General features: G+C 32.7%; 2 protein-coding genes and 1 long non-coding RNA gene across 7 annotated transcripts; 2 read left to right on the top strand and 1 right to left on the bottom strand.

Annotated features, from left to right (window-relative positions):
• Nucleotides 1–20586: 20586 nt before the first annotated feature.
• On the bottom strand, nucleotides 20587–47070 carry LOC143062692 (uncharacterized). Of its 3 annotated transcripts, none has more exons than XM_076234434.1 (20): nucleotides 46927–47070; nucleotides 46455–46643; nucleotides 45001–45179; nucleotides 43055–43178; nucleotides 40947–41020; nucleotides 36662–36749; nucleotides 34918–35092; nucleotides 34233–34408; nucleotides 33335–33487; nucleotides 32076–32135; nucleotides 31368–31565; nucleotides 30861–30959; nucleotides 30085–30339; nucleotides 28826–29365; nucleotides 27785–27891; nucleotides 24588–25847; nucleotides 24058–24091; nucleotides 23085–23362; nucleotides 21783–21810; nucleotides 20587–21400 (listed from the first exon to the last, which is right to left on the bottom strand). In XM_076234434.1, exons 2-20 carry the CDS (start codon nucleotides 46603–46605, stop codon nucleotides 21117–21119), a joined length of 4263 nt encoding a protein of 1420 aa, XP_076090549.1. In that variant the 5' UTR covers nucleotides 46606–46643; nucleotides 46927–47070; the 3' UTR covers nucleotides 20587–21116. The 3 variants fall into 3 exon arrangements, with proteins under 3 accessions (XP_076090549.1, XP_076090551.1, XP_076090552.1); XM_076234436.1 differs by having other exon boundaries at nucleotides 33395–33487; XM_076234437.1 differs by lacking the exons at nucleotides 40947–41020; nucleotides 45001–45179; nucleotides 46455–46643; nucleotides 46927–47070 and having other exon boundaries at nucleotides 43055–43134.
• A 5019-nt stretch (nucleotides 47071–52089) lies between these two features.
• LOC143062690 (caspase-3-like) lies at nucleotides 52090–58905 on the top strand. Its single transcript, XM_076234433.1, has 5 exons — nucleotides 52090–52219; nucleotides 53981–54216; nucleotides 56624–56844; nucleotides 57743–58031; nucleotides 58564–58905. The coding sequence occupies exons 2-5, from the start codon at nucleotides 53991–53993 to the stop codon at nucleotides 58821–58823; spliced, it is 996 nt and encodes a 331-aa protein (XP_076090548.1). The 5' UTR covers nucleotides 52090–52219; nucleotides 53981–53990; the 3' UTR covers nucleotides 58824–58905.
• A 2913-nt stretch (nucleotides 58906–61818) lies between these two features.
• Nucleotides 61819–71654, top strand: LOC143062691 (uncharacterized). Of its 3 annotated transcripts, XR_012974811.1 has the most exons (5): nucleotides 61819–61982; nucleotides 65170–65406; nucleotides 67490–67704; nucleotides 68832–69162; nucleotides 70780–71654. It is a non-coding gene; the product is annotated as an uncharacterized LOC143062691 (long non-coding RNA). The 3 variants fall into 3 exon arrangements; XR_012974810.1 differs by lacking the exon at nucleotides 70780–71654 and having other exon boundaries at nucleotides 61825–61982; nucleotides 68832–70036; XR_012974812.1 differs by lacking the exon at nucleotides 68832–69162 and having other exon boundaries at nucleotides 61826–61982.
• The last annotated feature ends 435 nt before the right edge of the window (nucleotides 71655–72089 follow it).

Below are 72089 nucleotides of genomic sequence, written 5' to 3'. Positions count from 1 at the left end.
TGGAACAATGACAGCAGTACCAGTTCCAGGTGATAGCAGGCCACAGACCACAATTAATTCCTCTATCAGTTCTTTATAACGTTTTGTATCATTAAAAAAATTAAGGAAAAATACACTCTAATTAAAAGGAACTATATTAATTGTGGTCTTTGGCCTATTAGAGCGAGACAGTTATCTCCCTCTTTTATCTCTGTAGATAACATCCGGTTAACAATGATAGCCACGGATGAGTTTCACGTTGAACCCCAGATAGAAGATGCATTTATTATAAATGTCGGAGATCGATACGATGTCGTCATTACTGCAAACTAAACCGTAGATAACTATTTCATTATAGCCAAAACTCTCGAAATAAATCGAAACACGACATTGGAAGCTATACTTCAGTATTATGGTATATCTTCAATCTGTTGATGGCCGATGCCATATTACCCAGAACAATAGTTTACCGATTTTAAAACTAATAATGTCTTTTCCATGTACTATCATTGGACGCAGGTTTGTATTCCCAACAAAACAATTTTTGGTTGATCCTGATGATGTCATTTTTCCTTTTCAGGAAACAGATTGCGGTGAACAACGTCATTGTTCGTGTACGGATTTTTTTATCTATAAACCATGGTGACACAGTCCATATGATATTTTTCTGAATATGGAACATGGAACTTGATGGGCCTATCGAGTTCATATGCACGGGCATACGTTCTATGTCCTTAAGATAATAAGTTATGCTAAACATAATAAAAGAACAGGATTAAAACCAGGAGGAAATCGATGGCTGAAGAGGAAACGACTGCATCACAGTTGATGTAACCATGCTACATTTACATGCAGTAATCCAGTATGGGCTAACGTAAATGTGTCAGTGATCGAATTGCTAAAACCAGTAAGAAAGGATACACTATAGGTATTGCACAAGGTCGGGTTTTATTTTCCCTTACTCTTAATGACGTCTTTACATTCATTTCATTAGATCTTGAGTGTTACTGATTGCTAGTCTTAGACACATGATTTGTAATGATTTGTTACTGGCTTTTAACAAGCGTTCAGTTAAATACGAATACGATCAGATCTGTACTTTGCTCCTTCTGTGGTTGTGTTAAGGTTTTTATGTAGTTTGTTTCGGTTTAGTGAATAAAGCCCATGCATTTCAACTGATTTTCTTATCAGTTGCCGTCCGTCGTCCGTCGTCGTCTATTAATTTTCACAAAAATCTTCATCTCTGAAACTATTGCACTAAATTTAGCCAAAGTTGGCCACAATGAGGGTGGTAAAGGGGGGGGGGGGGTGCTTGCACGAAAAAAACGTGAAATAAGACATAATTTCACGTTGAACGTGAAATAATTTCTGTAATGAACGTTGCACAAAAAAAAATACTTTTATTTGAACCTTTTGTGACTGAGTCACTGTCTTCTTGTATATATTAACTCTTTGTTTTACTTGATATTCCCGATTTAGTATACACATTTATGATATAATTGGTTTACGGCTTTTAGAAAAGTATTTCTTGACGATCACTGCCAAGTGTTTGAATTTTATTTGAAAAATACCGAGCACGCAAAATAAGACTTTGAAAATCACGATGCACGTAAAATTAAATAAGCAGAACACGTTGAACGAGGCACCCGTCTTGCACGACTGAACGTTAAATAAAAAAGTAAAAACACGTTGAACGTGGAATAAAAAACGGCGATCACGTTGCACGAAAATAACCCTTTTCCACCCTCCACAATCACCAAATAGAAGTAATATATATGCAAAAGAGAACATATATTTGATGTGTTTTACCTGGATAGACGCAATTTTGAAAATCAAAGATGTCCGCCATGATTTTTATTTTCGTGGCTACCCCCTTAATATGATTCAATACACATACAGAGATGTTCTTACATCAAAGTTTCATGATTGTATCACCATTTTCATAATTTTTGTGGTAAGCTGCTCATCAATGGGCGGTGATGGGTGACTAGGTAACAGTTCATTAAAAAGAATGGCCATTCCATCAAATGAAGATGAATATGACAATGTAAGAGCAAAACACCAGGTTATGACAAACAGTCACTTGGAAAAAAAATATTGGATCCTTTCTTACTGGTTTTAGCAATTCCATCCCTGACACATTTACGTTAGCCCATACTGGTTTACTTCAGCGGTCCCCTAAACAAATATATAGTTCAGTGATAATGAACGCCATACTAAACTCCAAATTGTACACAAGAAACTAAAATTAAAAATAATACAAGACTAACAAAGGCCAGAGGCTCCTGACTTGGGACAAGCGCAAAAATGCGGCGGGGTTAAACATGTTTATGAGATCTCAACCCTCCCCCATATACCTCTAGCCAATGTAGAAAAGTAACCGCATAACAATACGCACATTCAAATTCAGTTCAAGAGAAATCCGAGTCTGATGTCAGAAGATGTAACAAAAGAAAAAAAACAAAATGACAATAATACATAAAAAAAAACAACAGACTACTAGCAGCTAACTGACATACCAGCTCCAGACTTCAATTAAACTGATTGAAAAGTTATGATTTCATCATATGCATATCAGGCACAATGCTTCCCGTTAGGGGTTTAGTATCATACCATCATAACATATATGAAAAGAACATAACCCGTGTCATGCCAACAACTAGTTTTTGAATAAACGGGTTTAGTTCCGATGCAAAGACCCTATAAGTGAATCAATATTAACTCCAAAATATGCAATCTTTAATGACCTGACAACAGTGTCGTAACTATATCCCTTCTTAATAAGTCTATTTAAAGGTTTTGTTAGTTTCTGAGGTGAATACTGACATTTTTGTGCTTTATAAAGAATATTTCCATAAAAAATTGGATGTGAAATACCTGAACGTATAAGAAGTCTGCATGTTGAGCTATATTTACGAATTATTTCCTTCTACCGATGTTAAATTTAGTAAATATTTTGACTAGTTTGTGATATCGAAAACCCTGGTGTAATAATTGTTCAGTAATACATAAATTTCTCTCGTTAAAATCTAAAACATTGTTACATACACGAGCGAATCGTACAGGTTGAGATATATAAACACCGTAAGATGGTGACAAGGGAACGTCACCATCTAAAAACGGAAAATTAACAATAGGAAATGAAAAATTATCTCTTTTATCATAAATTTCAGTATTAAGCTTTCCGTTAGTGATATAGATATCAAAATCGAGGAAAGGACAGTGGTCATTGTTAGTATTATTTTTTTTTAAAGTAAGTCAACAGGATAAATTTCTTTAGTATACATACTGAAGTCGTCATTATTGAGAGCCAAGATATCATCCAAACATCTAAAAGTATTATTAAATTTGTTTATTGGATGTTGTTTTGATAGGTCTTTACTGATTTTTGTCATAAATTGTAACTCATTGCAATACAAAAACAGGTCCGCAATAAGTGGTGCACAGTTAGTCCCCATTGGAATTCCGATAACCTGACGATATACGGAATTCCAAAAGCGAACAAAAATATTATCTGGTAAAAATTCAAGGGCAGATATAGTATCAAAACATATTTATTTTGTTTTTTGTTTATTGCTACTAAACACTGACCTAAAAGAGTTTGAACATATATATATATTTACATTCTGACTTTTTAAATGCCCATTTAATTAGGTGTGTGCTTTTTTTTTAATGAGAATGTGGGGCAATGTGGTATATAGGGTAGAAAAATCAAATCTTTGAACAGATTCAAAATCACCAATATAAGCATACATTTTATCAAGTATTTCCAACGAGTTCTTGACACTCCAAAAGTAATTAATTCCAATATTTTCGAAGGCCTTTATATTTGAAAAATTAATTATCAGGTTTTTGATTGTACCAAGTGTACTGGTAAGAAGAATATACAATTTAGTAGTGGAACAATGACTTGAAGACGTAATAAATCTATATTTGTAAGGTGTTTGTGTAGTTCGGAAGCCAATACATAGTTAGGACTTTCATTGTATATGGTTATGCTTGTAAAGCGGTAGCTAAAAGTTTATGTTTGTTACAAATGTCTTATCTGAAAATGGAGTCAGTTGAAATGTTGGTGAATTTGTGATTCCTTTTTTTCTGAACCTCAATGTAAAATTAACGTCAAACAATAATAGTATTATTAGCAGCTTAATCGGCCGGGACAAAAACAAATTCCTTGTCTTGTTCTTTTAGTTTATGTTTGATACGAGAAATAGGGTTATTGTGGTTATTGTTAATAGTAAAATGTTCTTTAAAATGTTGAATACGTATATCTACTATGTTCATTACTGAATTAAAAAAAGAGTCCAAAGATTTTTTGTCAGCTTTTTCCCGATTTATCCATTTCATACAGTAAGTACAGAGTGAGATGTGGATGATATTACGACACTCATTCCAATTAATTATTGATGGGGGACGATATTTAGGTCCTTTACTGAGGAATGATTTCAACTCTCGGTCTTGAACGATGTTAAGATCTCCTGTTATAACATGGGAAATGGGTCCATAAATGTATTCGGAATTATTACAATTACATGAAATAGGTGTATTTTAACTGATATAAACATCTTTACACAATTGGCTATAATTAAACACAAATTTCAGGGTAGATTTCTTGTAAATATAACAAATAAGAGGGAGCTCAGTATTATCGAAATATCCAGGTGGTTTGTTCTTTAACAGAATGGTCGTTAAAAATACCGGCAATATTTACAAAATCAAAACACCTATATTGACATACTTTATTCTAATAAAATGTTTTTTATGATCTTCAGGACGATCAATTTTAGGAAACAGTTTACAATAACAATATGCCATAATAATTTGAACAATTTCATACCTAGGACTGCTATATAAAATTGTGTTGCAATCCTCCAAAATTTTATTTAACTTATTAACCGGTAATGAACAGAGCTTTGTTAACTGATAATGTCTGCCGTTGTTTTTTGAAATAGAAATTAATTCCGAAATATTGGTATGATTGGTCCGAAATTTTCTTTGATTGCGATTTTTTCTACGACCGTGAGAATGGTTTTTACGAACAGTTTTAGAAACTATATCCAAAAAGTTAACGGAATCGGTTCTTGATATATTACCAATTCCCGTGATATTTTCATCAAGACCGAGAGGGTAGAATGTCTGTAATTTTTTAATCCAATTTAATTCAATTATTTTCCGTGATCGTACAAACTTTGAATGAGATTCACCAGGCTGCTTATTTACTACTTCTAAAGGTTGAACTGCTAAATATTTAGTAGGATGATTGTGCTTCTTAATGTCTTGATAAATGATACTTTTGAATTTATTGGGTCTTTTAAAACGATACAGATGTTCTTGAGTGCGTTTATATAAATATCGTCCAGTTTCACATACGTAATGAATACCACATCCCGGTTTGTTTCATGTGAGTAAATGATAATACTGTTTGTTTTTCAAGTTATATAAGTTTCCAAATTTAAAGAAAATTTGCGACCATTAAACGTGGACCTTACCGTATTGTTGGTGGAAAGACGGACACATGTAAGTCATTTTTTTGGTAAGACCAGGCTGTACCAATCATTTCTTATACCTATACCAAACCTATTGCAACTAAAATTTTCAATTACAAACACGTTTTGCAGGATCTCGATATTGACGACTTCAAGTCTAAACCTCCTGATTGCACTTGTGCTAGTTTCCAATTAACATATAATCCTGCTTGCCACGTTATTACCGGTGACCTCAACATTGTAAATAACACTTCTCTACGAAATGTGTAATCGAAAGGTCCGAAATATCGTGAGCCTAAATCCATCAATTGGAAATACAACTTTAAAATTTTGATGAATTCAGTTGAGGATTATGCCAGGCAATGGGCTAAGCGCGAGAAGGAAGACGTAGACGCTCTTTTCAAATGGATTAAGGCAGTGAGGATTAAGGAACTGAATGGGTCTATCAATGCCCATGCTACGTCAATCTTTAAAGACCCAAATGTTGCAAAACACCTATCCTACCTCCATGACAAATATGTTTTGTCCCCGCAGATAAAGCCCCAAAGAACATCGTTTTTGTGTGTAAAACTCATTACATTAACTGCTTGATAAACGAATTAGGTATTGAAAATTCACTTGGAAACTCAACATATACCCTCGCGACACTTACCAAAGAGGAAATCCTGGATAATCATAGGTCTGTTCTATGTTCCTTTGGTATTTCAACCAAAGATGAAGAACTGGATCTTCCATCACTGTATTGGATACCTAAACTACACAAGTGTCCTTACAAACAACGATATATTGCTGGGTCTTCCAAGTGCTCCACGAAACCTCTTTCTAAATTATTAACATCTATTTTATCAGCAATCAAAGACAGGCTTCAAAGTTATTGTGAAACTGCCTATTATAGAGGGGGCGTGAATCAGATGTGGATACTTAAAATTCCAAAGATCTTTTAGAGTACATACAATCTAACTCTCTTTCATCTTGTAACAGTATTAAAACATTTGACTTTTCTACTCTTTACACAAGTATTCCACATTCCAAACTAAGAGATAAATTGAAAGAGTTGGTATTGCTTTGATTCATAAAAAAGAATGGCCAACGTAGATACAAGTATCTTGTCTTAGGGAGGGATAAATCCTACTTTGTAAAGGATCACTCTGATTCAAACAAAAAGTTCTCTGAAACTGATATTATCAAGATGCTTGATTTCTTGATTGACAACATATTTGTTACGTTAGGAGGACGTGTTTTTCAACAGACTGTCGGCATTCCAACTGCAAAAAACTGTGCCCCTCTACTTGCCGACCTGTTTCTTTATTATTATGAGGCTGACTTCATCATGTTCATGCAGGAACTTCTTAGGAAGAAAGATAAGAAGTTAGCAATATCCTTTAACTTTGCTTTCCGCTATATAGATGATGTTCTTTCACTAAACAATTCAAAATTTGGTGACTTATGTCTAACGCATCTATCCCATCGAGCTAGAGATAAAGGATACTACAGATACAGTTTAGTCGGCCTCATATCTTGACTTACATCTAGAAATTGACAATGAGGGTCGGTTGAAAACCAAACTTTACGACAAAAGAGATTATTTCAGCTTTCCAATTGTGAACTTTCCATTTCTAAGTAGCAACATTCCAGCAGAACCTGCATACGGGGTATGTATCTCCCAATTGATGCTTGCATTTCCTATCATGATTTTCTTGATAGAGGATTGCTGTCACAAGGAAGCTATTAAACCAAGAGCTCCAAATGGTGAAGTTGAAATCATCCCTTTGTAAATTTTACGGACGCTATCACGACTTGGTTGACCGTTATGGACTAACCGTTTCACAAATGATATCAGATATGTTCCTTACGTCGTAACTACAATCTCCTTCCCTTTCATGAATGTGACCTACCAAATTAGACTATTTACCGAATTTGTTATCACATAAGCAACATGACCGGTGCCACATGTGGAGCAGGATCTGCTTACCCTTCCGGAGCACCTGAAATCACCCCTAGTTTTTTGGTGGGGTTCGTGTTGTTTATTCTTTAGTTTTCTACGCTGTGTCATGTGTGCTGTTGTTTGTTTGTCTTTTTCATTTTTAGTCATGTCGTTGTCAATTTGTTTTAGATTTATGAGTTTGACTGTCCCTTTGGTATCTTTCGTCCCTCTTTTATCGATAGAAGGGTAACCACGATTTTTATTGTTAAAAATGTTAGCGAGGGTAGTACTTTTAGATAACCAATTTTGAAGATTGAGACGTGTAGATACCCTTTGAACGAGTTTAGTATTTAATATTTTTCCATTTCTAAGTACATGTCTAAACCAAAGGCTTTATCAAATATATACACTATGTAATAGATTAGCTGCAGAAATTATTATCTGTTTGTTTGGGTTTTTTTTTTTTGTTTCACAGTTTGGTTTTTTTTTTTTTTTCTTGTCTTTTGTAGACTTTTTTTAACATTACGGGCCTCAATGAAATCATTGATTCCTATCATTATTTATTGTTTATTTAAAACCTGTTAATTACAATCGGAATCGGAGTTTGCTGAGTTGTGTATCAGTTAAAATATATTATTATATATCTAATAGATGAATGCACAAGACGCACCTCTACCACTTGAATTATTTTACATTGAGTTACTGTTTATAAGAGCATTTGTCTTACTAAGATACACGGAATTGAAATGTTGAATTCGAACATGTAACTGATTGGAATGTAATACCTCTAATATTATGAAACTGTTCTTCTATTATAAACAGTTAAAACAACACGTTATTAATTTCATGCCAAATAACATTTTAGTTATGCATTAAAATACAAACCTGGTAAAATTTAGCCATCTTGCTATCCAATAGTTCTTTAATATAAGGCAATTTTGAAGAAATCAGGCTGTATTTAAATGGAAATAACCGAAAGCCTCGCTGAAAATTTTCACATTTATCAATCATTTTCTATCAAAAATTAGACTGATAAAAAATACCCTTATTGACCCTTTAGTACTTGTCTGTCAATAAGAACTCACATTTAGGTTCGTATAGGTCATAGATTATCACCCCGTATAACCCCAATACAAATGACTCCGGAGGATGACGCGTTCGAAGGGACAATTGTTCACACTTATTAGAGTTTATAATGATGTTTCGTTAGGCTAGTTAATTTATCTTATCAATTATTCAGTTGTTGCGACTTTTGGATTTTGTATAAAACATTTGATAAATCTGCTAGATGCAAAACGCACAGTTATGGTGAAATTTTATACGTTTTATGAGGAAAAAAATTATGAATATGTTTTCTAACATAAACTTGTGTATATCAATACTTTTATGCAATAATAGATAACTACACGGTAAATTATTTCGTGTATTTAAATGTTACCTAAAACTCTTTTGCAATGATCGATGTAAAATTCGCTGACCAAAAAATGTCCGAATTCAGGTGAATCGGGTTATACGGAATGATCTTTTCGGTTCTTTACATCCAGTTCAAAGCATTGTAGTGAAAAATGAGAAAAGACTACGGGAAAAATTGTAACATTTTCCCTCCTGCAAAATAAATCATGTAAAATGTCTACTTTATCATTTATTTATAAAACTGTGTAAATTTACAAACCATTAGATATACAAACATTATAATTCAAAAATTAAGACAAATATTTTTCGTTCCCTTTTGTTTTATTTATTTTAGATGGTGAGATTTTTTTCGACAAATTTTATTCGTTCTCATCCGCCTCGCTTGCGTCTGACGTCAGGTAATTAGGTTCAATGAACTTTATGAGTGTGATAACATGAGCAACACGACGGATGACACATGTGGAACATGATCTGCTTCCGGAGCACCTGATATCACCCTAAATTATGGCTAAATTGTTGGTTGAATTCTTGTTGCTAATTAGTCTTTAGTTGTATATGTTGTGTCGTTTGTACTTCTATCTGTCTGTTTGTCTGTTAGTCTTTTTCATGTTTTTTGTCAGTTTATTTTCAATCTTTGAGTTTCAATGTCCGTCTGGTATCTTTCGCCACTCTTGTGTAGTTTGGTCGTGCCTGTTGAACTGTTGAACACGGGAGATCACATCATAATATTTACGTTGATCGTAATATACAGTCATGAAATTAAGATAAGATCCATGTAAACCTAAAAACCTTCTGATATTTTTCTTAATGGTATTCAATTTAACAATGTGATCACCATATAGATATTTGACTATTGTTTTTGTTGATATCATGGTCAGTATTAGTGTTATTATATATAGGACAAAGTTATGCATAATTAACAAGTGAGCATTACTTGATTCTTTTTTTATTATTATATTTAGAAATCAAAACTTCGTTAGTCGTTAATCATTTAATTGACCTGTTAAAAATGTCGAGAAACTAATAAAAAGTACCAGAAGCATTGTCAAAACTGAAAGAATATTATTCAAATTGAATATGAAAAAAAATGGAATTCAAGAAATGTTAATGCTTCATGAATTCAAAAATGATGAATATAATTTCAAAATCAGCTATTGAATATGAGATATTTTGTCTGGCAGCCAGCAGAGTTGTTAATTGCCAGAGGTAAATCGTCACCGTCAGAAACTTGTCATATTTGATGAACCAAAATAGCTTAACCGGCCTTTTACACATGTACAAGTCTTGATCAAATCAAAGATGTTGAAATATCCGTCGGTTAAAAAATTAGGAAGAAAAAACTGATCAATGTCATTTTTAGGCCAGCCTACAACATGTGTTTCTTTAATAAGATATCAGACTAACTGTCAAAAATGGAAACATGGTTAATACAGAAATATGAAAACAATTGAACCTTTTTTTTAACCTAAAATTTTTATATTGAGATAAAGCAAGCTACATTTAAATACAACAAATAGCAATGAACTATTTCGCTAAGAGTAAATCCACGCTGTCCCCCAAACAGCAGCAAAATGGCATTATTATGCATTAAAGAAACATTTATGTATATTAAAAAATGGGATCGGCAAACAATACACCAATTATGCAGTAATGCTAATTAAAAGAGGGACGAAAGATACCAGAGGGACAGACAACTTGAACATCGAAAATAAACTGAAAACGCTAAAAAAAAGAAAAAGACAAACAGACACATGTTAGTGCACAAAACACAACATAGAAATCTAGAGACTAGGCAGCACGAACGCAACCTAAAAACTAGGGGTGATCTCAGATGTCCAATTTGGTAGGTAACATTCGTGAAAGGAAAAGGGTTTTGTAGTATTACATAAAGAACATATCCGATATCATTAGTGAAAAGATTATTCCGTAACGGTCAACCAACCCGTGATTGCGTCCGTAAAATTTACGAAGGAGTGATTTTAACTTGACAACTTGGAACTCTTGGTTTGATAACTTCCTTGTGAGCAGCAACCCTTTATCAAGGAAATATAAGCCCGGGAATATCGTATCAATTGGGAAATATATATTCCGTACGCAAGGCGCTGTTGGAATATTGCTACATAGAAATGGAAAGTTCACAATTTAGACTCTGAAATTATTTCTTTTGTTGTAAAGTTTTGTTTTCCACCGACCCTCATAGTCAATTTCTAGATGTTTGTCAAGATATGAAGCACAGGTATCTGTCGTATCCTTTATCTCTAGTTCGATGGGATAAATGCGTTCAACATAGTCACCAAATTTTGAATTATGTAGTGAGAAAACACCATCTATACAGCGGAATGTAAAGTTAAGGGGTATTGCTTGTTAATGCACTCAGAAGGAAATCAATAAGTTTTAATACTATAATAACTATCAGCACATGTTACACAATTCACCATTACCAGGAAGAGGATAACTCCAATAGGAAACCAGTTATTATTCAAACATAATATAGAGTTATCTCTCTTTATATAGTCCAATTGACATTATATTAACATTGCTAACTTCTTATCTTTATTCCTAATAAGTTCCTATATGAAGTCAGTCTCATAATAATAACGGAAAAAGTCGGCAAGAAGAAGGGCAAAATTGGTGCCCATTGGAATGCCGACAGCCTGTTGAAAAAAATGTTCTTCCAACGTTTTACAAATATGTTGTCAATCAAGAAATCAATTAAGCATCTTGATTATGTCAGTTTCTGAGAATTGTATGTTTGAATCAGAGTGAATATTTACAAAGTAGGATTGTTATCCCTCCCTTACTTTGGCCATATAACTGTTGTTTGTATATTTCGATGGGCGTGTGACTTTTGCACCGATATCTTAAAGTTTCGATTTTTCATTTGCGCCGATAATGCACAGGCAAATGACAGATGAATCTTAACTTTTTCCCTTAGCCAGTTGTACATATGTTCTGAATTGTCAATTATAACATTGGTATAGGAAGATGTGGTATGAGTTCTAATGAGACAACTCTCCATCCGAGTCACAATTATAAAAGTAAACCATTATAGGTAAAGGTGTGGTCTTCAACATGGAGCCTAGGCTCACACCGAACAGTAAGCTATATATGGCCCCTAAAACTACTAATGTAAAATCATTCAAACGGGAAAACAAACAGTCTAATCTATATGAAAAACGAGAAAAGAGAAACACTTAGGAATCACATAAACAGACGACAACTACTGTACATATAACTGTTGTTCCCTGCAAATAGATAGAAAAGGCTTTCGTTCTCGCGTTTTCTATAGGGCGAAAACGCGAATCCGCGAAGTGAAAAACGCGAAATATTTTTTCTTTCCGATTTCGCGTTTTTTACTTCGCGTTTTAGCGTTTTCGTGTTTTGATTTCGTGAAATAAATTAGACAAGTCCTTTCCATTCTTTTATGGTAATATTCTTTACAAAGCACAAAAATGTCAGTATTTACCTCAAAAACTTAAAAAACCTTTAAACAGACTTATTAAGAAGGGATATAGTTACGATACTGGTGTCAGGTCATTAAAGATCGCATATTTTGGCTTTAATATTGATTCACTTATAGAATCTTTGCATCGGAACTAAACACATTTATTTAAAAAACAGTTGTTGGTATGACACGGGTTATGTTCTTCTCATATATTTTATGATAGTATGATACTAAAACCCTAACGGGAGGGATTGTGCCTGATATTCATATGATAAAGACATAATCTTTCAATCAGTTTGAGGTCTGGAGCTGGCATGTCAGTTAACTGCTAGTAGTCTGAAGTCCAAAACGCGAAAAGGCGAAGTCCAAAACGCGGAAAGGCGAAATATTTTTCTTTTCGATATTTCCAGTTTTCGACTTCGCGTTTTCGCGTTTTCGACTAAGCCTTTTTGCGTTTTCGTCTTCGCGATTTCGCGTTTTCACATTTCGCGTTTTTGCGATTTCGCCTTTTTAATAATAATAGCAATAATAATAATATCTTTATTTAAAGAGAGTAACTCATTTGGATTAAACCAATTCTCAATAAAGTTCTCTACATACAGTGTTAACAATATGAATAAAACATAATTAATCTACTATTAGACACATGTAAACAAGAGACGTATATAAAGTAATATAACAACAACAACAAAAACACCTATGGTATACATTATCGCGTTTTTGCGATATACATGTTATTTTAACATAACATTTAAATATAATTGGAGACTACAAAGTATAAGTCATTCAAATGATTATCATATGAATTTCATATCTGTGACGTATTTTTAATAGATTCATAAATTACACAATTTCTTTGTTGGTAATTTCTGAACATATTTAAAAACAGACGCATTTGAATATACAATTTGCTGGAAGTTATACAAGAATGGAAAGGACTTGTTTAATTTATTTCACGAAATCAAAACGCGAAAACGCGAAGCCAAAAACGCAAAAACGCTGAAACGCGAAGTCAAAAACGCGAAATCGGAAAGAAAAAATATTTCGCGTTTTCGCGTTTTCGACTTCTCGTTTTCGCGTTTTCGCCCTATAGAATATGAAAGGCTAAAACACGAAATGGCCTTAACGGCCACCATAGTTTGTAAACATTTCATGAACTTCTGGACTGGTCTATCTCACAGGCGCTTGGGTCTATGATACAGATTTATTTTTTTTTTTTGGGATTAAAATATTCAATTTTTCTATATTTATAATACATATCTATCACTTCTGTGCATGTCTCACCTAATTTCGAGTGATTTAAACGACCCAGAGAAAATACCACATTTTACTATCCATACTAAGAAACAAATATGGATAGTAAAATGTGGTATTTTCTCTGGGTCGTTTAAATCACTCGAAATTAGGTGAGACATCTACAGAAGTGATAGATATGTATTATAAATATAGAAAAATTGAATATTTTAATCCAAAAAAAAAAAAAAAAAATCTGTATCATAGACCCAAGCGCCTGTGGTCTATCTATGAAAATAAGGACAGTCAAATAGCTAAAAACCCATAGCACAAGTAAAAAAATAATCCTGAAGTTGTCATAAACCAATTCTGAATGCTAAATTAGTACTCAGCTGTCTTAAAATGAATTGTATTGAAAAAAAAAATTCCTTTTAAAAAAAAACACAGGGGTCAAAATGCGAAACCACACTCATAACTTCTACCCTAAGTGTTACTCGATGCCAAAATATATGAAATTTTAAGACCTTATCCAAACTTTGAATGACTGATTAAACCAAACAGGACAAAATTAAGTAAGAAGTCATCAAAGAAACGAGGTTAATAATTTGTTACACTAGACCAGGGTTTAGTCTACATACAATTAACAGATTTAAGGCAAATTATAAATACAGAAAGTAGTATTCCAACCAATCAAAAGAACTGCAACGAATGTTCATTAGTTTATTTACTCAATTGTATTCTATTTTAGGATAAAATGAAACCTGTCAGGATATTTTGGAAAAGAAATGCAATACTTTTCTGTTGTTTAATCATTAGCGTATGGTTCATATACAACAAAACTTACCGAAGTTCAGTAAGAAATGAATTCAACCGCGGACTGTCTAATCCAGGAGATATACGATATTTGATAAATAATAAGCATATTTGCAACGATTATAAATTTTAAAGAGTATTTTGTATCATACTTGTAAGTTCTGATATTACTCATTTTAACAGACGAGTAGAACTTAGAAGCACTTGGTTGAAATCTAATAATTATCGACCGAAAAATGTCCAAGTGGTATATTTAACAGGTAAAATAAATGATAAAACTGTACAGAATAAATTGATGCTGGAAAGTCAAACATACTCAGATATAATACAAGGAGATTTCATAGATTCGTACCAAAATTCAACTTACAAAGGAGTACTTGGATTCAAATGGGTTGCTGAACATTGAAGATTATTTTTTATTTGGTATTCTTACTGCAAAGATTAATAAGGACTTTAATGACACAGGAAAACTTAAGTATAGAGATTTGACGAAGTTTATCACTTCAGACGAAAGATATTGGAAACACTGCTATCTTACATTGAAAGGGAATTGCAATTTATTAATAGCTTATCAAGAACAATATCGACTGGACACAGAAAGCGTTTGGAATGTTATCATACAGAATAGGAGTCAGAGTGCAAGTGGTCATTTTGATATGGAATAAAGTTTTGCTTCCATCTTGCTTAATGTTGCAACCTTTCTATTTTCAAATAATTACTAATTATTACAGACGTTCACTTTGGTCAACAGTTGGTAACCATCTTGGCACGCCGATTGGATTATATATATTGGCATAAATCATCTTAAACAACCTATGCAAGATAATAAAGAACTACTATTTATAGGTGTGCGTAAATGTTTGTTTATTTTGCTTCCTTTTCTTGTTGGTTTCCTGTGCACTTAAGTATAATTGTTTGCAAAATATGCCAAATAATCACGGAATCCTGTTTCAAACACTTATATTATATACGACAGTATACTGGTATATTTAGTATTTGTACTTTATCATGTGTGCCAATGTCTAAAGTGGTACTTAGTAAATCAATTGTATGCATCACGAACTGTACAAGTTACAATCGTCGCACACGAAGACTTTCTTCCATTTTTACATAACGTGTTTATACACAGGCACATGTATCTGATTCCCCCTATAAACAGTGAAATAACACAATTTTTTTAATAGGTAATCCGGTCGGGAACTACTGTTAAATTACGATTTGTCGGGTTGTATACCGCACTAAAACTTGTAATGCCGTAAATCTAAATTGATTTATCTACACAATTGTGTTAAGCACGCCTACTTTCGTTGTCGGGATCATTCGTATCAAGGCCTCCCCACGTTTGTCAACCGTAAATATTCCGTAAACCTACAACCGATTGGATATTTTCTACAACTCAATGGCCATAGAAGATATCTCAAGGAATCATAAGTCTGTCTGCACGGCGAAATGCATATTTGAGTTAGAGTCTAATTCAGTTGGCCAAACTGATTGTGTAGTTAGGACTTATTATTATACTTCCTTTAAGAATGTTCTTCTATAGAAAAGTTGCACTTTTTTTGCATAGTTTAAAAAGAAATATATTGCATTAACTGCACCATGCGAAAATAGTATGCCTTGCTGTTGAAATTTACTATTAGTTTCACGTCAATCATTGTCGATTTCACGTGCAAAGGCGGAGCTTAGTTGCTTTGACAGACAAGTGGGATGTGTTTATTAGCCTCACAATTAATTAACTATTACGATTGAACATTAAGGGGCAATTAGTAGATATCATTTAAATTTTTTCTGACATTTTGATAGAATTTAAAATACTTTAGGTTATGTTAGAACGTGTTTGTTCTTTGTTTACTTCTGCTTACTACCGTTGAAGCCAAAATTTTTCGAAAACTTTAGAAGTCATTTGATACAGATAAATAGTTATGACCACATGACGGGTTTTTTTTTTTTTGCAAGTTATTGATTACTATGGAAAATGTTCATGTTAATGAAATGGAAGGGGTATGCAGTAAACCTTGTTAAGATAAAATCCATAACAATACCGGGCAATCAAAGTTATGACACGATGCCTCTTTGGTACATCCTCATCTTGAAGTCAATATAAGTCATGCTTTCAACAATGAACAAAATAGAATGAAATTCAAAACAGTGTGGCTGTGGCCATTGATTGACACATTAAAATCATCCATTGACTGGGACAATTTACATGAACGTTTGTCTGTAACGACCACCATTCACGACGTACCTACGATAGACATTTAAACTGTGGGGTCACCAAAGGTTTCTTTACCCCTTTAATTATAAAATAATTCAAAAAATTAATCAGGAATAACCTTTATGTTTTGATTTATATAATTGATATAAATCAAAACATCGTGTTATTTCTGATTAGTTTTTCGAATTACTTTATTAAGGTGTTAAGAACCTTTGGTGACCCCTTTCACAATAAATTAATCATTAGGCCTCTGTGTCCTATAGGTACCATGCATAGTCGCATTTGTTATCCATTCTTATGATAATTCAGATTGGGTTATTTTGGGAGAAAAACGAAAGAAAGGCGTCCGGATATTGTTTCTGTCATCAGACCGACTTTTAAGTCATAGATAAGACTTCCGGTTTTAAACTAGCACATGATTTTCATAAATACTCAGTCGGAGATAGGACAATTATTTTTGCGTTTATCTACATGTATACTATGATTATACTACTACAATATACAGCGACTTTCTGGAGTAATGTTTCCTAAGCATTGTCTACAGTTTTCTTTGAAATGTTTATTATTTAAGGGGTCATATCAGTTGCATATATATTGAAATACGAAAAAACAGGTGGAAAAACATATTGTTGAAAGTGAAAGTAGTGATTTGACCAAAATGAAAGTAGGGTAGATATTAGCCTTAGTCATTTATTCAAGTTTGAAATCCTACCATTTGTATGTTAATACGGCTCTCGACAGACAGCAAAAAAACACTGATGGATTGTACAGAAGCATATTTTAATAGAATAATGATGGTCTTTTTTACAAAAAAAAAATGCATTGACGAACAGGGGAAGAATAATTGTGATATGTGGCCAGAACCGCAAAAATATTGGAATTGATCAGAAGGAAACACATAACGGTCTTTGAAAAAAGGGAGATGGCTTTTGATACCTTTTTCTGAAATTCTCCAGACATGAAATCTTTTACAAAAATTCATCCTACAACATTTTATATACTTTAAACTCTAGATAAATGTCCGCGGTGTTATCTAGTGATTAGTATTCAGATAGAGTTAAACTCAATCATTTCACCCCAAAACACAAACTTTTGAATCTATTTATTTGTAACTGTTTCTAACAGTCATGTCGACAAGATAGTATATATATATATATATATGCAGAGTTACATAAAAGGCTTCATTTCATACTATAAAGAATTTTTTACATAAAAATATACAATAACAACTGTTTGAAATAGTAAACAGTCAGTATAATAATTATATTAATGTTGTGTTTAACATTGACTATGGAAAATAGTAGCAGGTTCCCCTTCGGGTCGTGCACTATTTTCTCTCACCCTGGCTACTATTTTCGCATAGTCAATGTTAAACACAACATTATTATATAGATAGAGGAGTCCATCTATAAAACTATTTCTTATCGATGCCGTTTGGATGAAGTACATAGAGTTCCTTTATCCAAAAGCTTCCCGAACCTGTCGCTGGGCTTCCCTCCAGTGATTATTCTGTTCAATCACTAAACTTTTCATGTAGTTAAAGTCAACATGTCACCAAGTTTGTGTCCCAACTGTCTGAAATGCTGACTAACTTGGAGAAGTGGCTCCTTAGTGATATTTATCCTGTTGCCATTGATGAACTTGTGGAAAGGCTGCTTTGGCTCACTAACATATTGGAGGTCACAAACCGAACATTTTAGAATGTAAATTATATTCTTAATTCAAAAGTCAAATGGCAAAATATTCTATAGTATTTTCGGTTGCCTTACTGTGAGAAGTTGATGAGTGATCAGACACTTCAGCACGCACCAGCATATTCCACTGACTATTTGGTTGCCTAACAGCTATCATGAGGGCTTATGGAATATCTTGGATAGTTTAGATTTCTTTTCAACTGTTTTCTAATGCTCACGAATGACACAAAAGCAAATTATGAGACATCGGTAGTAAATAAAGACACATGGAGTTATTTTTCTTTTCATTTTTGTATACTAACAGTTTACTTATTGGGGTCGCTTCCGCTTTCTAAATTTTTTTGAAAATAATTCTGTGTTTAAAGTCCCTTCACGTCAAACGGGTTTCGAATGGACTGTAGTTTTTGGTTGTGTCTGAGTTGAAATATAATTGCTTGACTCCGAGTTTCTCACTGTTCTGGATGCTCTTAGAACAGTGAGAATGATGACAACTTTTAGGGGACAAGTATTGGTAAGTACCAGTAGGCTTAGAATATAGGTATGTGGATATCCTGCCATCTGTTAGAAAGCTGGAAGTATCTATCGAGGTGATTTAAGAGTTCATAAAATGTAAAATAACAAAAATACCGAACTCCAAAGAAATTATAAACGGAAAGTCAGCAAGCAAATAGCAAAATCAAAAGCACAAACACACCAAACGAGTTTGATACTTTGATGTATGTTTTAAACATGAGTGATGAACGTATCTAAATCCTCATCACTTTTATTCCATTTCATATCCACATCATATATATATCTTAACCAGGCAATCGATCAGTTTTTCGATTGAAGATTTAACGAGTTGTTTTTCTTATTTGTCCTTAAATATGTTGGCATATTGTGAAGCCATTTTGGCACCCATAGCAGTTCTATCAACTTGTAGATAATGATCTTCATCAAAGGTGATGTTGTTGTTCTTTAGTTCCACCGTGAGTATTTTGAACAGTCATTCTGTGGGTGAGTATTTAAGTGGACGGGAATCCAAAACTTCTTTACATGCATCAATGCCATTCGCATTTGGAATTTTCGTGTATAGAGAGGTGGTATTCATAGAGAAAAGTGTCAAGATGATTTAAGGTCTGCGTTTTTTCTAATATAATCGGTTGTGTCTTGGACGTGAGATAATAAGTTTCAACATGTTGACAAAGATGGAAGTCAACGAATTCCGCATTTGTTTCCCGTCGGATGACCATTCGCTCAAACGATGGGTCTTCTTGGGTTATTGGCCTTATGAATTTTTGGTAAAGGATAAAATCTGTCCAATTTATGAATTTCTGGTTTTATCATCTAGGAAACCATCTTCGTGCATATCTACCAAACTATAAGTTATTTCTCTGCTAAAAGATATTGTACGATTAGATTATAGTTGTCAGTAGAACCCTTGCAATACCAATTTAGCGTTCAGTCATTTGAATAAAGACTGATTTATCTGTAACACTGCACTGCCTTTTTCTGCAAATTTAACGCCGATGTTGTTGTTGGGTCCGAAAGGGTCTCAGGTTTTTCAGTGCACTTCATTATTCATGGGTAAGATTGTCAAAAGATTTATTGTGTCAACTTGTATTACTAAATATATCCGACTTAAAATTGTCAATAAATGATTCAAAGGTTGCATAAATGATAGTTCGTTAGAAGTGCACGAAGAGGGTTTCATCGATGACAAAACTCTTGAATAATTGAGTATTCATTATTTTTTGGCAAGTCAGACATCGAATGCTACCACACGACTTGCATCAACCAGCAGTTGAAGAGCTTTTATTAGGGGAGACATGAACACAAATATGTCGGTCAGATTTTTGGATCTCCGAAAATAAGTTTTGGAAAAATCTTGGATAATTCTGGATGTTTGGCAAGAGTCTGCCAATTGGCAAGGGTGAAATGGGAAAGATTAGTGAGGGTGGATTGTATGTTAAAACAAACGGAACTTTTTTGCTTCACTAAATACTCAAGTATTTACGTGCCTCTCCACTGGGTCCGTATAAACTATATATTGAAGTGTAACTTGCAAAACCTAGAATGTCGTACACCTTCTTCAGTGTCATTGTGTCATATGCAGTATGTTGGCCAGACAGAACAGATATTTCATAACGCATAATTCATTAATGGTCATCGAAGTGACTACACCTGCAAGTGCGACCTCCCCTGGCACGCCAAATCTGACATAAAAAAAAAGACTTACCATCACTATCATAGACCACATCGAGGGTTGTTCAAGGGCCAACAGATCGAGAAATATTTTGGATAAGAAACGGAGGGATATTTTTCCAAGTGGGCATTTAGGAAACATAAACTGAGTCCCTACCATTACTTGTTTCCTGAAACTAAGGCTTCAGTATAGGACTGTCACAGTTTTAAGGAATGTATTCATCCTCCTAAACATCAATATTAAAACTTAACAGTTTATTGATTCGGGATAATTTTTATGACGTTCAATATTATGGCATCAGTTTAATCACCACATGTCAAGATAAGAATCATTTGACATCTTACTGATAAAGGATATAACTTATCCGAAATATTGATTATTTTTTCATGTTTTTACTAAAAAAAAATATGGTAATGCTGTACAGTTTTGGAAATGGAAAATTGATTATAAAATACACATCATATGTCTCTGAATGGACAATAATCATTTCTACTTAAATACACTTCAAACAAATATCTGATTAATACATTCAAGATTTCATTCGGTCCTGTCGCCTAAACTTCAACAGTTGTTTATCAAGATATTTATTAGTTGTAATAAATGTGAGATATTTGTTTTTTATCACTGTCCGTATTCTCTCGTTATTATATTATATCACAGTTTGATAAGATTCTGCCAGTCTAAGCGAGATCGGTTTAACGGAAGTCTTAATTTACAACTTTCCAATCTTTAAAAATAAAGGTAGTCTACACAAGCGGCTTTATCTATTCTATATAATGCTTTGATTAACGATCTCACTGAAGGAGTAAGGTGATCAGATGCCCTCCATCGAGTCAAAATTTCACGCGTCTGCTCTAAGGGTTTGTTTTTGAGTTGATTTTGGATATTCTCAAGTTGTGGTACGTCTAATCCAAGTTCAACGCCAAGTTGAAGGGAGCTGTTGCCAATGTAGTCTGAAACGGCTTTTAGCGATTGTAGAGTAGGTTCATCATCAAGAATGTTTTCAGATAAATCTGAAATATAATTTTGTAATGCCCTTTATAGCAGCATATTACATTACTCTGTTATCATACTGTTATTTTCCTAAATCTTCAAAGAAGAATAATACACTAAGGTAGTGGTGTCTTCATTAAATAGAAAAAAAGAAAAGGAAAAAAATATCATGCAAATAGCACATGAATAAAAGTATCATTAAATACAATAGCTTCAATTTAACCCCGTAAAGATCAAATGAACCAATTAAAGTGAAATAATCAGTTACTATTATAGTTATTAGGAAATCTTGTATAAACACAAACTGAGCTTGAAATTATTGCATCATTGCATTTTAAAACATGCACACATCTTGTATATTTTAAGAGGTAATTTAGAACAAATTATTAATTTTCTACTTACCACAATTAATGCACACATCCCGAAAAACCTTTAAAAAATAGCAATTAAATAAAAAAAGAAGAACTTAAATAATGTTACAATAAATACAAACTTTATAACCTTGAATTCATGTTTAAAATTAAATTCTTAGTGAAAAAATGTCAATGTCGTTAAAGTATATTTCTCTCCGATTATTCATCTACGTCCTCCGCCAATAAAATCTGACCAAAACAAAAAAAGCACAATAGTGTTGAAAGTACCGAAACACAAGTTAAACACCAATTAATTAAATTAAATCTTATACGTATACGTTAGTTACAATTCGAGCATATAACATCACTTATCATTTCATGCGTCCGAAACACTTTTCTGGATTTACCTTCATTAGTACCGGTCAAAGCCGAATATTTCAAAGCCAATGATGTATAGGAACTGAACGCTTGAAGAGCTATACGACCTAAATGGACATTAACACAGTAGCCACATTAATATAAGACCAATTTCGCCTGTAACTATCTATTGGAAGAAAGATATCTTAATAATTTCAATTCTACCCATAACGTATGTCCATTTGTATAAAAAATTTATATTAAGCCGTATAAACCATAGTTTACTATAGTTTAAGATCCTTTTTAAAGACATATGTATAAAACATATTTTTTGGACAACATAAATTTTAATGAGCTTGCAAAATATAATTTTTCTTCAGACAATAGTAGCTTTTACCAGAATCAGTCTTTGAAAACTTTTCAAACCATTTTGGAAAAGTAGGGAAAACTCTATTTCTTCGGGGACTGTTTTTTTTTTTAGGGAGGAAGCCGGAATGATCGGAGAAAGTTAATTACCTTCGACAGGGAAGCTTGCATCCTATGTGGATTAGAATTTTAGTCGAATGCACCTTACACATGCTTGGTTCAAACTTTTAACATCAGTTGTGCATGCTAGTGATACAGTAGATGATCAACTTAGACCATCCGGCAATGAGGGCACAAGAATATAATGAGTATTGAAAAAAAGGAAATTTACAACTATACTTTAATATACTAATGGAACTAGTTAACAATGTTACGTCCATTAAACGATCAACTCTTATCATTGGAAATTTGAGCAATCTGATGATACAAAAACCACTGATATGGTGATGATTAGCCATTAAACAGTAAAGTATTTATATAAACAGACATAATGAAGTATAGGTCACAGTTAAAACACTTTTTTTATTATTATTTCATAAATTAACTGCCGCATAATATTAGATATTTTTACTCATGGAAAAACTATTTGGATCACATGTATGTATAGTATTTTCTGCTACAATCATACCTGGCAGATAGTGTGTATGTTTGTATTACATTTCTTCAGTCCCTGTATCAAATCCCCAATGCATGCTGTCTTATGCTTTTGTTTCCATTTCCATAAAGCCATAAACTTGATGTTATCAATGTTATCATGTTGAAATTGGTATTCCAAATCTTCCCAAATATGGACCTTCATACCAAGACTGATAGCCAGTTCTCTACAGGTGTTGATGTTTAGCTCTGTGACAAGTCGTCTTAGATGTTGATCACTTGGAAACTGTTCAATTTCCAATTTTCCTGGACCTGTAGCATAAATATCTGTGATTTTCGTTTCAAATTTTAAATTTATAGAACAGGTGTTAATGATATCCGAGTTCCTTGAACTTTATTTAAGTAGCGATCTTTTCAAAAACATTTATGAGTTTCTAGAATGCAGAAATTTAGAGTTAACGCATCGTTGCGCTTGTAAGATGCTCTAGATTTTATTTGTGTTGTGTTTTAATCTTAATTTTGCTTCATTTGTATCAGAGATTATTTTGTCGTCCATTTCATTGAACTAGTATACGTTTCTGTTTAGAGCCCAGATGAAGCCCGCCTCCACGTACGGGATTTTCTTGCTTCGTTGAATACCCTTTGGTGACCTCGGGCAGCGTTCTTCTCTTTAGTAGGGTTGTTGGCTGTATGTTTCCATTCTCCACTTTGACTAGTGCACACTACTTGGAATGTTTTCTGTTTTTTTTAATGTTAAAAGATAAATTTTATCTAATTGATAATGTCATGTGTGTTTAATTTTTGTTTCGCTTTTTTTTTAAGGTAAGCTGTTTCCACGTGGAAATACTAAGCCATTTCATTTAGAAAATATATATATAAATATTTGTGAATATTTATAGAACTTAAGTAATACAATTACATGTATGATGTTAACAAAGTTGTATGTCGTCAATTTACTTCTTTATTTTGAATAAATATATAAATAACTTTGAAAACTTTATACATACCAGAACATGTGTCTGAGCAACTTTCTGCATGTTTCTATATGAAAAATAATATGTATAAAGAATGAAAGATTGGAAAATAAGTTTTCATTTTATTTTTTCTGTCTTTAGACAGACAATATTTACAAAATATCCAAATGTAAAAAAAGAGTAAAGCAATAAATCTATTTCAATCAATTCATTCACATTTGACAGAAATAAAAAAGATGATAAAAAAATCAAAGTTATGGAAGGTATCGACTAGTTAAAGGTTAAACAATACTCAATTTATTTACTACTTTACGTATGAAAATAAAACAAAGAGTAAAGGAATAAACAGCTTTTTATGTGATATTCGCATGTATCTTCAACAATTACATCACATTACATAATTTGTTATTATTTATTATTCTTCTGTTTATCTTTCACTATAACAGACTCAAGTTATACGATTTTTGAAAAAGCAACAAGTAAATTTAAAGTATCTTTTTTCACTTCGGCTACACTGTTAAAAACGTTTCATAGTATCCTAATCACTTTTTTCTTATTCATACCTTGTCTGCATACCAATAACGCAAGTACCGGACATCATGCTCCGTTCTGTGCTGTTGACATTCCCATGCTACTTTCATTGCTGACGGCATCTTTCGATGATGGAGGTAACACATTGATGATTGACAAAATACACCAAATTCAAGTTCAAACGGCATTGTCGTGTTTAGTCCTTTATTGGTAATACTGTCTGAAGAAAGGGAGGAGTAAAATTCTGAAATTCTAAAGAAAGCAGCAGTGAGACATTCCTGGATAGAAGATGCCAGTGTTGGGACTATTCTCTTTTTATTGTCATGGTGTACTAAAGATACGACTACTCTCTTGTCTTTGACTTGAACAGCAACGTCGTGATCATCATCGATTTCAACTACTGTAAGATCGCAAAACATCATACGTGTTCCATTATAAATCTTTAGATCCCACATAGTTAAAATCGAACCTAAAAACCTATATGCTAATGCTGGCGGAATGACATCATCCACGAACGTATAGGCAAGGACTATACTGGTATTGTCATTGCAGTACGTTGCTACGTAGTTGGTTATGTCGGGGTTTGTAATCATACAAGGAACAAGATAGAAGGAAACGGTGTGAAGGGGTAACGGGAGGTTTTGAAGATCTGTACGAGGCGATACAATAATATCAAGATGGATTAAAATATCTAACATAAACTCTTTGAACGGAAGAATGTGGCTGAATTCATCTTGTTCCCATTTTGAATAAATGGTTTTCTTTTCTATTATACCCTCATTTCTCAAACGTTGAAACGACTCCGTACACGATTCTCCTCTTTGCCAAAACTGTTTATCAGTGACAATGGAACGCAGAATCTCTATCAGGTAAACAGGATTTATAATGATAAAATTTCTTAGGTTCATTTCATCAAAATATATTAGTTTTCCCAACGAATGTTGAATTTTCAGAAAACCCTCCAGCTGCTTTGGAGTCAAAGTGAATGTCTTGTTTTCATTATTCAATGCTTCTAACTGGGATCTTGAAATAATGTTGTTACCGTTTTCAACTTCCTGTAATAGTTCTAACTCCAAAGGAACCCAGGCCGTAGGCATGTTTTCTCCCCATCGTGGGTGATCAATTGCTCTCTGTATTAACAGTTGTTTAAGAATTGCAATCTCTTTGTCTGAACTGTCTCTGGCATCGATGAATAAAAGATTCTGATATTCTAAATGGCCATATCCAGAATGGTATTCAAATAGTTCATGGATTGATCGTATAAGATATTGTCGCTGTTGTTCCACTTCATTCTAAAATAAAATGTAAAAAGCAGGTTAAATCTGTTACTAAAACATTTGTATGTTTGTATCTCAGTTTAGAAAAAAAGTAGTGAGTAAACATGACATTGAAAATTACATTATAACGAGCTTTATACTTTGTCAACCATTTCATTTTCAAATGGAACTTTTCGGAAGGCAAGACTAGAAATTGACACTATCAAAATACAAAATTAAGAATATCTTAACAAGACTGATAGTGGATGAGAACGAGTTACTAGTATTTCGATATTGAAATAAAACTTAATTCAATATTATCTTTTGAAACAAACTTTTATCTTGTGCATATAAATCTTTATTACTTGTCTCTAAATTAATAAAAACATGTCCGCTTTCAACATAATGCTCCAATAATCCTTTTGTAGACTCGATTACTATCTTTGTTTGTTTAATTAATTTTCACATGGGTTTACTGAACCATGTTGTCTTTAATATAATGCTGCCTGAATTGCTGTATGCGATACGGATATAGTTTAGAGAAATTTGTGGGACAGGCATTGCTAACCTTTTGGGGCAACTACGTCCACCCTGATGTTATGGTACATTTGTGTTGCCTATTTTAAGTTTTCGTGTAGCGTTTTTCGGACTATTTGTTTGTACTTCTATTTTGTGTCAGTCCATGTGTTCTATCCATTTTTCTTGGATTAGATGTATGTTTACTGCAATCTTTGCATTGCCCGACATTTTCTTGCAATAGGAACACAGACACGTTCATTTAGAACATAGGAATAAGTCCATTCAACAAAACACATAAAACTAAAGACTGAGAAAAACGAATCGTATCAAAAACATCGGGGAAACTCGAGTGCTCAAAAAGGGTAGGCAGGTTCTACTCAACTAGTGAAACTAGTTATGTTACTCTGGTGAGTAAAACCTATATGATAAGTATTATTCGGTGATTTCCCATTCAAGGAAAAGAGGACAGCGTTTTGGTTACGATAGTTGGAACATATTCGTAGTCATCTAATCCCCAGATTTCCCATTACGGTCAACCTTAATCGTAATATTAGACATATGACCAACTTTACCACTTGAAACCATTGGTATTATAACGTCCTTGTAAAAAGCGACCTTCTATCAAAGAGATCGTGATAGGAAACCAAAGGGCTTCGTAATCGAAATACACCTTATATTCAAGTCCTGCTGTAATGTTGAAATGAAATACTAGTTCACAAAATTAAGAGGTTGAAATGTTTCCTTTTGTTGTACAATTTTGTTACCTACCGACCTTCGCTGTCAGCGTTTATATGTTAGTCAAGATATGAAACGTCCCTAATCGTATCTTCGCTATCATTTATTTCAAGTTCGAGTAGATAGATGCGTTTTACATAGTCGGTGAACATATTAAAAGTAGGTTGAGTCATATCGTTAATCATTAGCTGGTAATACAGCAACCTTTTTGGTTAAAATAATGTTACTATTTGCATAAGCGACCATGGTAGTCTTTTTGTGTCCTGCGATTTCACTAAGATCTGTTGATAAAAATGTCAAATTCTGAATTATCAACACATTTGGGTGTAAATTAAACTACAAAACATATATGGTGCCGCAGCTTTTTTGATTGAAAAATGGCATTTTTTAAGGGTCACAACGGTTCCAGAATTTTTGAAGAAGTATGAATGAAAACACCCTTTGCTTAATTTGGCCCAGAAAATGTTGCTCGTCACAGTGAGTTTCCTCCAAATTTCTCGCTATTTCTACACCAATGACCAACACTCTAATCACACTATTTCAATTTTGATTTTTAATATTACTAGGGCAGTAGAAAATTTATGTACTTCTGCCTATTATTTTGGGTGTGAAATCTAGGTGGCGTCAGTCATCTTTCATTACTTCCTTTTAAAATTGTGCTGGTAAATGACCCTATATTATACTGATCTGAATTAAAATAGTTAAAGTAAAACTAATACCTTGGGAACCAGATCTTTATGTGTAGCCACAAATAAAATTCTCGGGAAACATTCCTTTACCCGTCTGCAGAAGGTCAATATAGAATTCACCCAATGTTTTAGGTACACTGAAATGAAAATTTAATGAAGTAATGCCGATATTAGATAATCGTTTACATCCTTCTTTTATATACACAATATAGCTTATATATACTATCATATCGATAAAATCCTTACTCCTTTTATATATGTTTATGGGGTTTGTTTAGCTGCTCTTTTATTTTCTTAAGATGATCTTTCAGTTTTCTTTCTGAGTGACTAGTTTTTTCCTGGTATATTATTTGCCTCACATCCATTGGAATTGATCAACTGGCAGTCTATCAAAACGTTTTTCATTAGTAAATAAAATACATTTCATAGTGATGCCACAAAAGACATTAATGAAAAATACCCTTTTCTTATATAGTAATAAGTTTAAGGATGTGATAATTCCCCCCTAGTACTTGAAATAGCAGTACGAATTTACTTGCTAAAGTAGTGTGTCTGCTTTACCCATTAATTAAACAAGCGAAAAGGTCACACTGTGGTAGCAACTTTACATAACATGACATACTGTTTTTTTTTTTAAATCGTTTTCCTTTTGTTTTTGTTTTGTTGTGGTATTTTGAGAAGAAAACAAGAATATTTGTTTTCGTTGCACTTAAATGTGCGTTTTTTGTTTCTTTGTTTCCTATTATAATTGATGTGGTTCCCTCGGTTGTAGTTCGTAACCCGGATTTGTTTTCTCTCAATCGATATATAATGTTGAACACCGGTATACCGCTCATGCTTCTGTTGCCTTTATTTACCATTTTCACATCGAAAAAGATATTTATGCTGGAATCCATTTCAATGCAATTTATAATTTATCATTAATCAATAGAAAAAAGCTAACATTGTAATTTAAACTGTACGACATTGCATTTTCGTTTTAACGATTGTGCGAAGATTTTAAACATTGCTGAAAACACAACTTTTATTAACCCCCTTTAACTTCGAAAATAAGTGAAAGATGAAACTTACCTGCAATGGTCGGTTTACCATAGTGACCAGGTAGAAATGATAAGTCAGACATGTGTTGGTGCATATTTTGGCTTCCGTTAAACATAAGCACAAAAATTCCCCGGCTTGTGATAAACAACTGATGTGTCATATAGTAATCCTTCTGACCACCAAAGTCCCAAATATCTATAGGGACGATTTTCATTTTGTATCTTCCATCTCTAGCAACCTCGATTACTAACTCCCGAATCTTTTCATTAGACATTGCCTCTATAATGTTTCCCATTACACGTTCTTTTATGTGACTCAAATTTTCGAAAAACGTGTTCATCTCACTATCTTTTTCAATCTGTGAAATTTCTCTATCAAAGAACCCATGTAAATTGTCCTTAGTGCCAGGCGTAAAATAAATTGTATCTGCATTCACCGCCTCTTCTGTGTTCGACTCTATTGAGCCAGTTTGTACAGGTAATTCAATCGGTTCTTCAATTGGAGGATTACGATCTTCTTGACTTGACAAAGACATCAACATGGAAGATATGACTGTTTTTGTACCACTTCCTATTAAAAGTTTACTTATGATATATATTGTTAAAATCACAAAAATACTTCTACAGCGTTCATTGAAGAATTGGTTGACAATTGTTTCCAAAATATAGTAAATTTTTATTATTCACGTTATGACATATATTAATCAGTTAAGGGGAATTTCAATTTTTTCAGTAATAACTATAATTAACTATGTGCCCCATTAACTCTAACAAGATACTTTTAAAGTGTTACAATTCTACATGTTGTATATTAAAATACGATAATCAGCAAATGAAATGAATTCAATTTGAATACAAAAGTAAACTTAAAGTTATTATGATTTTTGTATTAGTTAACAAGTGCTTAAGGGAGGTCAAGGTTGTGACTCTTGACTTTAGTGAAAATGCTTAATTACTGAGCTTTTGTCTAAAAACAGCTAAATTAAATAGGGTTTTTGCCCTTAAATACATTTACTAAAATCCTGACAATAAGAGCAAAATAACCTTCAATTTTTTCAAAGCATTAAACTCTCTGGAATTTAGAGAATACTGCCTTTTTTAAATTTGTACTAAAAACAAATCTAATCTACGGTCACGATACAAAATATTAATTACTTATATTTACATAGTCTTAAGCAAAATCTTGAATTTTAGTGATCAAGCTATAAATAAAATTGTATGGCAATCAAGAGAAAATCTTGCTATGAAACGCTTAACAGTCAGATAGCAAGTTGACGCCTTGCTAGATACCTTTTGGTAAAAATATCCACTTCTGCTGATCGATGTCCATTCCTGCTAATCCTATATAAAGCCATATTCCGTCTGTTGATTGTCTGACCTCGGGTACTGGGTCTCCAACAAGCACTTTAGCTAAGGTCGTCTTACCAATGTTGTAATTTCCTACCAAATAAACACGGTTCCAGTAGCATTTGTAGCTGCCCTTCTTCATGATTTCCTCAAACCCCAGAACTGTCTCAAATCCTAAACTTTTAATTTCTGATATTACTGAAAAAGAATTAGTCAATTACAACACATAGAAAGCTGCTACAAGTATGATACTCAAAAGAATTTTACGTTTATCATATTGTTAAAGAAAATATATAAATTCTATACACAATTTGTAATATAATGCATTAAATTGCAATCATTCGGCTCATGCCTGATTTAGAAACAACGACAACGCGTGTGAATCTGTCTCTCTTTAATGATTTGATATATATGGGTTTTTTAAATTGTTATTTGGATGGAGAGTTGTCTCATTGGCACTAACACCACATCTTCCTGTATTTATTTCTTCTTTTCTATTTGATATGTTTTTGCAACATTGTGAGTGAAATCTAAATGATTAAAATTGGTAATAGAAATAGAGGACAACAACCCTACTTAAGGGCACGAAACAGCCAATGGCTGTTTATATTTAACAAATTGTCTTTCCTTTATATACAAACCACAATTAGTATTTCTGTTTTTATTTTTCACCAAAAAATTAAAATTTATATATATGATTGTATTTATGCTTATTTCACCATCGTCAATATCGTCCTGTGATTCTGGGATGTATCTTTCGCATTTCACTTGACCGCCTTCAATTCCTTTGAGGTCCATCAATATGAATTTTTCAGCAGCTAACAACAAAATGTAAAGGGGTAGAAATTACAAATGTAAAATAAGCAAAATAGATTAAATGTTTTTCGAAATAGACTGATACTAAGACAAACTGATATGAAATTATAAAAATCATGTTGACTCGATATAGAGAAATATGACTTTATAAGCTTACTGTTTATTACATGCCATACTATTTATCTCAGATTTCTAAAGTTTTTTTTGTGGATTGTACCTTTTTAGTTTGACAAAATCATTAGATTTCTAGTTTTCCGCGGGTAAAACCATTTTTCATTGTATTACTAGTAATTTGCAACTGAATTTTAGTTTTTGCTATTTAAAGTTTTACAATAAAATACAAGTTGATTGCAGTTAGTAATTTTTAAACATAACTATCAATCCCCCTCAATCAACATCTATAAACCAACCTTCATTTGTAATGAAATCAATGAGAGCAGTACTGCTACTATCATCAAACCGTATATGTCCAACACTTGATTTCATATCTTCTGATAAACCTTCTACGTATAACTTAATGGTCTGTACTGTCATCTGTGGCGGTACGTTCGATATTTTGACAATGTTGGAAATAATATTACCACACTTTTCATTCGTGAGGTTATCATCTTCAAAACAATCACAGACGATATTAACAAGATATCAGAAGAGGATAGTTGGATAAAACGTTCATGTAATAATTCAATCATATCATTTTTAATATTAAGCAGTGAAAAATATCTAAACATTTCATTTCAAATCATGTACTGCTTTCATACAATATTTCTTCATCTTATTTTATTAATTTGAAATAGTGTCCTTCTTTTTTTTATGTTAGTGAGCGTTGAAATCAGTATATCCGGCAAATTAAGATAAATGCCCATACTTTAATTTAACATCATATTAGCTTCCTATCTTTTTTACATGTGTGATAGCTTTCACAACTTTGAGAAACGTAAACTAACTTTTTTGGCTGTTATAAGTAGTAGTTCAGCTTCTTTTAATTACAATATTTTCTATCTAATATAATGTTATTATAATTTATCTCACTCTCATTTCAACCATTATATCATATTTAATCAGTTTTATTTGTATATTTCATCAATCTCTTCCTAAGACTCATTATCTTTACAACTGACCTTCTAATGTTTTACATATCTCTGTAAAAGTTGGTCTGTCTTCAGGTACCCAATGCCAACCTGATAGATAATTATGTAAAACACTGTAAAATACCAATTTATGAACATTGAACACTGTCCATTGCAAATAAGAATATGAAAAGCTTTGTGCATAAAATTATTGATATGAACTCTGCATTTGTTCGTCATAAGTACTATTTGTTCTTTGTTCCCTCACATTTTACTCACCACTAAATTTTCCAGAATTCTGAATTTAGTATAATACAAATGTAAAAAGATGTTATATAACTTGTCTATTGAGAAATAATGACAGCTGCTTTGAGCGTTCCTGATGAAGGTAAATCCAGAAGTGCGTCGGACGTATGCAATTATTAAACGTGTTGTTTTCAATTTTTTGTCGATGTTCAAATCGAGTATATTGATAGAGAAGGAACAAATGAAGGTATACAAAAAACTCTGAAAGAATCCCCGGAACTCTGACAGGAGCGAGAATGTGTTCACAGACATGGTAAGCGTATCTTGCTTTATAAAACAAACGCGATGTGATATGATTGCCGAATTTCTATTTACTGAGTTATATATATTCATACTAAATCCATCTAGTAAACAATGCCTTGAATAGGTAAAGCTTATCAGAAGGAATTAAACATATACGCCAGTTTTTACTCCACAATATTTACCCTGAGTACAGACAAATATGTACACCTAGAAAACGTATGTAGCATAGCAGGAAGTTCTAATTTCCAAAACATGAAATTTAAAATTCAATTTTCTACTTCCTGCCATGCCTACAAATTTTCCAGGTGCACAGGCTTGTCTTTACTCAGAGAAAGATGTGTCGTGTAAATATGGCCTTTTTAGCCAAAAAGTAATGATGAACCTTAAAGCCATTTTCGTTGAGGTGGTCCAAAACGTTTTGAATCTGTATAATACCCATTTTTTGAAATAGGTGAAGTTGATGAACAAGTTGAGGGCTATACTTAAAGTGTCGAAAAAAGTATGTAAATTTCAACAACAAAAAGGAATTAAATAAGAAAAATGCTTGGTCACCGTTGGTGACATGTTATCCAAAGGCAAGAGTTATAAAAAGGAGGAAGGTAAAAGTCATCGCTTAATTTTCATTGTGGGACATGAAAAAACATCATATGACAAGTTCTTAATTGCCACACGTACTTAAAATTCGAGAATGAATTCAACAGGGTGGTGTCAAGATATTCAAACTTCTAATGTACATTTTTCTACGTTCTAATATATCTTACATTTCAGCATTAATTTATACAATTCCAGAGTACAATTTTGTGGCTTTGGCATTCTATAACCTTTCTCTAATGTAGTGTACATCTCGTTATAGCTTATTCCGGGATATAACGATCTACCAAAAGACGTAAGTTCCCACAAAACTATACCGAATCCTTAAAAATACATAATTTAAAATATTTATCAAATGAAACATCCATCCATCAATTTCTTTAAAAATAAACCAAGGATGAATTACAGATACGACATTATATGTAGAGATATAAAAAAGAGTTGGGGCTATAATGACATGTAATGGCTCCGGATTTACAAACAAAATAATAAAAATTCAAACTGGTTCCATACTGCACAGTATTCACATCCAGTGGACCGCTTTGTTTATCTATTTATTTAATTTATTTAATTTATTACAAGTATTATCGTTTATATAATATACAAAGTTGATTTCCGTTGCTCTATTGATCTTATATAGGTGATTTCCATTTTGTTCAACATTTATGAAAGTCAACAGTTTCAGGGGTTCTCCAACGTATATTATTGTTTATTAGATAGTTTCCTCAAATAACTAGGTCTAACTAAATAGTTCATTAAAGAATACACCAGAAACAGTTTTCAACTCTAATGGCCATCATTTTACTATGTTTATATGCAAAAAGCAAAAACTTAAAATATGCAAGTTTGTTAATATTGTTTAGGATTCTTAATTTAATTTATTATTAAAAAAAAAGTATGTATAATGACACCATGTACTTTCCTACGGGATATAGCGTTCAATTAAGTCCTCCAAATATTAGTGTATAACGGAATATTAGTCAAAAGACCTGTATCCCTTTTTTCATTGACTTGGTAACCTCATTCAGGCCCACTAATTCCGAACTTGGACAGAATTATATAACTTACCCCATACATTTGACATGCTGGTCAAAATATTTGAATTTCTAGTTTCCGGAGCCATTGATAGACCAGATGAGAGAATCTTCATAATTTTGTCAGTTACCATTAGTTTAGACATCTCATAGCCACCAATTTTTATAGTATCATCCTCACTTATTAAACATTGTCTTAAAGAGAGGTTCCTGCATAAACAGTCGTTTTAAACTGAATAAGTTTTGTAAGGTTTGAAACGTGTATAAAATCATCTTGCATATATAGATCGAAAAATATTGTATTTAAAAATTCTTTATCATACATCATATTCCATCTTCCATAATAATACTGGCTGATATTTTCTACTAAATTACCAACAAATATAGAATACCTTCATCATAATGTTCCATTATATATCTTGTAGTCAATTTAATTTTGTATAGAGTATCGACTAATATCTAAATAGTTACAAAATCTCAAAATATATATTGTTTAGATTTTTGTAGGTTTGGAAGTTGTGACAGTTTTACATTAAATTCCAGAAGTTAAAGTGTTTATTGGCTAAGGCAAATATGTAATTTTAAAAATATAGTTTCACATATTTGATATATAGTTATTTGTTATGATCAACCTAAATAGCAAAATTTAATAAATATACATACCTTTGATTTTTGAAACAAGGAAACAAAAACGAATTCGTCTTAACCTTGAAACTTACGGGTGGTGTATTGATTGTGCCTCCAAATAGGTCATACCAGCTGCAATTTGCCTAGCCATTGACATCATTGAGTTGACTTGTATATCTTCTTGATGTCTTTGTACATAATTGAGTAGGTTCCCTTTCGGCATAAACTCTGTCACCACATACATTGGAGAGTGCTCTATGCATAAGCCTGCATTTTGCATAAAATAAGTAGAAAGTTTATTTTCAGGTATTTCCTTTGAAGGAGTAAATTCACGAAAGGTTAAAATTGACCAGAAGATTTTGATGGTATTTTTAATCAGGTTATAATACTACAAATTTCATAAAGAAATATTATCATATTACTGTTAATACAAAATAACTTGATTTTGGCACATCAGATTAACATTTACGTAGTCTTGACTTTGTAAATATGCACAGTTGTAACGTCAGTTTTGGTCATGTTTTCAATAAGTCTTACTAGTTTTTATCATAGTTTACTTTGGCCGCCACACAAGATCCAAACAGTTTTTGTGTCTAGGGGTTCAATATCATTAACATCATGGGCAACTCTTGGTTGTATATTCTTCTTATCCAGAATGAGGATCATTAGAATGTCTTATTTTATAAATAATCGTTAAATAGGTAAACACCAGCTTTGCAACGAATTATTTCTGTAATTCTTTTTTAACATAAAACTGGGGCATGTCATATCAGAATTTTTTATCGAGATGAATGGTTTTTATTGAATGGATGATCAGCTACATAGGAAAAACATTAATTTCTCTATCTAAATTTATTTTAAGTATCTTCGATCAGTTTGACAAAAACAAATTTGGAAAATCGCATCGACTCTTCGAACACATTGACCCTACAGGAGTAGAAAGGGTAAACATATCGCGCTGTGCATATATGTATGAGCCGTTATATAATTCAAGTAATGCACAACGACAAGTGTCTATTGACAGACAACAAAAGTTTACCGATGTTCATAAATCGTGTATCAATTTGTAAAGCACATCAATATCAAATTCAGTTGTTCACTGGTGTTCAAAAACTCCAAACGGACCGAGACAGTGGTTTCGACCAAGTAATTGTTTCCTGCTATGCATGCATCGACTATCAAGACTGAGTTCTACTACCTCTAATATTTGATGTGTTTCCCTCAGTTTAAGGTTGTAACCCGGATTTGTTTTATCTCGATCGATTTATATGACATTTGAACAGCGGTGTTCTACTGTTGCCTTTATTTATCAGTCAAAAACTTCAAAAAAGGGTAAAGATCACAATCGGTTAATTTATATATTTAAAAACTGTTTCAGTGTCTTTATATATGAGACCTCGATAACATGTCACTCGTCAGTTGATACCAATACATAAAATTATTAAAGACGATAGTTGACATCCGAAATTCAGGACAAAGTAAGTATGTTTCCCATAAAACCAATTCATGAGTTGGTCGTAGAATCTAAGATTAGTGATTTCAGTGATTCGTCAGTCAAACAAGTGGCTAATTTCTTCACATTTTAGATAAATTGAATCAAAGCTAAATTGAAAATGAGTTTAGTAACAGTTCACAACCTGCCACGCTTTGTGACTTCTCCAATTTTGTAAAATGCTATGCTTGTATTCTTTTTATTTTTCATTTCTATAACTAATAAAATGACAATTGTCTCTCAAAAAACAGTTGCATGCGCAGAGATTTTTATACGGTCTGCATTACTTTCATATAGCCGGAACAAAAACGGATCTTTTGTTTTATTAAGAAGCAAAATATTACCTATAAACTGTACTACGTTAGGATGCTGAACATACACTAGTTTTGTTGCCTCGTCTATTGCATCATGTACTTGCTTTAAATAAAATACCTGAAATGAATTATCTGTAATCTTTATGTTATACAATCAACCAAAAAAACTGTATTCTTCTACCCAAAGAGTAATACCCTTAGCATATTTTTCTCAAATTGGTATGATTTTTGTTTTTAGTGCTCTTCATTTTCCTTATTAGTTTTATTTTTCAATCTTTGTTTCTTATCGTTTTGTTATAAATAAGATCTTCAATCGACAAACATCGTTTGCCATGGGCTTTTAAGATTGATTGATATTCGTTTAAAAAAAAGGAAATGACTTAATCTAACTTAAAGGGTTGAAAAATTTATTTTAATATAAACAAAACCATCTCCATTTTCAAAAAGTATTTTGTTCCCAATATATTTTAACTCATCATAGATTGCTATATAAAATATTCGAAATTTTGTACGCTAGACGCACGTTTCGTCAGTTATAAAAACCTCATAAGTGACGTTTAGTATTAAAACATTTGACTTTTCTACACTTTACACAAGTATTTCGCATTCCAAACTAAAAGACAAATTGAAAGAGTTGGTATTGCTGTGTTGCATAAAAACGAATGGTCAGCGTAGATACAAGTATCTTGTCTTAGGGAGGGATAAATCCTACTTTGTGAAGGATCACTCTAATTCAAACAAAAAAATCTCTGAAACTGACATTATCAAGATGCTTGATTTCTTGATTGCCATATTTTTTTACGTTTGGAGTACGTATTTTTCAACAGACTGTCAGCATTCCAATGGGAACAAATTGTGCCCCTCTTCTTGCCGACTTGTTTCTTTGTTATTATGAGGCTGACTTCATACAGGAACTTCTTAGGAAGAAAGATAAGAAGTTAGCAATATCCTTTTACTCTACTTTCCGCTATATAGATGATGTTCTTTCACTAAATAATTCAAACTTTGGTGACTATGTTGAACGCATCTATCCCATCGAACTAGAGATAAAGGATACGACAGATACAGTTAAGTCGGCCTCATATCTTGTCTAATATCTAGAAATTGACAATGAGGGTCGGTTGAAAACAATCTTTTACGACAAAAAGAGATGATTTCAGCTTTCCAATTGTTACCTTTACATTTCTAAGTAGCAACATTCCAGCAGCACCTGCATACGGTTTATATATCTCCAAATTAATACGATATTCCCGTGCTTGCATTTCCCATCATGATTTTCTTGATAGAGGGTTGCTGATCACAAGGACGCTTTTAAACAAAGAGTTGCAAATGGTGAGGTTGAAATCATCACTTCGTAAATTTTACGGACGCCATCACCAGTTTCACAAATGATATTGGATATGTTCTTTACGTCGTAACTACAAACCCCCTTCCCTTTCAAGAATGTGACCTACCGAATTAGACTATTTACCGGATTTGTTATCACATAAGCAAAATGACGGGTGCCACATGTGGAGCAGAATCTGCTTACCCTTCCGGAGCACCTGAGATCACCCCTAGTTTTTGGAGGGGTTCGTGTTGTTTGTTCTTTGGTTTTCTATGTTGTGTCATGTGTACTATTGTTTGTCTGTTTGTCTTCTTCATTTTTAGCCATGGCGTTGTCAGTTTATTTTCAATTTATGAGTTTGGCTGTCCCTCTGGTATCTTTCGTCCCTCTTTTAAATCAAAAGAATTCAATGAACCAATCATGTAATCAGTAGCCAGTACTTCGGCAAGAGCTTGATCAGATATATGACACCTTCCTACAGATTCCTACTCAGGATTTAGCTATATTTGAGGTCCTTTTTTCGGTTTGATCAGCTCTTCAAAACTGATATAGAGTGTATTTCTTTCTAACACAAACAATACAAACGGATAAACGCGCACACATTTTGTTCATTTGTTTCTAACATACGTTTGCAAAGTTTACCTAAACTTTGACAAACTATGCACTCGCTAAAAATGCGTCTACAGTTTGTCGTTCGTCGTTTGTTAGTACAAACGCTACATTCGTTTCTAACTTCAACCTGATTCAACGATGTATTTGTTTCAACTTTTGTAACAAGTCTGTTTACTAACAACATGTGCATGTATTATTGAAAGTTAGTAAACACTAATTAAACGCTGTATTTGTTTCTACTTTTGTAGCGTTTAGCAAACGATAACAAACGGCACACAACGTTTACAAAATTTTGGTTTGAAAGAAATGCACCCATACTGTTTTGCTTTCTAACCAAAGTTTCGTAAACGTTGTGTGTCGTTTGTTATAGTTTGTGAAACGTTACAAAGGTAGAAAAAATGCATCGTTAAATCAGTGTTAACCTGTTTGAACTGTCAAATATGCATGGACATGTCGTTGGTTATTAAACTTATTACGAGGGGAAATAGCTTCTTTAGAAGATGTGGTAGACACAAAGGACATCGCTTTCTATGCATATCTAACTTCATGGTCAGTTCATCGTCTTCATCATATGAATGTATGACGAAAGTGATGATAAATCATTTTTATTGAAAAAAGAAGCAATAATAGAAAGGGGAACAATACCTTAATTTGAGTAATTTTAGACATTGTTTGGAGTTATGACAAGCAAAAATCTTTTTGAGTGGGAAAAATTTGTTTTGATAATTCATTAAATGTTGAAGTTAGAAAGAAATGCAGCGTTTGTACTAACAAACGACGACGACGAACTATAGACGCATTTTCAGCGGGTGTATAGTTCGTCAAATTTAATGCAAGCTTTGCAAAAGTATGTTAGAAACAAATGATCTGCACGTGTGCGCGCTGAACTGTTTATATCGTTTGTGTTAGAAAGTATGTCGTCCAGCATAATTGAAGAGACATTAATTGTGAAACTCCGCAATATGGTGCCCTTAATTCTGTACCGTTAATATTATTGCAACACTGATTTTCTATAGAAAATGCGTTCAAAACTGTGTAAAAAAATTTCAAATTATTTTAATATGGGGACGGAGTCCCCAATAACAGTAGAAAATTCAATAAAAAAAAATACGGGAAAATTTCCCGAATTTTTCATTGTACTAATGAACTCAAAATCGTTCAAATTTTTTCTGTCGTGTTTTGAAATCCCGGACCTGCGCAGAAATGTACAATGTACTTCCTTTTTCCGGTCTCGTTTGTATGAAACTTTGAGTAAAATATATATTTATCAGTCTAGTATAAAATAGGAAGGAACGCGCAATACCAATTTCATTTTTAATAATTCCTTGATATGAAAAAACGTTACCTGATGATAGCAATTCTTTGTTTACATTGCATATGATGTCATAATTTAAATAACGTCACAACTAAATCCCTAACAACAGAACCAAAATCGGAAACGTTACGGTATTTCCGTTTCTTTTTTTTTAAACAAAATTTAATATTTAAGTTACAAAAAAATAATTCATACAGACTTCGTCCCCATTTACAGGTAATGCCTGCCTCATATTATCTTAATTATATCTCATTGTATTTATGAATCAGGCATGGAGTATTCACAACTTTATATTTCTGAGTCTTCGGTCTGTATGGCTTTAATTTCAAGAATGAAGAGAATCCAGTAATAAATGTCTGCACGGTCCACTTAAGTTTTTATTGTTGCTTTTGTACTTATTTTTTTTCTCCCTTTCTAAATGTACTGTATAAGCTGATTCTGCAGCATGAATTAAGACTGTTGCAACAAATACTCAAAGTATTCCGTTTGGATATGTCTCTCCATTTTCTAAATCTTCCAACAGGCCCTAAGAAACTGGGAATTAATTTTGGACTGAATGCGGATAAAAGATATAGACCAAATCTTAATGTGCAAACCCAAACAGGCTTCGGGAATCTTAAAGTAGTTGTCAATACTTTTCTGTTTTTGGATCGTTTGACATTTTAATATCATGTCTAAAAACATAGAGGAACCACATCTAGTTTCTTTAACGCCGAGTACTGTCCTCTTAGGGTGAAGTGTTGACGATGTTTATCTTAGAAAATAAAAGAAAAGCGAACAATGCTCCCCCAAAAAAATACAAAATCGTGTCCCCTTAAATTTAAAAAAAAAGTATGTATCTTAATTTCCAATCTTTGTTAAAAGGATACTGTTAAGTCAAGATTAAGTTGCTACTTCAATGGAGCATGAGAAATAGAAGTGTACTGTGAACGTGCGAAATAATTAAAAGTTTAAATATTTGTGCAAAATTTTAATGATTGTGACTGAAGATTCAGAGGTTTCGAATCTCAAGACGTCGCTTACAACGCAAAGCATATACGATTATTTTCATATAATCTTACATTAGGTGCTTTGATAAATATTCTTCTTTTTGACCTCATATATGTTGCGTCATAAAATTCTCCTAATCCAGAACCTGACAAAAATACAAGAGAATAAGCTTAGCAATATTATCTATTTCAATTCAAATTGAAACGTCATACTTTCAAAACCTTCCTCCAGAACCTGACAAAAATACAAACAGAATAAGCTTAGCAATATTATCTATTTCAATTCAAATTGAAACGTCATACTTTCAAAACCTTACTGTGCAATATCAATATTCAATAATTTAATGGATTTTCAAAGATGTTGTCAGCGTCAGGCTAAAGTATCCATTCCTTCAACTACCGAAACAAGATCGTTGGCTCTCAGAACTTTCCCGAAGTCCTTCGTTGATTGCCAAGTTTACTGTATTCGGTCTTTGCTTGGAAGTTGAAATCTCTCATGAGGAAAATGCATGACCTTCTCAAATTACTATCACAAAAGCTAAATTTAATGCAACTACTTATGCATGTAAAAAGAAATTGAATTAAAACTGTCCCCTTTTTCCTTCGCAAAGTCATTCATTTAACTCGTTTGTTATACATTTGCAGTTCTTTATTGTAAACATAGTCTTACTTGTTCTTCACTAAACTGGAATCTTTTTGTATAACGCTACACTGAACAAAGTGTGGTAGTCAGTCGAGAACCAGCTTATTATTGCATATGATTTTAGTCATAAAGTATGAAGATAGGGAATTAATTCGAATTTTTTATAGTTGCTATCACATTGAAACACTAAAGTATGCCATCATCGAGAAAGCCCACACTTTACATTTGAAAGCTATTTTGCATAAAAATACGTAGACATACATTGTATGTGGATCTACATGCAAAACAAAATTATTCATAATGTATGACCATCATTGTTTAACTTTAAATCAGTTATTAATAGGACAGTTTTATCCCGTTTTAAGTTCCAAACCATTCATTTGATAACAAAATTAATCAAATATTTTACAAAATTATTAGTATGTATAGGACATATTTCCTTGCGACCCGGTCCGAACTAGAAGTTTTTCAAAAAAAAGGACTTCCTTGTTGAAGACCGTACCGTGATCTATAATGGTTTACTTTTATAAATTGTGACTTGGATGGAGAGTTGTCTCATTGGCACTCATACCACATCTACCTATATCTATTCATCTAAATTCATCTAATGACAGAAGTTATAATAATGTATTGTTTAATCAAGGTCCATCGGCTTTGACTCTCCTCCTTCAAATTATAGTGCAGAAAGCATTTAGTTATTCTATATATATATATTGTCAACTGTTCGAGATATAAATAAGAGAGAGGGTCAATAGACCAGTTTACTGAGCATAGAACTGTGCAGGATTCAGTTGAAAAAAGCAATATAGGAACAATTCATAAACATATAAATGAACCAAAATTCAAAAATACACAAGATTCCTGATTTCAAGACAAAAATGCGGCGGGTGAAACATATTTTGTGAGACATTAACCCTCCCTCTATATCCCTAGCCAATGTAGAATGAATAAGCACACATTTTAATTTTTAGTGATCGATTCGGACTTCCATCGGTTTTAGATCGAGCATCAGTAATAAGTCTTATGTAGATGAAACAATCATGTGGTGCTATTTTAATCATACGACAGGTTTCTTATGGCTTTTGCAATATGTGTGTTTCTTTTCTAAGTCTTTTATTCTAATCTATTTTTTCAATTGGAATATTTGATGTTAATTGTAGATCTATGGTAAAATGTTAATTGAGCGTCACTGATGAGTCTTATGTAGACGAAACGCGCATTTGGCGTACTAAATTATAATCCTGGTACCTTTGATAACAATTTATTCAATAGTTTTTACCTCTCTATCGATGAAGACGGTATATTGACCTCTTTTTGGGGGGCTGTGTTTTTTTTGTTAGTTTTTGTCGTTTTTGTTCCCTTCTTGATGACATTGACCCACCATCTTTATCGAATCATATTTTGGATCTCGTTTTAAACATTTAGCCTGCTTTATCTATCCGTAGTATGTTGGAATTTTTTTTTGCTTTTTATTTTTGGGGATTTTGTTTCTCGTCATTCTGCTTAGAAAAATTTTATGAGTTTAGAATCTGCTTACCTATCCTGTATTTGACATCTATTTCACTCAACTTAATTTCCCATGGAAACAAATCTCTCTCAGGAGCTTTTCTGATAACAAGTGACTCTATTGACTCAAAATTCCATTTTGATCCAAGAAATATCTAAAACAATATATGTATATTCGTGCAAAAATGACAATTCTTCTCCTCATAAATCAAAAGATCGGTAGGAGACACAAAAACAACTAATATAAAAACAAAAGATAGAAAGAAAGCACCGATATAAGAGCACTCTCAGTTATTGAAAGCTAGTTTAAAGCCAATAACATGTACAACTATTAGATATATCATGGTTTTTTAAACTCAGGTACCCTTCATGCCTCGTTCACACGTACATTTAAGTCTACTTGAATTCGAATCGAAAGCGAATCGAATTCGCTAATCCCGTTCACAAACCGATTAGATGGCTATTTTCGCGGGGTGTAAATTTTCGCTTATTTTCGCGGATAGAACAAAATCGCCAAAATAATTTTCGCCAAATTGAAGGTGTACATGCAAAGGTATTGATAAAAGTCTTAAATCCGCTAAAATAATAACAGCCAAAATATTTCGTATACCTTATTTATGCCTCGTTCACACGTACATTTAATTCGAATTGAATTCGAATCGAATGCGAATCGAATTCGCTAATTGCGTTCACGCACTCTTCTCTTTTTATTCGATTCGATTGGAATCAGCTATATCGCATGATCCAATTCGCATTAGAAATGCTTTTTTTGTTAATACAAATTAAAAGATAACGTCGTTCGGACAGTAAAGCGATTTTGACGCGCATTGCAATTCGAATTAGAATTTACGTTTGGACGTAAAACGTTTCGAATGCGAATTACACTTATTCGAATCAGTTAATGCGAATCGAATTCAGTATACATCCAATGGATTTCGTATAACTACGTTTCTTTCTATCTACTAGTATTATTCATCCTTAATTAACTGGGGTAAAGCTGATGACCGTAACTGCATTCACGGTCATCCCAAGATGTCGGATGAAAAATTAGGTCAGTATCTGTATTGTCTGTTACAGTGTTTCTATATCATTCTTTACAAAGTATACATTGATACGATGTAAATTTATAAAAGATTCACACGGAAATCACAAATTACTTCCGAGAAATGTGCATGAAACAGGAAATTCGATTTAAAAAAATCGCTAAGATGTCCGTAAATCATTATCAAAATATTTTCAAGATGACCGTAACACAAAACAAGGATGACCTTGATAGGCAAACAGATGACCGTAACTTGTAAAAGATGACCGTAATTTTGGCAAAGTGAATGCAGACACTTTTTGACATTTATATCTATTATGTCTGTTTGTTTAATCCACCATTTTCAACATAGGAAAATGCCTGTACCATGTTTTAAATATGACAGTTGTTATCCATTCGTTTGCTATGTTTTAGCTTTTGGTTTTGCCATTTAATGTGTGACTTTTCGTTTGAAATTTCCTCGGATTTCAGTAATTTTGTAATTTTACTTTTTTCTTCCCAATAATTTAATGTGCTAGTATGTCCCACGGGGGTCTCTTCCTATATGAAGGTATATATGTATGCGCCGTTGGAATGGGTTCCTTTTTTGATACGTCAAATATATCAATGGGGTGCAATTTTACTGAGGAAATATATCAATAGGTAGTTATTGACAAATTGTGATATATCAATGGGTCATAATTTTTCAGTTTGTTTCACTGAATTTCCCAAACTCTTTGTCATATCTGCTGAAACTTTTTGATCCAAGTTTTGTTATTGATAAATATATGAATAGATTATGATTTCGCTGTGAAATATATGTATAGGTTGGGATTTCACAATTATTCAATATATGAATGGGTTGGGTTTTTTTTAAATCCCAGCTGCACAACTGTACCCAAAATCCCATGTTAAGACTCCCCCACCCCCCGAATGTGATAGTATGTAAGTATTACCTGACCATTTGCATCAACAAACAAACTACATGAAGTCACACCCCGTTGATGTTTAACACAGAGTATCATTCGAGTTGGTGTTAATTCTCGAAATAAAAAACTTCCAGTATCTTTACTGCTCAGGATAGTACATGCCTCTTCTCGGGAAATATTTCCATGATAATATCCCGGTTTGTCGTCTAAAACGAAATAAACTGGAGATAATGTATTGAAATTTGACCCTCTTTTTCAATTAGTATTCATACCATGAACAAGTATAATGTGGAAACGCTCTGAATATTGACTGCTTCTTTTACCCGCAAGCCTTACACAACGATGTATGTAATGTTTTACAAGGCTTGCTATTAAATTGTCAATTTTTCTCAATGAAATTTCCGTTTTAAAAAAGGACATGTTGATTAGTAAATCTGTTTATGCTGGTCTGAATAAAGGCAACAGCAACATACCGGTGTTCAAAAGAGAAAATAAAACTGGGTTACAAACTAAAACCGAGGGAAACAAATCAGAGGAAAACAGAGGAACAACAGGAAAACTGAAGTGCAACAAAAACAAACGTCAACATTCATAAAAACGAACTATTTGGAAACAACTGCCATATTCCTGACTTGGTACAGGACATTTAAAGAGAAATGGTGGGTTGAACCCGGTTTAATGGCTAGCCAAACTACCCGATTTATAACAATGTTAAAAAATATCGCTAAAATGACAACACAACGTGACAGAAATACAGCACAAACACACACAAAAACATTCATCACAGAGAAACGCACAAACATCTTTAATTTCAAAGAAATAACGTGTTATATTCATATTCATATCGTTTCATTTAAGAAGTTTTCTAGAAAATCTATTTATGCGCTTCAATTCAATGTGTCCTTCTGTAGGAAAAGGCTATGCATCAATATCAATATATTTTCAAATAATTAAGTATTTTGAATATGAACATCTCATGATTGACTGCCATTTTTTTGTCTATCAGTTCATATGCATAGTGTTGTCATGTGACCGTGACGTCACCAATGCGGGTTATTCAGTGCGCACTTAATTTCTGGGTTTTTTCTTCATTGACAGAAAAATTTAACAATCATTCCTGAAATAATCAAATTGTAAGATATGTGTTATTTCAGATATTTTTTATTACAAATGTTCACCTTCTGTACTTCATAATAAACAGACGTATTTCCGTACATCAACACTGTTATCATTTTCGCCCAATCGATGAAAAGATCGTCGGCAAAGCAATTATGTTACCATAGTTTAGCATCGTTTAGGTCAAATGTTACCATGATAATAATCGAATCTATACTGACTGATGAAATGTGCACTTTTAACGTATGAGCTCAATTCCTTGTTTTTTAATCCGTATCGGAATTTAACACAGAATCAGACAACGACTGCACTAACAGTGTTTGAATGCAAATATTTGATATCTTTTGTGTACATTTTATCTTTACCTTTTTGTCTTTTTCTTTTACAGACAGCACACGTGTTTCTATCTCCTTTATTCAAAAACAAACACGCTTGACAATGCCATGGTTTATTATTTGTGCTGCTATCCCCAGCTACTTGTCTTGCATCAAATGTGTCACGTAAGAGACTCGCCATCTTACAAGCAACAGCTGATTTTAGATAGTGGACAGGTTCTGGAAGACAAAATACAAGATTCGATAAATGAAGACATCTCTATCTTAATGGGGGTTTGAAGTTCTTGAAATCTACTTTGTTAAAGCGCTTGATATTATTTTGCGACTTTAAATGTTGATCAGTGGCAAAACAACAAAAAGACGGAAGCGTTTTTCGTTTTTCAATTAAGGTTTGAATGATGTTTAAAATATATATCACAACTTTCAAAAAAACAAATGTTGAAACAAATTACAGACGTTTGTGTATTTTTGGCGAAAATAAAAAAAGTGACACATATTTTACCTTATATATGTGTTCAGATGTGCAGTTAAATATTCCCGTAACAGCAACATAAAATATCCTTCGTTTGCTCATGATATAAACGTTAGTCAAAAAAAAATCCCTAATCTTTTCACACCATATGCGTACATGTAGTTGACAACTATAGGAAGTCAGTACTTGTAGTATCTGGAAGGAAATATCCGCCATAATTATACATTAAATTTTGTAAATATGTAAAATGTTATTTCATAATTTGTAAAATGTTATTTCTTAATTTGTAACATTTATTTTTTTACATCTGTTAAAACGAATTTCTGCATTTCTTGATTTGGGAAATTAAACTTCTTAATGTGTAAACGCAATTTCTTGTTAACATATTTTCTTAGTTCGTTACATGAAATTCTACATTTCTTAATTTGTAAAATGATATTTCTTTATTTGTTCAATCAAATATCTTTATTCTAAGTCATAACTAGGTGATTTTGAATTTCAGAATTTGTAAAATGAAATTTCAATTGTATAGGACGTATATTTGTTTTTTAATCGAAATATAATCGATATAAATTTGTTTAATGAAAACGTAACGGTGGAAGTACAAATATCACCCTAAAAAAATTGAACAAAATCTAACAGCCGGTCTCAGAAGAGATGATACCGCAATTTGTTCTAATAGTTTAAAATGTACAAAAACTAACAAATCCAATAACTCCAGTAAAATGTTTGGGACGAGGGATAAAGGGGGCAACAAAATTATGAAGGAGGGGTTAAAATGGAATCTAGGGGGCAAGTTGAAAGTAGGGGAAAATACCTTAAGGTTGCATTTGGGAAATTAGCACAGATGCAGTGTCGCTCCTCCAAAAAAGGAGACGAGCAAGGAGTAAGATCAATTTTGCAATAACTAGCACTGAGTTACCATTGGTGACAATTGAGAAGCCTGATTGGCTAAACGGCTTGGAAATTGAGGCGGTGAAGTAACAGAGTAATAAAACAATGAATATTATTATCAGATGTGGTGATATAAGGATAAAAGGGTCACAACGAGGTAAAATTGTACGTCAACAACCGGGTTAAAGATTATAACCCTGTTACGTGGCATTCGGATAAAAAGGTCAAAATGAAGTAGAGAAGTTATCTTTTTGATAACATATTTCTTGATATAATATATATATATATATATATATATATATATATATATATATATATATATATATATATATATATATATATATATATATATATATATATATATATATATATATATATGCCAACCTGTTAAAATTTATTAACTCTCTGTATCTTAGTGATATTTTTATGACAATTTTCAAATACAGTCTAAGGTAGGTGTCACTGGCTATTAAAAATTAAGCAATGAACATCGTTAATATATTTTTAAGATAAGACAAGATAGATATCTTTAATATCACCTTATCATATGATCATGATGATTCAGTAGTAGCAGTAACGGTGGTATATAATATTTATTTTCTGAATTGCTTATTTCATCATTTTCCTTTAGAAGTTCAAGTATCAATTACAGATAAGTCAGACTGTTGTTGATTGGCGAAACACAAAAACCCAAAACATACAATTATAGTCAAATGCCCATGCATTCAAAGCGGAAAATAGGAGTATTATTGGTGAAACCTCAAAGTATTGGAATTTCGATGAGTATACACAAGTGAATATAAAACACATTTTAAAACAACCTTACATGTATACTTTTATAAATAAAATAAAAACGGTATTCTTCACTTAACATTGTCGTTAAAGTCAATTTTTAATTTTGCCTTTATAGTTATTGCAAATTAAACTGTTTTTACTTCATGCAATTAATGCACTTCAAATTTACCACAATTTATCAAATGCAGTTGGAAAAAAATATACACATCCATCATAATGATTCTGGAATTTCAAAGTTAAATACACACGAATCTGTGAAAAACTGGGTTTTTAGAAAAGTTGAACTGTTTAAATGGTTCTAGCGCAAATAGTAGTTGATCTTTCATAGCTGTTTAGGTCAATTTAGATTTAATACTACAATTATTTTTGAGTAAAATGCTGCATCAATTTAAAGCATGTTTTGTTATTATTTATCGTTGTTTTAGTTTTATGCAATGCACTCAGAATACGCCACAATCGTCCTGAACATGCATGAAATATACTTGCCACTGGACGTTAAGTAACCAACAACCAATCAATCAGAATGTACCACAATCTTAGTATCATAATTGCAATTTAAAAATATACACATATTGAACTTGGAACCTAAAGTTATAAAAACAAGATCGAAGTTGTGATTCTGTGGATTTCGTGGATATTAGTAAGAAGGACGGAGGGACCTTTTCAAGATGTGGGTATGAATACGTGACAACCTAAAGACAAGTCAGACCAGAACAACTCAGTCTAGCCTTAAAAAGTCGGACCAGATTTTTGACAACTCGGACCAGTTTGAAATATCTATCAGTCCACTTAGATCTCAATAATATGTAATGTACACAGAAAAATTTGAAAGACTACTCGGTCAACTTTTTTAATAATTTTATTTCATTTTTACATATTCGTTGTTGTATCTGCAAACAGTATTTGATTTTTTTTTTTTTGCGGGAATCGGGATGGGAGCCTTTATTTTCGCGGGAATTCGGGATGGCCCTTATCGGGACTCGAGAATTAATAATTAACTTTCGTGATCCGGGAAAGAACGCTTTATTTTTTTTCAGAAATTTTGGATGAACTCTGCTGGCCCTCTAGTAAAACCCCGGTGTAAATAGAAAAATGGCCTAACCATTTTCCAGATTCACTGGGGTACATGTGATCTCCGTAACTGCAGTTACCTATATCAAAAGATGGCGGACGAAGTTTCTGGTCAATATTTCTTTTGTCAATTCTGTAATAATTCAGTATTATTCTTCGGTATTTCATGTCTTATTTTAAGTATTGCTAAGTTTGAAACTGAAATACAAAGCATGTTTTCATAGTTCAATCGCTAAATGGAGAAATCATCATTTCAAAATATCGCGAAGATATGGGTAACTGTGTAGACTGATATCCGTAACTGTAATAAACGTTGAGTGAAGGACATCCGTAACTGTTGAGTTACATCGTTTCTGCTTCATTCATTATACTCGATTTAATAGTAATGATCATCATTTTTTTTCCGAAATAAAACTCATAAATTCCCTCAAGTACCCTCCCACGTTCACTTTGTTTGTGTAAACTATTTTTATTTGTATCCGCCTGTTGAGTTAAGCCTTTTCAACTGATTTTTTAGTCTGCTCTTATGTTGTACTGTAACACCACTGTCCCAGGTTAGGGGAGTTTAATGCCATCTTACATGTATGTCTAACATCGCTACATTCTGTATTTGCCTAGGCCTGACCCATGTCACGGGAGCCTGCAGTTCAGTGATGGTCGTGAGTTGCTGTGCTACATATTTGCTATTTTTTTTTTTTTTTTTGGTACATAAATAAAGCCATAAGTTGACTTGTTCAATTTGTGTTACATTTGTCTTTTCGGGGCCTTTAAAAGCAGACTATGCGGTATTGGCATTGCTCACTGTTAAAGGCCGAATGGTGACCTGATAAATTTTAATTTCTATGTCATTTGGTTTCATGTAGAGAGTTATCTCATTGACACTCGTACCACATCTTCCTATTATTCTGATTAAACGATCACATTCTGACCGGACGTGGATGCGTACTTGTACATACCGCACAGCAAAACGGATGCCCCACTTTTGCTACAGTTTTCGGGGAGGTAGTCCAATGGAGACCATTATTTCCAATCCCCAGTCACTCTTGGCGGTCTTGAAATGTAGTTGTTAGGTACTTGTTGATTATGATCAGCTGTACGTGATATTGTGCTATTTGGTTTTGTCTTTGTATATTGTTAACCTTTACTCTATGTTACTGTTTAAATAATTTATTTTGGGGTGTCTCAGTATTCATACAGACAGCTATTTTGTTACGGTGCTATGGTCATTTTGTACTTTTGTTAAAGTGCGTAACTGCCATTTTGTGTTTCTCTGTTGAAATAGTTTTAAATTTTGTTTTCTAGGCATTCAGATGTTAAAATAATGTTGACTGTGATATATTGATATATTTTGACCGTTTGCTTTACCCAATAATTGTTTTTAATATAATGGAATTCTATGTGAGTCTGAGAGTCAGCGACTCTCATACAAGTGAGAGACTTGGCTATCTATAATAATGCCAGGTTTAATCCACCAGTTTCTACATAAGGTACTGCTTGTACCAAATCAAGAATACAGTTGTTATCAATTCGTTTAGTGTGTTAGAGGTTTTAGATTTTTTCATTTGCTAAAAGACGGTCCGTACTCAATTTTTCTTAATATTTCATCTAATGCTGCTGACTATATAGAAATACAGAATTGGAAGCCTGATCAATATTTTCACATTATAATTTTAAAGACTTCGAAGAACAATTTTTATTCATGTTTGTCACACTTTAAATAACCGGAGACATTTATTTCTGTTCAAACATGATTGAATTGTGTAGAAATAAAATCAGTTACGGATATCAATTTTTGCAGTTACGTATATCATTGACAATTTATTTACTTCAGTTACCCATATCATCACGATATTTTAGATGGCTGTTTTCTCCATTTCAGCGGTTGAATTATGAATAAAACATTTAGTATTTCAGTTTCAAATTTAGTATTTCGTTAAAACAGACATGAAATACCGAAGAATAATGCATTGTTGTTATAAAATTGACAAAAGAAAAATTGACCAGAAACATCGTCCGCCATCTTTGGATATACGTAACTGCAGTTACGGAGATCACATTTACCCCAGTGAGATTGGAGATTCTTTCGTTTCACACCTTCCATTGTATCATTATTTGATCCGCACCTTGATATTTTCTTTTAATTTAAAATCAATTATTATTAGGTGATTTTTTAACATGAATTTCGCCAGTGAATAAATATTTGGTCAATCAAGCCAATCAAGAAAACAGTAAACATGCGGTATAAAAATGGTAGTTAAACCTATGATCGATATATTCTTTTTGCTATCGGGAAAGATTTTAAACGTTCCTGACTAAATAGTCTCGGGGGGGGGGGAGGGGGGAGAGAGAAACACGGAGCACAAGATATCCCCATATCTTACTTGTTCATTCAAGAGTCATATCAAACGTAATCATGATTACAAGCTCAAGGCGATATTTACTATACATGTTAATCATAAGCAGCTTAGTCAGCATACACAAGTTGTCATCCACATAATACACAACGCAACCGTGACTGTATACATGTGTATTTCCTGTTACAAATCAAATTATAAACACGAAGGTAAGAATTTTGTCAAACATGATATCAGCAATAGCAATAAGTATACGATCTATACGCGATCTTTTCAGTAGAATACCTTGAACAGTTAATATTGTATATTATTATGTTTCACTGATAAATCAAAATACATAAAAAATTTTACAGAATTGGAGATGGTTTCCGTCAATATCTTTAAAATAAAACAAAAATGTCACGAGAAAAATCAAATAAACAATTTGAAAATTCGTTGATTCATATGGCAGTACTAAAAAAATCTGGTGAAAATACAACCCGCCACCCCACCTCCAAATACTATATATATCTATATTAGACATACTGATTAAATTTTTGAATTGTATTTTGAAAAGTGTCGTGCAAGTATAAAGAAAAAGTGGGAAAAGGGGTATACAATTGTGAGCCAAAATTTGTTCCTGTGAAAAGTTCCAGTGGAACTTATATCACAGGAAATGTGTTCTAAGAGAACTTTTTCACAGATGATTTCTGTATAATTTTGGTCCATCTCTATAAATTCCACACTTTACCTGGTGAAATATGTTTCGGGTTGGGAAAATTTGTTCCTTATCTAGTGAAATAATTTCCAAGATTATGATATTTGTTCCATACCTGGTGAAATAAGTTCTGGTGTTTGTGAGATTTGTTCCTCACCTGGTGCATGAAATAAGTTATTTTGGCTGTGAAATATGTTCCACTGGTTAAACAAGTTATCAAATATACTGAGCTTTTAAATGTCATAAGCGAGTTTAAAGGTATAAAGGGGGGAGGGGGGTGTTCTGAGACGAGTGCCTGTGTTTGAAAAGGATAAAGTGACTGATCAAAGGCATAAAGGTAATTAATTTCTTTGTAATAGGTTTTAGTGGAACTCATTCATTGATATCTATGAAAATAATAATTGTTCTTTCACATTCGGTCAAAAAATTAACAAATTTTCCAGTGCTAGAACATACTTTCTGTGATCGAGAAAAAATCCGGTGGAACATATTTCCTATGAAATTTGTTCCTGCGGAACAAATGTCACGCCGGAACAATTTTTATTACCTAATATGCACAGTAAGGCCAAATAAAAATATATGTGTGGTTCCAGTGACCCTACCTTCCCTACTTTTTCGTCTTGAAATTAGCCCACCGTAATGATTTTATTGTCATTTTTCATTAATTAAGCACTGTTAAAGTCAGAATGTTGCTCCCATAGACTCAATGTAAAAAAAAAAACATAAAATAAAAAAATATCCCTACCTACCTAACCATACTTTTTTCAGATGTAACTGGAACCACACATACTATTTTATTTGGCCTAAGTTTATAAATTTAATTCAATTCAAATGTCTTTTGCCTCCGGGGTATATTGCCATACATTTTAAACGATATAGATAAAGTCTGTGACAAATTCAAAATAATTAAACAATTTATTAAACTGAAATTTAACAAATATTTTTTTTTATATAGTGCATCAACTAGACTGCTCTTTAGAATGATTGTACTGTAAAGACTTGTGAGGATATTGTGTGTCGTCAGTAACCGTTCACTTTGATAAAATTTAAAAGCGCCTCAATCGTCTCAAATCATGTTTGTTTACATAAATATGCTAATATCAAATGTACAATTTATATGCGTTTACATTAGCACGCATTTAAACCAGGTGTTCAATCGTCTGCACGATAAACATGGATTATTGATTTCCCATAAACATGTTCGTAAATTTTAATTCATTGCCATAAAGTAAGACTGATTCTAAAAATAGTAATTTGTTTTCGTTTGTGGTAGATCAGTGCCAATGGATGTGTCAAACAAAGGCTTCTCGTACGATTTCAACAACGAGAGACGAGGAATAGCACTGCTGATTCACAATGAAGTATTCGACAAATTTTCTGGTTACAAAGACAGGCCCGGGGATAGTGGAGATTTTATCCGAATGCAGGAGATATTCACAAAATTAGGTTTTGAAGTTGATGCTAAGAGAAATTTGACTGGAAGAAAAATATTTGACACAATACAAACAGGTAAGAATTAGATGTTTATATGTTGATGAATCACATACAAATGGTAACCCTGTTGTACACCTTTCACTCGTATGTAGCAGTGGCGGATCCAAGGGGGGGGGGGTCGGGGTTGGAACCCCCCCTTTTTTTTTGACCGATCAATGCATTTGAATGGGGACATATAGTTGGAAACCCCCCTTTTTGTCCTGGGTTGGGAACCCCCCCCCCCCCTTTTTAAAATGGCTGGTTCCGCCACTACAACTGTATACACGAAGGATCAATAGAGGAGTCCATGAAACCTTATGCATTTGTCAGTTTGTACTAGAGTAGATCGAAATCCCAGGAGCCTATAGCATCTACTTGCTAAAACTACACGCAGAGGCGGATGAAGAGGGATTTTCAGCCCCCCTTGGCCTTACCCCTTTCTGGGGAAAAAACTGTTTGATTATAAAGGGAATCACTGAAGCATGACTGGAGCGGGCCGCCTATTAGGCACTCATGAAGTGGAACTGTGTGACACAGAGTATTCCTCAATAATACATTATAGATAATTATAAAAACAAATAAAAAAGAACACAAAAGGTCTGCAACTTTATATCGCTTTCGAGGCTCTTTAAATCATCTCGAGTCTGGGAAAAAACAAGATTTAAAAAAAAAAACTGCAAAACATGCAATGTGTACCATTTAAACCAAATTCATTAGTTAAAATGTAAAATAAAATGTAAAGAAAACTTTATCATTGAACGCATGCAGTGTTTTAGTCTTCACCAGGGAAAGACAAATATTATATAAAATAACATAGAATTAACATCAGTACGGTAAAATCACTGTTTTAAAAAAGAAGTGCTATAGTCAGACGAATATCTCTGTTGTTTTATATTCATTTATATATGTCTGTTAATAAAAATGACATATTTGAATTGTAGAAAGAAAAGGCTCTGTCATATCGTATCAAACGAGATATGCATATCTGTATTACTACACAAGAATGGGAAGTGTATATGTATAAAATAAACTGATATCGTCGCTTTTACCATGATACGATTTTTTTTTAAATAGTCCTACCAATTTTATTGCCTATAGGATATTTTATTTCTTGTCCGTATCTAGTTTCTACAATGAATTTCCTTGTATTACCTTGTATTATACGTTATATGATTTATATGCAATTTTGTATGCATTTAAATCGTCGTCAATTACAGGTTTATTCTATTATTGCTTTGCTAATGGATGAATTGATTGTTCATATATATAGCATGTTTCGCTTATATATAACTATATATATTTACTTTCTTTAAAAAGTACAGGTTACAGCCCCGCTCGGGAAGGAAGTAAAGAATCAGATCTACTCTAATATCGTTAGATTGATTTTATAGTTACCATACCCCTTTCATTCTATGGATATTTAGTTTGCATGATATGAATAATGATCTATACCTACACACCTGGAGATGTTTTTTTGTGAATTGGTTGATTTTTCTTGACTTAACTGTTTAGTGGGGGTTTTTTTGGCATACGGTCCGAGTACACAGTTATTTCGTAGTGCATTTCTTTTAGACAATAAATGAAAATAAAAAAAATCCCACCTGCGCTTTCTCAATAATATTTTTACAGTGTGTTGTACTACTTTTGGGACAAATTATATCAAAATTATAGAAAACTTCATCAGCTCTAACTCAAAATATGGACAATTTTATGTTAAGGGGGTCTTGAAATCTTTTGATAGCTTCCGAAGTGCTAATTTTTTACCTTTTTCAGCTGGACCTAATCACTACTTTACTTAAATATTTATGACCCAAATTTTTTTACAGTGTCATTTCATCCCCCAACTTGCTATATGAGACATAAAACATGAAGAAATAAATTTGGAAGGGGTATAACAAAAATTGACAAGTAACACACTGTCCACACTAAGGACTATATTCGTGGACAACGATGTGTACTCGGACCATACCATTGACTGTCTCATTTGATAAGACATTTCTGATATTTTTTTTGAGAGAGGTCTATTACCATACAGATGATTGGACGACTGACATTTGCTGTTACGTTCTTTTACGAATGATGAAATTCGTAGTTATGCTATCTTAAAATTTCAGATATTTCTTATTATTGTCATTTCGTTCCAAAGACACGGTGTTGATAGAACTATGAAAGAGGATGTTAAAGTTCTAGATATTGCTACACGCGTACGATATCAAACGCAAACCTCGATATGTATTAATAATCTTATCTGAAATTTTACGGAAATAATTTCTCGAGGAACATTTCAATTGTATTATTAACATGTTTAGTCGTGAAAAAATGTGTCAGTAAAAAATACGAATATCTCTATACGCGGGTGGATTCCAGATTTGTTGACGTCATAGGTTAAGAAGTTGAGAGACATCAATCATTAGCTTTAATTTTTCAACTATTGTATTTTCAGTTTCACAGTCCAAAATTCATGAAAAATCGGATTGTTTTGTCTGTGTCATTGCTTCACATGGAGAAGAAATGCAGATTGAAACTAAAAACAATGTCATTATCAAAGAACATGTCATTGTTGGCACTGATGGACAATGTGTAAAAACGAGAGACATTGTAGAAATGTTCAATGAAGACTACTGTGAAGGACTAAAAGATAAACCGAAATTTTTCTTTATTCAGGTAAGCTACAAAATCACATAAAATTGAGAATGGAAATTGGGAACGTGTCTAAAAGACAACAGATCGACTATTAAAACACAGAAAACAGCCGAAGATCACTGATGGGTCTTCAACACAGCGAGAAAATCCCGCACCCGTATGTGGGCTTCTGCTGGCCCTAAACAAAATGTGTACTAGTTCAGTGAAAATGGACATCACACTAGATTAAATAAATTATTTTAAATTTCAAAAATCACAAAGGACTAGCAAAGGCCAGAGGCTCCTGCTCTAGCTAATGAAGAATAGACAAACACACTGCAATATAGTAAAACTCAGTTCAAAAGAAGTCCGAGTCCGATGTCAGAATAGGTAACAAAAGAAACTAAGCAAAATGACAATGATCTGATGTGTTGTGATCCCGAGTATATCTCAAGACCGATATATACCTTCGATGGTCGTTCCTGCAGTCAGGAACGGCCAATTGCTCTTCTAGTGATAATAGACGTCTGAATTAGCCATTGTATTTAACCGGAAGAGGATTGTTTCTGGGTAGTGCTTCGGACATCTCTAGATTGTCTGTCTGGTGACTGCTCAAACTATACCCTTTGGGTAGTGCTCCACATTTAATGGAGGAATATACAAGAAACTGAACTGAACTGAACTGAACCTAAAACTAACCCTCCGGATGCTACAGATACATAAATCAACAAAAGATTACTAGCAGATACTGACATGCCAGCGGGAGGGGTTGCGCTTGATTTTCCTTTGATGAAGACATAATCATTTATCTGTTTGATTGTGGTCTAGAGCTGGCATGTCAGTAACTGCTAGTAGTCTTGTTTTCTTCAAGTTGCTTATTATATGATACAGCTATGTTCAAGTTTGTCATATTTGTGATTTCATTATACATATATTTCAGGCTTGTAGAACTAGTAATACTACCGTTTTGGGAATGGACAGTGGGCATATACTAACAATAACAGAACGAAAACAGCCGCCAGGTGGTGTTGATGATGATGAGGAGATGCATGTTGACTCTAAAATAACCGATAATGTTGATGCCAACTACATATCAACAAATAAGGATAACCTGGATACAAGACACATGTCAACTGCAGACACATATCTCAGCAGACGACAGCTAGTTCACCAGGTCACAGATGTCGAATGTCCTGAAGATACGTTACTGATGTTCGCCTCCTTGTCAAGTAAGTACATACAGGGAATAACGATTCAATTCCCAAAAACTTTATTAAATTTTACATGATTTTGTTCTTTATGGAATTGTGTGTCTTTGGCAGATCTTTGTTTATCATTTACTTGTCTGATATTAAAAAAGATTGTTGTTTGTTGATCTGTAGAATTCATTGGAATATATGTGCTGTCAATCTCTTTTAAAACTAAATCAAGTGGCACAAAGGACAATAATTGTTTAACATTGAACTAAATGTTGCGTCGCTGGCATAACTTTCACATATATAGATATTATAAAGGTAGATGCACACCTGTAAGTGAATCTGATTAAAATTCTTATCGAAACTCGCGTCATTTGAGCATAACGAAATCAGGGATCTATATTTTAATTAAATCGCGCACGTGTTTGAATTGAAAAATCATTTGTCTGTGCACACGTATCACTAATAATTTATTTTTATTATTAAGGTCACTATATCATTTCTGTTCCATTGTATTGTTTGGTTGCTCCCTGTATTATATATAAGAATATTCATAATTTTGTAGATAATTTTGCTGTTCGGAACTCCTCTTCTGGTGGCTGGTTATTAACTAGTCTTTACAGTCAAATCAAGGAACATATAGAGACTGGTAAAATAGGTTCAACAGAATTTACACAAATTCTAAATGGTGCTTTAAAAGAAATGACGACAAAGAACTTTAAACCCTCTGATACCACTTCACGATTGTACGGGGCATTTTCTCCTGGCTGTTTTACGCATTGTTTGTCAAGAGATGTTCTCTTTCTGGAAAAGCAATACAGATAGAACTGTCGCCAATATATTCATATGGATGACTTGTTTCAAATAAAATTATTTCTTGTTGATTCGACATGAAGTCATGAAATGATCTCGTATAAATTTATTCTTTGACATGATTTTAATTTTCAACTAGAACTAAGCTTACATACTACATTGTACTATTACGTGATTTGCAATTTTGTATCTGTCTGCATTTAGAATTACATGTATATTTTAGCAATGGCAGCAGTGAAAATTATAGACATATGTTCTCAAATCACATAAATAATTTATGAATAATAAAGCTTGACCTTAAAGTCATATAAAACTTCAAAATTACAAAAAAAGTTAAACATACTTGAATGGGTAAGTTTTACTCTGGTAACGTGATTTTAAAAATCCTTTACATTATTTTAAAAATCTTCATAAATGTAACAATATTGAATTATTGGCTTCCCAGATACTAATTCGACAATGTTTCCGCGTGTGCATTGACCTAAACTATGAGACCCTCTTTATAGCTCCGGCCAATGCACAGCGTAAGTGCGAGCCGAGGGGAAACCGTGATGAAAGAATTTAAACACACGTGCGCTCTTGAAATAAGAATACCAAATTTCTAAAAAACAATTTGAATACAACAAATCATTTAACAACTGTCAAGAACAGTTTAATTTACATACGGGAACACATATAAAATATAAAAAAGACAAATGTCATGGCTCTTTCAATTCACGTATATGATGCGCTTTTTACGTGCTCTATTTTTATACGACCGCAAAAACAATTTTGGGATCGTATAATGGTATGATGTTGTCGTCTGCGTCTGCGACGTCGTCTTCCGAAGACACATTTGGTTTCCGGACCATTACTTTAGTTTAAGTGAATGGATCTCTATGAAAAATTTTCAAGAGGGTTCAATACCACAAAGGGAAGGTTTTAACCATTTTAGAATAGGTGCCCAAAAGGGGTCCAAACAAGCATTTTTCTACTTTCAGGATAATTACTTGTGTATAAATATTTCAGTTGCTCTGAATTACCACAAGTAGAAGGTTTGGATTCATTTTTGGGGTTATGGTGCCATCAGTTTTGGAATTAAGGGCCAAACGAGCCAAAAACAAGTATTTTTCTAGTTTACAGACAATAACATGTGCTTAAGAGTATGGATCTCTCTGGAATTGTACTACAAGGTTCCATACTGAAAAAAGAAATGCTAGGATTGAGTGTGGGGGTAATTTCTAAAAGGGGGGATTCAAAAAGTTTGAGGGGTTCAAATTTTTAAGAGGTTTAGAGGTTTTTTTTCAAAAATTTTCATATTTCAAATTTTGAAAAATTTCAAGAAGAATCTTTCATTGCACAGTATTGCGCCATACATTTGTAAGTTTCAGTTTCAATTAGTTATGATCGTGTTGAACAAAAGAAGGGTAATAAAGTCTTCTTTTAACATGGGAAAGCTTCTTTTTTATAAGTATTGGATATGTTTTATGGTAATAGTTGTTGAATAAAGAGGTTGGAACATTGCATAAGGTTTTGTATTTAGCCAGTCAGTCATGTCAAATCATTTCAATGCGACCCGTTTATACATCGTTGGTTTGTTGAATCCAATAGCGTATATATGAGAGGGACCGTTGTGAACTTGTAATATTCCTCTATTCCAAGTCACCCCTTTCGGTACCTCGAATGTATAAGATAGCGCGGCCACTCTTGGTCTCATCGTCACTCAATTGGAGGTCGTAGTTAGGGCATGATCGCTATGTGGATCGAATGCATAAGCGTTGCTGATTTAGAGGTCATTGTGTTTTAAAAAAAACAAAAAACAAAAAACGCATAATACATAATACAAAAAGCTAAAACAGAAAAACGGGAAAAAAAAAAGCTCGGCCTGTAACAATGGTTTTATTATAAACTTTTGTTCCTGTTCGTTTTTAGAGGTGTTCGGATATTATGGGTTTTGAATATGATATTTTCGGTAGGTACAAAATAGACATTATTTCGTTTACTCATTTGGTGTGGTAGGAACCGAAGTAGTAACGATTACTGGAGATTGTAAAATAGATGGTGAAATGGCCACTAATAAACAGATTACGCAACTTTGGGACTTGTACTTATTTGAACCTTTGGATAGGCTGTGCTTGGTATATAGCATGAAGCTTTTGGTATTTTATTTTTTTCCTTTCACCCCTTTTCAAGCCTCTTATGGTTTGTTGAATCCAATATCTTATATACGAGAGGGACCGTTGTGAACTTGTTATATTCCACTATGACGGTAATAGTATAGAGAAACCTTACAGCTGAGTTACTCCTGACAACAACAGGCTACATTTGAGAAAAGTGACTGAAAAGATTTTACCTATTTCTGCCGTCGCCACATTGGGATCGTCGTTATTAAGTTACGATTATCGAGTTTAACACCAGTGCAACATCACGATCCAATAAACTTCCGTGTAAAATGAATCTAACGATAAAAATATTTAGTTGAATGGTTAAGGAATATTTTAGACTTACGATAAATTTTACATTAAAGATTTTTTGTGAAAAGACGTACTGGATCTGCCACTAGTTTAATGTAAAATAAAACAAATACATCATGTAGTTGCGGCAAAATAGCAACTAATATTGAAACCGTTCGTACACCTCAAAAAATCTGTTCGTATGCACTTTATAGGAAGGTATTTAAACTGTCACCTTAAGTTATTGGTAAGATCGAACAATGATTTGATCTTGCGCAATATTAGTACATATATATATAGTAAATAATTACGTGCACCATAATTAACCTTTCATGAAACAAAACTCCAGCGCATTGATCAAAACGAAATAATATGCTGACATAATGAAAAAAGAAAATTAAAAAAAAAACAAAAAGATGATGCCACATTATTCTACTTTCACATTTCCAATACCACACAGTATTCAACATATTTAGCCATTATTCTGTCTCTCACAATATGTCTCACATGTCATCCCTCAGAAATGAGAATTCTTAATGATATAATTTCTGAAAATAATATAAACTGGTGCGTTTAAGTGGGTTCAGTAGGAGTACTGTTTTCTCGGAAATGAGATAGATAAGAGATAACATGAAATGTTTGTTATTCAAGTAAAAATGTATGTCAACTTAACATCTTTATATTTCATATATCCTTGGCCATCTCCCAAATTATAAGGATTGTTTTCTTGCTAAACACGGTAAGCAATACATTTATGGTTGTGACAGATTGCTGTTTCTAAAACTCAGATTTTCGTCATGCGATTCATCTGGACATGTCAAACGAGAACATATATTATGGTTTAGCGGTGGGGATCAGCCGTTTAAAAATATTTGAACATGTTCAACTGTATTGATACGGGTGACCACTATTACTATATATCACCCATTTCACCTGGACATGCCAAACAATAAAGAATTTTGAGGATTGCAACTATTTACATGGAATTAAGCATTCCCAAATGGCAGTGTGTTGTGAATTCCCCTAGAGACATACCCTTAATATCATGTCATGCATCTTGACATGTCAAATTAGAAATGATTTCTCAATCGTTTTTATACGACCGCAAACATAAAAATAAAACTTTGTCGTATTTTGGTATCACTTTGTCGTCGTCGTCGTCAGTGTCGTTCGAAGACAGATGGTTTCCGGATAACAACTTTAATATAAGGGATCAATAAAATTTTAACACAAGGTTTATAACCACTAAAGGAAGGTTGGGATTGATTTTGGGGGTAATGCTCCCAACTGTTTAGAAAAGGTGCCCAAATAAGCATTTTTGTAGTTTCCGGTCAATAAATTGTGTTTAAGTGTATGAATCTATCTGAAATTATACCACAAGTTTCCATACTACAAATAAAAGGAATGGTTATGATTGACTTTTGGGGGTTATGGCTCAAACCATTTAGTAATTGGGGGCAAAAAAGGGGGAAAACAATGTTTTTTTTTCTGGTTAAAGGACACTTTAGAAAATTTAAAAGCAGTGAAAGGGAGGTAATCCAAATCAATTTTATGAACACTGTTTGATTACCTCCCTTACACTGCTTGTAAATTATGTATTACGAAATGATGATTGTCTTGAAGTGATTAGCTGTCAATTTATTTTTATACGACCGCAAATTTTTTATTTTTTTTGCAGTTACTATTTAATTAATATTAATTTTAGCCATGACTATGTATGTCATTTGATATTTGAAAACTTTTACGATGTGTATTTCAAATGGATTAATTTGAGTTGAGATTCTGACCATATCTTGAGGAAAAGAATTTTTCGGGGGATAAGGGAAAGGTGGAGGTGAGAAAAATTCGCAACAGCATATTGTATTGCACAAAAGCAAAAAATTGAATATAAATTCAAATCATATAACCAATTTGAAGTTCTTGGACTACAGTTATTCTGGGTCAGAAACCTATTATGTGTCAAACATTTAGTTAAAATCCAAATTCAGACCTGTATCAAGCGTGGAAATTGTGTCCATTTTGGCCCCAACTTTTCAGGGTTGGAAATCTGAGGTCGTATCCAGCTGCGCTCAGCAAAGTAATTTATTAATTTCTATTAAGGTTTTTTACTGAGGATGACCCCTTGGAAGCTGGAACTGAGACGCCTTTTATTTCATTTCATTTATTTTGTCATGTAGAACATTTCCATTCATTAGATTCTCCATATCTTGTACAGTTTTTTAGTAATTTGTCAATGGTCAGAGTACAGGGTCATAGAAGGCATATTTAACCTTCAGAAGGTAATAATATGTTCCGATGATTATAACTGTAGACTAAATTTCACAATTATTCTTGGTCTCCAATTTTTTAATCAATTAAATAATGTAAAAAATTCAGTAATTTCTTATCACGTCCAATGTGACCAAAGCAATACACACAAGTCATGTTTGTATACGTGCATACATACCAATAAAAAAAATATTTTTGTCGACCTTGTAATTTAAGTAACCATCAGGATAGGTCTTATTGATAAATTAACCTTGATACAGTAAATAAGATAAGAAGATTTCACGAGGGTAATCAAAAACGATAATTTAAAAAAAACACACACAATACCCAAAAGGAAATTATTAAAAGAAAATCGACTATAAAAAATATAATAAAAACAATATAGAACACTGGAGTTAAAACAAAACACCAGCCAAGTAGTCAGCACTTCGGTGTTGACATGAACATCAATTATATGCTCATTTTTATATATATAAAAAAAATAATCTACTGTTTTCAAATGTATGAATTATTCAAAATGCTAAGGATTTATTATCCAAGTTACAGGTAAAGATTACCATAGCGGTATTTTGCACAATTTTTTGGAATCTTGGTCCTCAATGCTCCAACTTTTTACTTGTTTGGCTTTCTAAATATTTTCATCCGAGCGTCACTGGTGAGTCTTATGTAGACGAAACGCGCGTCTGGCGTATCAAACTATAAGCCAGGGGTCGATTTCATACAAAAACTTACGACTAAGATTGATCATTAGTATATTGATTTGTACATTTGATAACAATTTCATTTAAAAAATTCTTTGGATCTCATAATAGCTCAATACTGGTATATTTTGTGTATGAATAAATAGACAAGATCATGATCATACACCTGCATTAAACTTTGAAAAACCATAGAAACGAATGCAAATAATCCAAAGTATACACGGCGGTATGCTATGGCAAAATTGTGTCCTTGATAATTTTATCATTTTACTGCAACATCTATACAAACTTGGACCAGTATATATTTGTTTAGGGGCCAGCTGAAGGACGCCTCCGGGTGCGAGAATTTCTCGTTGCATTGAAGACCTGTTGGTGACCTTCTGCTGTTGTCTGCTCTATGGTCGGGTTGTTGTCTCTTTGGCACATTCCGCATTTCCATTCTCAATTTTATTGGGTATTTTTATTTTTCTATGATAAAGAGTTTTAATTCTTTTGTTTAGTTTACTTGAACATATATTTACCAGAAATAAAGTTCTGAAAATGATTATAAGAATAACTAATTATTTATTTTTTTGCGTTCAAATTAACATTTTCATAGAATTTCTCTTTTGTATGCTCTGTGGTTGATTCTATATACATAGCCTTAACATAGCAAAAACAAAACTTAATGATTAAAAAAAAAATCTTAAACTCACAAAGAAAGGTTTGCATAGCTAATTTCATGCCAAGAAATTGCCTCCGTTGAATATCTGCAAATATCCATGGAGCAAATTACATGGATGATTAATATTGACCATTTGGTATATGGCCGTGTTCTAAGCGACACGAACATGTAGGTCATAAATTAATTTGTTGAATGAAATCAAACCTTTAACTACTAATTGGTGCCGTAGGAGGTCCACAGGAATTTTTAGCGAGGATTTCTTGGAATGCCAACATTTTTCTTTTTTTTCGTAGCACGTGTTAGATGGACAAGATGAACAAAGAATGTACATATGATTTCAGTCATGCAAGGCGTGGAATTGCGCTACTGATACACAATGAAGAATATGACCCGACATCTCGTTTCAATAATAGACCAGGAGATAATGAAGATTTTAAACACATGTTGGAGATATTCAAGGAACTTGAGTTTGATGTTCATCCTCATTAGAAATTTAAAATCATCTGACATATCTAATAGAGCAAAAGAAGGTACACACTTAAGCATTTTTTAACTTTTATACGATCAAGGACAACAACATTTAATACATTGAAACTTATGGCAGTGTTTACCATTAGGGTACTAGTAACATTAATCACCAACAAATATCAGAAGGCACAACAGATCACACCAACCCCCTGAACGATAATAACATAAATCACCAATAAAAATAGAAATCAAAACAGATCACACTAACTACCAACACGATAACAAAATTACAGATTACCCCAATCAAAACACGATAACAAGATTTATCCCCAATGAAACTAGAAAGCACAGCAGGTGACACCAACCACAAACATGATAACAAGATTAATCACAAACGGCACTAGATAGCACAACAGATCATACTAACAACCAACACGACAACAAGATTAATCACAAACAATACTAAAAAGCACAACAGATCCCTCCAACCACATACACAAAAACAAGATTAATCACAAACTATACTAGATGGCACACCAGATCACACAAACTACCAACACGACAACAAGATTTAATACAAACAATACTAAAAAGTACAACATATCCCCCCAACAACCAACACAATAACAAGATTAATCACAAACAATACTAGATAGCACAACAGATTATACCAACTACCAACACGACAACAAGATTAATTACCAATAATACTAGAAAGCAAAACAGATCACAACTATAACCAACACGATTGCACCATTAATCACCAATAAAACAATAAAGCACAGCAAAAAATATCACACCAAATAACCATCAAGATAATAAGATAATTCACCAATTATACTAGAAAGCACAACAGAACAGATCACACCAACTACCAACACGATAACAACATTAATGACCAATAAAACTAGAAAGCAAAGCAAAAACAGATCACACAAAATAACAAACACGATAACAAGATTATTCACCAATAATACTTAAAAGCACAACAGATCATACCAACCACCAAAACGATGACAACATTATTCACAAACAATACTAGAAAGCACAACAGATCACACCAACCACCAACACGATAACAACATTAATCACCAACAATACTAGATAGCACAACAGATTATACCAACTACCAACACGATAACAACATTAATCACCAATAATACTAGATAGCACAACAGATCACACCAACCACCAACACGATAACAAGATTAATCACAAACAATACAAGATAGCACAACAAATCACACCAACCACCAACACGATTACAAGATTAATAAAAAAAAACTTGATACCACAACAGATCACACCAACCACCAACACGATAACAAGATTAATCACCAACACGATAACAAGATAAATCATAAACAATACTAAATAGCACAACAGATCACACCAACCACAAAAACGATAACAAGATTAATCACAAACTATACTAGATAACACAACAGGTCACACCAACCACCAACACGATAACAACATTAATCACCAACAATACTAAATAGCATAACAGATCACACCAACCACCAACACGATAACAGATTAATCACAAACAATACTAGTTAGCACAACAGAGCATACCAACTACCAACACGATAACAACATTAATCACAAACAATACTGTCTAGAAAGCACAACAGGTCACACCAACCACCAAAACGATAGCAAAATTAATCACCAACAATACTAGATAGCATAACAGATCACACCAACCACTAACACGATAACAACATTAATCACCAAAAAAAAATTGATAGCACAACATATCACACCAACCACCAACACGATAACAAGATTAATCACCAACAATACTAGATAGCACAACAGATTATACCAACTACCAACACGATAATAACATTAATCACAAACAATACTAGATAGCACAACATGTCACACCAACAACCAATACGATAACAAAATTTCAGATCACCCAAACCACTGACACGATAACAAGATTGATCACCAATAACACCAGAAAGCACAAAAGAACTACTAACACGGTAACCGACAATCTCGTTCAATTAATATTTGTTATTTGTGTAAATTCACAGCACTTGATTTTTTTTTTAAGTTAAAGAGTTGTTATATTTTACACTGGTTTTTTTTTCATTACATAGTCTCAATCTGCATCTTGGGTCATTATTTCAGTTTCAGAAATGAAAGATATGCACAAAAAATCTGACTGTTTCGTTTGTGTAATTGCTGCACATGGCGAAGAAATACAGGAGGGCAAGAGCACTATGACAGAGCATGTAATCTTTGGAACGGATGGGATTCCGATCCAAACTAGAGAAATCGTAGAAATGTTCGACGAAAATAATTGTGAAGAACTTGTAGATAAACCTAAATTTTTCTTTATTCAGGTAAGCAGCTAATGATCCGTTTTCATACTAATTCAAAATATGTCCAAAACAATTTCATTTTAGGAGTGGTATACTAGTTATTTATACCAACACCGAGTCTATCCAATTGCATCTCAACTCTGTGTTAGAGATAATTTACTGACGCTTGTTCTTACCATTTCTGTTTTGCATTTAGTTACATTTGTTTAAAAAACACATACAATTATATTCATAACAAGTTCTTTTCTTCAAAAATTAATATTAACTCCTTGGAAATACTGTCAAGGAAGAAACCGTCGTTATATCACTATGTATAAATAAAATGCATTAGTTAAACAGGCAAACGATTTTAAGTGGGCACTCAAAACCAATAATAAGTTAAGTATGCCGGAATCGACCTCATGGCAAACAAATGAAAAAAACATTTCTAAATTTGGGTCTAGGAAATGGCTTCTTTGAATAGATCTCTTGTTTTGGAACGAAGGCCAAAAGTCCATTTAAAAACACTGTTATACTGTCAGATATGTTGGTTCTCATATATTTGTTTTAATATACTTTTTCACTTTTTTTGGTCTTTTGGAAAATGTTGTTTGTGCTGTATTTAGACCCTTCTTCAACGAAATTTGTTTTATATGCACACGTATAAAAATTGCGGTTTTTTATCCAACGCAATCATAGGTTTGAATGTAGTTTTCAATTTAGACTTGTTCATATATATATATATATATATTTTCCTGACATTGACCTAATTTTGTATATATATATGAAAATATAAACTTTTTTGTACAAGACTGAGAAACTGGGGAAGGGCGAGGTTCTACCGAGCCCTTCTCCAGTTTTGCGCCGAGTACAAAAAAGTTTATATTTTTTTGACATTGACCTAATATTGTTTTTATACTGCAACTTAAATTAATACATTGATAACTTTTTAAATCGTAACATACATGTCAAACTTATTTTCATCCTTTAATGGACCCCTGATTGTGGAGAAAGTGTTTCATGATGAAATTGATATTGCACAAAATATAGCTGTGTTACTATATTCAGAAAATAAACACAACTAGTTGCAGTAAAATTAAGTTTATCATATATCTTCTTTCATTCATGTCGAATTTCAAGTGCATGTTTCTACTGAATGTCATTTTTAGGCATGCAGAGGTAGGACCAGTGTAGGTGCTAAATTTTGAATGGACAGAGGTCATAACGTATCAATAACAGAGAGAAGACCGAAACCAGTCAAAACTATTGATGACGTTCTGAATAGTTATATAGATGGACGAGGAACGGAGAGTGCCGACATTAAGCATGTTTCAAGAATTGAAAATGCACATTCCGACATTTCATACACAAAACCTTGTGATAATTTTGACACAGGGCACATGTCTGGTGAAATATGCACAAACACACGTCAATTGGTACATCAGAGTATAGATATTGAATGTCCTGCAGATACTTTGCTGATGTTTACTTCCTTATCAAGTAAGTATGCATGAAATCCTTGTTTTTTAATAGACAAAGAACACATTGGAGATCCATACAAAATGGATATGAAACATTTCGATATTGTATCTTCTCTAAACATTAATGCATATTTTTAACTTATGTATTGTTCGAACGTGACAAATTTAAGGCTGTTATTATCATTTCTTCTAATAGTGCATAAAGCAAATGTATATAAACATATTGTACCCAAACATATTAAAGGTTCTGTTCATGTAATCCACACAAAATCAAAATGCATAAGCTATGAAAAAGAGTTTACATTGTATTTATAAATAAGGGAAGATATTGATACTGGCAAAATATATTCGAAAGAATTTACCCAAGTTCTAAATGATGTTTTGCAAAAATTGTCCAAAAGAAACTTCCAATCAGAGAATCCAAAATTCAACGGGGCGTTTTCTCCTGGTTGTTTTATCCATTGTTTGATTGCAGATGTTTTCTTTAATAAGAAACCATGACCACTAACTGTATTACAAAGATGAACTACAAAACCATTTACATAAAACTTCACATGCCTGATCCTCAGGGCAATGCTTTTTATTGCAGTAGGTAGATGACATTTTATTAATTTTGTTCCGATTTATAAAATAAAAAATATATAAACGTCAATGGCTTAAAATATATCACTTAATTAAGAATAAAATTAGCAGTAGCTAGCTTATAATTTGAAGAATCTTTGGTCTCTTGTGAAGAATTGTCTTATTGGCAATCATACCACATTTCCTTTTTTATATTGGAAGAAGAAAATTTAAAAGTGCAAGCAGGTTCAGTTAATTATCGCGTAATAACGAGATAAGTGTCGCGTAATTGCGAGATAATTATCGCGTAATTGCGTGAAAACTATCTCGTAATAACGAGAAAACTATCGTATTATTACGAGATAAGAAGTGTTTTTTTATCTTGTTATTACGAGATAATCATCGCGTAATTACGAGATAGGAAGTATTTTTATCTCGTAATTACAAGATAATTATCGCGTATTTACGAGATTTCCATTTTTTGTTTTGTAATTACGAGATAATTTTCGCATGATTATGGAAAAACTATCCCTTAATTACGCGATAATCATTGTTGTTTTATCGCGTAATTACGAGATAAAAAAAAACATCTTATCTCGTAATTACGCGATGATTATCACGTAATTACGTGATAGTTTTCTGGTAATTACGAGATAAAAAAAATGATTATCTCGTAATTACATAATAATTTTCTCGTAATTACACGATAATTTTCTCGTACTTACGCGATAGTATTCTCGTAATTAAGAGATAAATAAAAACAATTGTGACTCTTATAGGTGTCCGTACTCTTCTGACTTATAGTATCAATTTTCAATTCTAGCCTTTTTTTATTTCACCTTACTACATCCTTTAAAATAGTGTGTTCTTTTTTACATGTGTCTATCTCTTTGTTACGCACGTTAAACAACATTTTCTATGTGTATGCTATGTTTAGGCGCATTGTATTTCTGCCAATATTTGAAAAAATGCAGTATTTTATTTTTTCCATGAGTTAATATTTCATTTGAGCCATAAATGATACCCTTCTTGATTGATTTAAGAAATAATTGATGGAAGCTATACTTTATTGTAGTTTTAACATGGGTAGGCATTATATTCGTGATAATTATTGCCTGGACGAAAGAAGTACGTCATATTAGAATATATAACAATGCAGATGTGAATAAAAGGAGTTGCGAATATACTTCAATGAAACATCAACGTGAAGCTCCAAATCGTCCTAAACAGGATATATCAACGGCATGTCAATTACACCAAATTCATCAATAAAAAATGTTCGGATCTATTTTAGTTGATTGGTGTTTGATAAATATGAGGGTTTTTTTGTAAAAATAAATCAAGGATTTGTATAGTAAGACAATACAAATCCTTGAATAAATGTACAAATTTATAGAACATTTATATAAAACAGAAGTTACAATTAATTTATCAAAATAAAAAGCTTGTGTTTATATTTTATAACAAAAAAGTTCTATATTTCTATCGAAAGGAAAAATATGTCCACAAATCTGAATTTTGAGGAAATATCTGAAATTTCAACCTCATTTTACTCGAAAAGTAGCACATTAAGGTATATTTTTATTACATATTTGATTTAATAAGGGAAAAAATAGCCTATATGGAAATTTTCAACAAAATTTGAATACGGGATCAAAACTGTATCATATGCCCTTAACAGCTTGGTTGTTGTTATAAATTTTGAAGCTGTTTTTATTGTGTATGTTTAATATGTCTGTATATGTTGGTCACAAACTGTAAAGTTTATACGACAATAAAATATTTGATTTGATTTGATTTGAACAATAAAAAAATAAGTAAAAGTGATTTGAGGTTGATCAGTTAAAAAGAACACGTTTTTTTTAATAAATATATACAAAATAACGTGGTCCAAAGGGATTTTAAAAATCTTCTTACATTTCTTCAACAAGCACATGAATATGCACTTAATAAAAAATAGTTACATAACAGTAGTCTGGGATTAATTATTTTCGACAATGATTTTTTTTTAAAAATAAACATTAATTGAATTTTATGAAACTAGGACAGAAGCTTCCTCACTGGGATCACGAAACGAAGTCTGAAAAAAATCATCCTTCAATTATTGTTTCACAATTTTTTTTACTGATAAATCATTAAATGGACTTAATTTACATTTTTAAAGGAGCACCTGAAATCACTAAATTTTTGGTGAGGTTTGTGTTGCTAGGACTTTTTTCCAGTTTTAATCCACCTTTCTACAGAAGGAATTACCCATAACAAGTCAAGAATATGACACTTGTTTCAATTCGTTTGGTGTGTTTGGGCATTTGAGTTCGCCATTCAAGGAAGAAAGAAAAATTTACTTTAAAGGGCAATAACTAAGTAATATTGAATTATTGTAGA

Source organism: Mytilus galloprovincialis, chromosome 2 (genome assembly GCF_965363235.1).
Source record: "Mytilus galloprovincialis chromosome 2, xbMytGall1.hap1.1, whole genome shotgun sequence".
Classification (NCBI taxonomy): Eukaryota; Metazoa; Mollusca; class Bivalvia; order Mytilida; family Mytilidae; genus Mytilus; species Mytilus galloprovincialis.
Note: the sequence above shows the minus strand (reverse complement) of the source record. Positions and strands in the feature narration are given on the sequence as shown.

Coding starts and splice junctions, on each gene's coding strand:
- LOC143062690 (XM_076234433.1), top strand. CDS start 53,991: ATGGATGTGTCAAACAAAGGCTTCTCGTACGATTTCAACAACGAGAGA. Junction 54,217..56,623: donor ATTTGACACAATACAAACAG/GTAAGAATTAGA, acceptor TTGTATTTTCAG/TTTCACAGTCCAAAATTCAT. Junction 56,845..57,742: donor CGAAATTTTTCTTTATTCAG/GTAAGCTACAAA, acceptor CATATATTTCAG/GCTTGTAGAACTAGTAATAC.
- LOC143062692 (XM_076234434.1), bottom strand. CDS start 46,605: ATGGCGAGTCTCTTACGTGACACATTTGATGCAAGACAAGTAGCTGGG. Junction 43,179..45,000: donor TTGTTGATGCAAATGGTCAG/GTAATACTTACA, acceptor ATATTGTTTTAG/ATATTTCTTGGATCAAAATG. Junction 32,136..33,334: donor GTATAAATTAATGCTGAAAT/GTAAGATATATT, acceptor ATTATCTATCAG/GTTGGCATTGGGTACCTGAA.